The sequence below is a fragment of the Lathyrus oleraceus genome, chromosome 2 (genome assembly GCF_024323335.1).
Source record: "Lathyrus oleraceus cultivar Zhongwan6 chromosome 2, CAAS_Psat_ZW6_1.0, whole genome shotgun sequence".
In the NCBI taxonomy this organism is placed as follows: Eukaryota; Viridiplantae; Streptophyta; class Magnoliopsida; order Fabales; family Fabaceae; genus Lathyrus; species Lathyrus oleraceus.
The window spans coordinates 296,375,780-296,447,868 of record NC_066580.1 but is presented as its reverse complement, the minus strand read 5'-3'; the positions used below and the strand labels follow the sequence as shown (position 1 = coordinate 296,447,868).

General features: G+C 40.2%; 1 protein-coding gene across 1 annotated transcript; it reads left to right on the top strand.

Moving 5' to 3' along the window:
* The first annotated feature begins 47,402 nt into the window (after positions 1-47,402).
* On the top strand, positions 47,403-48,836 carry LOC127122964 (uncharacterized). Its single transcript, XM_051053236.1, has 3 exons — positions 47,403-48,007; positions 48,182-48,455; positions 48,564-48,836. The coding sequence occupies exons 1-3, from the start codon at positions 47,403-47,405 to the stop codon at positions 48,834-48,836; spliced, it is 1,152 nt and encodes a 383-aa protein (XP_050909193.1).
* The last annotated feature ends 23,253 nt before the right edge of the window (positions 48,837-72,089 follow it).

Sequence of the window (72,089 nt, the reverse complement as noted above, 5' to 3'; positions counted from 1 at the left end):
TCTACCAATGTAGGCAACAAGATTGAGTTGCTTTGAGGTTAAATCGAAGCAACTCAGATCATGAACCTCAAAATTCAACTCCCTGTATCTTTCAATATACTTGGAGTTAGATGAAATTGAGGACAAATTCGAACTCCTGAGCACTTTTACTTTAAATTCATGTCCTCCTTTTTTATTTTGGTGATGGTTGAAGGTGGACCAGTCCGGTGAGGTACACCGGAGAAGAAGATTGAAGTTGTAGCTCCGGCATTGCGTTGGCATGTCTCAGACCATAGGACCCTCTCATTTTAATTTAATCTCACACGTTGGTTTTAATTACCATCCCTGCAGCGCATTGACTTAGGTCTATGGTGGAACGCACGCTGAGATCCACTTGATCTGCCACCTCAATTAATGAGGGAGATCAAGTGGTCCACGCTTTTTAGCATTTTTTGATTTTCATTTTATTTGATTTATTTTCATTAATTCATATTAATTTTAATATTGATCCAAAAAATATGAGACTTTCACCAATTTTTTTTAAAATAAATTCCTCTTTCATTTTCTGAATTAAAATTATTTTTTGGATCATTATTAATATTTTTCATGATTTAATTGTTTTTATGCATATTTTTAATTGTTTAAAAATACTTTTAAGTTTCCAAAAATGTTGAAGTTTTGTTTCCTATGATAAATCTCATGGCCATTTATTTGGTGTTTTGATGAGGTTTTAGGATTTTGACCAACCATAATTTAATTTAATGCATTTTTTAATTGATTTTAATTGTTTAATTGCAAAATAAATTGTGTGGAGCTATTTGTATTGACTTGTTGAGTTTGACTTGTGTTGTTGGGCCTTGGTCAAGGTTGATTTGACTTTGTTGAGTTAAAATTATTGGATTTAGGGGATTGATGAAATGTACATTTCATCTCCCAAAATGAATGAATGATTTTATATTGATAAAAGTCCTCATTTGACCAATTTGTGTTGATTCTATTTCCCCTCCCTCTTCATCTCAATCCCATTTTCTTTTCATTCATTTCATGGACCTATGATATCTCTATATCCTAAGGCCAGTTGAATGTAAAATCAACATAAGTATGGATGAAATTAGGTCCACCCCTTTTGCATTTTCTTTTAAGTGTGGTATGCTTTAGGAGTATGGTTCATAATACCATATCTCTAATATGCATTAACACTAAAATTTCTATTGCCCGTCCTCAAATAGTTGTGACTTCTACATAAATCCAATTATGATTGCTTAATATAGCGCTAAATTTTGACACAAAAGGCATAACATTCTAGTAAGTGAGATTGTAAGTCTCCCCTCTTTCATGGTATTATGTGGAAACTTGGCCTTTTTTCCTTCCTTTGGAAGATTTCTTGGTTCAAGGATCCATGCTTGTGAGTAGAGGGTTGAGTGTTCTCCAAAGAATGGCTTAAACAATTGAAAAGCAAAAGTAATACTAACTTCTAATCAACTAACATTTGACTAACTTTTAATTTCAAGTCATTTACTTTATGCACTTTAAATTCAAGTCTTTATCATTTGCCATTATTCATACCATTTAATTTGTTTATTTTAATGCCATTTTCACTTTGCTCATTTGAGCCATATCTTGTGATTGTATATACTTGTGTGTGTTTGTGGTCCTTTGAACTTAATGTACATAATAACAACTAAAACCCTAAAAAACATTTATGTAGACTGTTGGCTTTGATCTGAGACATTGGACTTAGAACTAGGCAACATTCCCTATGCAAAAGGACTTGGCCAATGCCAACTTACATGAAACCCAGTGCTTGAGAAGTGAACTTTCATCTGATGCAAGTATTGAGATTCATTTGAGTTCATTTGCAACATGATTTTAATAAAGCTATTACTTTGAACCTGTGTCTAGTGAGCTATTCTAAGCCATTCAAGGCGTAGATCATCTGATACATAGGAGATTATAAAGAAGACCATGAAGTTGCTAAGCTTGGAGGTGGCTACCTTTATTTGATGCCTTGCTCGTTATCTTGCTATTTAGGTATTGATATTGCTTGATTCTAAAGTCCAAGGGAAATTTGGGTTTCTATATGACATTCTTGTCTATTGGATTGCTTCCCATTAGTTAGATCTTTTCAACTCTTAACTTTTAATTTTTGCTTAGGATTAGTCTCTTCCTCTCCTCCCCACTTCTTAAATTTCAAATCTCTCCCTCCTTTTAAAATTTTTTCTTTGTTTGTGATTTCTAAACTTAGACTTGATTGCAAATTAGAATACGCCATTGCATTTTAAAACTCTTTTCTTAATCAAACTTGTAAATGAACTTAACCATATTGACTTAAAACTTCAAAATCCAAAAATAACTAACACTCATTCAAACCTTTTAGGCCCCTTTGTGCCTCTTTCAAACTTAAAATTTTGTTAAAAGCAACTCATTCACTTTGAAATGGATACCACGAACTTCGAGGTTTTGATCCCTCATTTTTATGTTGGTACGTAGGCACAAGTCTGAAAGTCTTTTCAAACACAAAAAATATAATTAATGAATTCTTTTCTCATCCCCACACTCTATTTATTGCAAACATCATTTTATACAAAAATACATATGCACACAAAAAGGGGCTCCCTAGGAGTACCTAGGACACTTTGGGTGATAACTGATCAGTCACCATTTATGCCAGACATTCCACTGTTTAACCGTAAATAAGTCAGGTAAACTGCGTAAACTGAAGCATTTTAGTTAGATATAAGCTCAATTCTATAATATGAAGTATGTTGCTACTTATGAATTTCTTGAGGATATTTTACACTTTTGGGTATGTTAGCAGGTCAAAAAGTAGTCTGGAAGCTCAGGGGATCAAACGTCAGATGCCAAATTAAGCCCGAGCAAGAAAAAGGAAGAAAAAACCAAATTCTTGGAGAATCTACTGTCCATACGCGTATGGCCTTACTTGATATGCGTATGGACCTTCCCAATACGCGTATCATACGCAAATGCCCAGAGGGGTTGAAAATCAAGCAAAAAGACAAGCTTCTGGTGATACGCGTACCAAACTGGTGATACGCGTACCAGACTGGGCAATACGCGTACCAGACTGGGCAATACGCGTATCAGAGGCTGGCTTACGTGCAGTACGCGTACCAGACTAGGCAATACGCGTATCAGACTGGGCATTACGCGTATGGCCCCCAAAATCAGGAAAAGCCCAACTACATAGCTATTTAGAGGGGAGAACACGATTTTTCGAGGGTTGGACGATTTGGAGAGAAAAAAGACGCGTTTTGAGAGCTGGAGACTCTACGATTATCAGAGGATTCATATGTTCAAGAGTTTTCCGACGATTGAAGATTGATTCCTCACGAAATTCTGTAATGACAACAATGTTAATCTTTGTTTTTATTTCGATTATGAGTAGCTAAACCCCCCATTGCTAGGGGGGTGACCCTGATTCTGAATGTGACAGATTTTATGTTTATGAATGCATTGACTATTTCTTCTTTTCCATTGATTTGTTCTTATTACCGTTCTTTATGCTTTATTCGTCGGACCAACGAATGATGATTAATATGAATAGTTTAAGCTGGACAGCGATTATTCATTGATCTGGGTAAGAACTTTGGATAGTAAAAATAACCTAGGACTAGGGATTTTCTATCTGACCGGTAATTCTTGATATTTGAATGCTTGAGTATGAACTTAATTATTTATGGACATAGTGATTAGGTTACATAATCAAAGGTCTGTTCACTGAGGACTTAGGAATAAATACCCTTGAGGACCGGAATTAATTTGACAGGAATAATGTCTAAGCCTTCATAAATTATATCTGTTACAGGAAGTTTCATTCACCGAACCCTAGCAATCTTCTCTCATTTGTGTCTCGTTCAACCTTTTTACTTGTTTTATTTATTTGCAATTGGTAGTATAATTACTCACAACACAAAAACCAAAGGCTTTTGTCTAATTGAAACAATCTATAAACTTTGTATCGTCAAGCAGTCCTTGAGATCGACAAACGGGGAATTTCCCTTTTATTACTACAGTGAGAAAAATAGTACACTTGCTATTTTCCCATCAAGTTTTTGGCGCCGTTGTCGGGGACTGCCAAAGATAATAGAGTTTATTAACTTATTTTCAATTAGAATTTTGTTGCTCTGCATCCAAAATTTTATTTACTGCTAATTTTATTTTTTATTTTTATTGTTATTATAACTAATTTCTGTCTAATCTGTGTATGCGAGGTAAGGCCTCGGCTAATTTTCATTTTGACGCAGAACCAGAGAGAACATTGCGTGCAAAGTTCAGAGAAGCTAGAAGAAAGAAACTGGCAAACTCTGACACCGAAGAACCGACCACACCTAGAACACCAGCTTCTGTTCACTCCGAAAAATCTGAGTCAGACACATATTCACATCCAGACACTATTAACATGGCTGCAGACCCACCCCCAGCGGAAAGACTTTTAGGTGACTATGGCAGACAGAATAACCCAGCAGTGCGGTTGACCATTGTTAACCAACCTATTAATGTTGCTCACTTCCAGTTACACCCCTCAACTATCCGTCAGTTAGAAAGCAAACCTTTTGCAAGAAAGATCAATGAGGATGCAAACAAGCATCTGCAGAGGTTTCTTACTATGACTACATCATTAAAAATTGATGGGCATTCTGAAAAGGCAAAGAGATTGGTCATGTTTCCATTCACGTTATCTGAGGATGCTGAGGAATGGTTCTATTCCCTACCTGCAGGAAGCATTACTACATGGCAACAAATGGAAACATCATTCTTGAATGAGTATTTTCCTGCTTCTGTGTATATCCGTAAGAGGTATGACATTGTGAATTTTAAACAGAAAGAAGGAGAGACACTCGGAGATGCATACAAAAGATTCAAGAGATGTTTAGTTGCATGTCCTACACATAATCTGGATGAAACTGAACAAATGCTGAATTTTGTAAACGGGCTGAAGATGAGAACTAAGCAGCTCATTGATACAGCTGCCGGTGGCTCGTCTAATTTTTATACAGCAACCGGTATCAAAAAAATCATCGAAGCTATTGCAGCAAATGAGCATTTGGAATTATATGACCGTACTGTAAATCAGCCGGAGGGAAAAATTAACTTGAAATTGGAAAATCAGGTAGTGAAAATGGAAGACCAGATTGCAGCTGAGGTTGAAAGAAGATTGAAAGTGATGAATTTAGGTACCCAGACTGTTGCTCAAGTTCAACCGGTTCCGACCATGATTTGTGAGATTTGTAGTGGACCACACTTTACCATGCATTGTGTTGCAACCGCAGAACAAGTGCAAGCTATAAATTACCTGAGGCAGAATAATCCCTACTCAAATACATATAATCCGGGGTGGAAAAATCATCCTAATTTCTCTTGGAAAGATCAGCAAGGTAATGTTCAGAATCAAGGACCTCCACAACAACCACCACCTTACCAACCACAATATCAATCGCAACAACAACCTTATCAGCAACAAATACCAAAGAAAGCGGATTGGGAGATTGCTATAGAGAAGATGGCAACTCAGAATATGCAATTTCAGGAGGAGACCAGGAATAATCAGAAGAGCACCAATGCATCCATTAAAAATCTGGAGATTCAATTGGGTCAGATAGCACAACAGATAATAAATTTTCAAACACCAGGCGCATTACCTAGTGCAACAGTGACAAATCCGAGGGAGCACCATAATGTGTGTGCGGTAACAACAAGAAGCGGAAGATATGTTGAAGATCGTAAGAGGAAGGATGAAGAAGAAGATCAGTTGCTTGAAGTGGATCTGGAGATCTTAGAAAACAAGACACCACCTGAGGAAGAAATTGTAACACTGCCGGTGGTACAAGAAAAGCTACCTGAACCAAAACCCATCATTAAGCTTCCATTCCCACAAAGAAACAAAAAGAAGAAGCAAGATGAGAAATTTTTTCAGAAATTCATGGAGTTGTTCAGGAAATTAGAAATCAATATTCCATTCTCTGAGGCACTCGAGCAGATGCCTATCTATGCGAAATTCATGAAAGACATTATCTCCAAGAAGCGCACCACTGACACTGACCCTGTTATACTAACTGAAACTTGTAGTGCTATTTTGCAGGGTATGAAGATTCCAGTAAAGAAGCCAGATAGAGGTTCTGTGACCATCCCGTGTACCATTGGAGATAGGTCCTTTAAAAGGGCGCTGATTGATTTGGGGGCTAGTGTTAGCCTTATGCCTTTGTCTATTTACAGGAAGCTAGGAATTGGAAATGTTCGAGATACCAGAATGACACTTCAATTTGCTGACCACTCAGTGAAGAGACCTTTTGGGGTAGTTGAGGATGTTCTGGTCAAAGTTGATAAATTTGTTTTTCCTGTTGATTTTGTAATTTTTGAAATGCCAGAAGATGAAGAGATACCTCTGATTCTGGGCAGACCTTTCTTAGAAACAGGGAGATGCAATATAGATATGGAGGAAGGTACCATGACCCTAAAGGTGTATGATGAAGAGCTCAGAATTGATGTCCGAGATACTATGAAACATACAGAGAATATGTGTACAAACCACTCCGTGGAAGTGATTGATCAAATGGTAACTAGCACAATTCAAAGAAAGTTTCCTGAATTACCGTTAGAAAGAGTTCTTAGTCTGTCAGTCAGAGAGATGGAGGAGAAGGATGAGGAAAAAGAAAAAGAAGTGCTTGCTATGCTGGTCACACAAACCCCTTGGAGGAAATACAAACCACGCAGGTGGGAGGATCTGAGATCTTCACCAGAATTAGAAAATGAAAAGGTACTGAAGAAACATAAAAGTGGTATTGGTGTTTTAAATGAGAAGAATGGCGACACCTTCAAGGTTAATGGTCAGAGGTTGAAACCATATGATCCCGGTGAAGGGGGACCAATTGAAACTGTTAAACTCATCTGAGTATGAGGTGTCCCGTCGAGCCATGCGACGTTAAACGAAGCGCTGCTTGGGAGGCAACCCAAGGGAGGTTTGAAATTTCTTTGTGTATTTTTCTTTTTGGTTTATTCAGTTTTTATTTTCTGTTGCTTTGATGTAATCACCTATTATGGGTTGGCTTAATCTAATGAATTTGATTTTGTTTACCTCCAGTTTCCTGTTTATTTCGTTAGATATGTGACTATGTCTGGCTATTGGTTATCTTGATCACTTACACCAAATACTTGGGGCGTCCTCTCTTTCAGTCCCCTGACTGTAGATATTGTTGTTTATGATTGGACGCACTGGTTAAGATTAACCGCAGAACCACGAGCATGAGCTTTGAACTCAGAGGTATGATAGAACAAGTCAGCTTAACCCGTCCTGGTGAGATCATAAAAAGCCAAACACTTATCATCATATGAGAGATATCAGGTATGTCTTTATCAATCTTGGTTTGCGTACGTTCTTTTGTTATTATTAGTTGTACGAATACACACACTGAGGCATGTTTTTGTTTATCACCTAGAGCCTTTCTAGCCATCCCTTTATTATTATTATTATCCATTGTTTTACCCTGTTCAGCCTGTTAAGCATTTATTTCTGATATACCCGTTTTTCTAAAAGCCATGACCTTGTACCTATCCTACCCTGTTCAGAGTATGTGAGGATTGATTTCATCTCTACGTTTCTATCTAAGTTTGGGGTTGCTGTTGGAATAGCAACCTTTATGTTTGGGGTAGCTTTGCAGTACGTGAATAGTAAGTGAATGTCGTATAAAAAATTAAAAAAAGAAAAAAAAATAAAAAAAGAAAAGAAAAAAAACAACAACATGAAAAGAAAGAAAGAGAAAAGCGAAAAACAATAAAAGAACAGCTTTTGAAAGATGCTACATTCACTACATATAAAAGGAAAAGAGGATTGCATAACCCTACAGGAATAATAGAAAAGAAACATAGTGAGAGAATGATTTCATGTACTCTGAACCAAAAACCTTTGTTCAAATTTCATACCCTACCTAAACCAAAGCCCCGTTACAACCCTAAAAGACCTCAAATAGTGTGTGCGATTGTACATGTTGATAGGATGAGAGAATTTATTCAAACTTCTGATTTGATATTGCATATTGTGATTTGAGAGTGATAACACTTTAACCCAGAGAGACTTGGTGAGAGTGTGATATAAGCTGACAGGTAAAGTCATATCTCTGAGGGAAAGAGTTTCTAGCTCGTTGGCTATGTGGAAGAATCAGAAAACCTGAAAAACATCAAGAGGTCCAGTGCGAAAGATTTCAGCAGTATTGTGGTAAGAACTGTTTTACAGTAAGTTTGGGGTGACATGATCGTATGGTAATAAAATGTTACTTGAGGACAAACAACAAGCTAAGTTTGGGGTTGTGATCAGTCACCATTTATGCTAGACATTCCACTGTTTAACCGTAAATAAGTCAGGTAAACTGCGTAAACTGAAGCATTTTAGTTAGATATAAGCTCAATTCTATAATATGAAGTATGTTGCTACTTATGAATTTCTTGAGGATATTTTACACTTTTGGGTATGTTAGCAGGTCAAAAAGTAGTTTGGAAGCTCAGGGGATCAAACGTCAGATGCCAAATTAAGCCCGAGCAAGAAAAAGGAAGAAAAAACCAAATTCTTGGAGAATCTACTGTCCATACGCGTATGGCCTTACTTGATACGCGTATGGACCTTCCCAATACGCGTATCATACGGAAATGCCCAGAGCGGTTGAAAATCAAGCAAAAAGACAAGCTTCTGGTGATACGCGTACCAAACTGGTGATACGCGTACCAGACTGGGCAATACGCGTACCAGACTGGGCAATACGCGTATCAGAGGCTGGCTTACGTGCAGTACGCGTACCAGACTGGGCAATACGCGTATCAGACTGGGCATTACGCGTATGGCCCCCAAAATCAGGAAAAGCCCAACTGCATAGCTATTTAGAGGGGAGAACACGATTTTCCGAGGGTTGGACGATTTGGAGAGAAAAAAGACGCGTTTTGAGAGCTGGAGACTCTACGATTATCAGAGGATTCATATGTTCAAGAGTTTTCCGACGATTGAAGATTGATTCCTCACGAAATTCTGTAATGACAACAATGTTAATCTTTGTTTTTATTTCGATTATGAGTAGCTAAACCCCCCATTGCTAGGGGGGTGACCCTGATTCTGAATGTGACAGATTTTATGTTTATGAATGCATTGACTATTTCTTCTTTTCCATTGATTTGTTCTTATTACCGTTCTTTATGCTTTATTCGTCGGACCAACGAATGATGATTAATATGAATAGTTTAAGCTGGACAGCGATTATTCATTGATTTGGATAAGAACTTTGGATAGTAAAAATAACCTAGGACTAGGGATTTTCTATCTGACCGGTAATTCTTGATATTTGAATGCTTGAGTATGAACTTAATTATTTATGGACATAGTGATTAGGTTACATAATCAAAGGTCTGTTCATTGAGGACTTAGGAATAGATACCCTTGAGGACCGGAATTAATTTGACAGGAATAATGTCTAAGCCTTCATAAATTATATCTGTTACAGGAAGTTTCATTCACCAAACCCTAGCAATCTTCTCTCATTTGTATCTCGTTCAACCTTTTTACTTGTTTTATTTATTTGCAATTGGTAGTATAATTACTCACAACAGAAAAACCAAAGGCTTTTGTCTAATTGAAACAATCTATAAACTCTGTATCGTCAAGCAGTCCTTGAGATCGACAAACGGGGAATTTCCCTTTTATTACTACAGTGAGAAAAATAGTACACTTGCTATTTTCCCATCAATAACACCTTCCCTCTGTGTGTAACCAACCCCCTTACCTGTAATCTCTGGCATTTTGTTAGTTTTGATTTGAAAACTTCTTATCTTTGGGTTTTGTTCGTACTTTTCCCTTTTTGCTTGGAAACAATAAAAGCACAGTGGTGACTCTGGTTTTATTGATGTTAAGTTTATCCATAGCTTAATGGTCATGAATTTACCGCCACAGGAATCTACGACCAAGCGTACATGGAATTGCAAAACAACTGCAGATACTGGAGGCGAGATTCCATGGGATAGAAGATGCAATATCTCAAAGGGATGGATTCATTCATAACCTCCAAACCCTCTATAACAAGTGTGTAACACCTCAAAATTTGCCCTCCTCTTCTTGAGACTAGTTTGGGGCATTGCATTTCATGTTTTAGGGCATTAGGAATTGCATTTTGCATCTCATATGAAAATGAGAAGGTCATCCTCCAAAGTCTTTTCAAAAGATGGGGAAGTTAGGTGATTCAAGCCTGAAGGTCTTTATGAATTGATCATCAACCATCTGAGGGTATGGGCTCCAATTAGGGTTTCTTGATTCTTCGAAGGTCTTGAGCATCATCTTATCTGAAAGGATATATCGCCATCATCATGGTTCTATCATCATCAAGGGTTTCAAAGTTCATCCTTAAGTTCCTCTGGATTAGGGTTGTGACCTCTGGTCAACCTTAATCAATGCAGTTCTTCCAACTAGGGTTTCTCAAAGAGATGAGGTATTTTCTTGGGATTAGGATCACATGATTATTATAAGGATCTTAATTGAGCTAGGGTTTCATTTTGAAGCAATTTCACCAAGTGGTAGAGGCTCAAGTTGATCAAGACATTTCAAGGTCATCTGAGGACCAAAAGTCAACTGTGCAGTCAACTGAGGGCTATGAGGTGGGGAAATGAGTTGGGACACCTCAATCATGTTAAAATGGGGGGTATTCATCATTCTAAACATCCATCTTGAAGATTCAAAGGTCATGGCAAAAGTTACTAAAAATGGAAAAGGACCTATAATTCAAAGTTTCCAAATTTGGCAAGGTTTTGGTCCACTTTCAACTCGACTTTTCAATATCAAAGAAGTTTCAAATGGATTTTTGGTGAACATTAAAGTTGTAGATCCTTGTCTCCCCTTCCCAAAAAGTCCTAATTCATGTCCATATGATGAATGGTTGAGGAGTTATGGTCATTTGATCACAAAGTGTGCATGGAAATTCAAAATGGCATAACTTTTGATATAATGCTCCAAATTGGTTCATTCTTTTTGCAAAGTGCTCCTCATGTTCAAGGCATCTCAAAATGACATCATTTGACTCAATTGTGCAAGCTAAGCCTCAAGGAATCATGGTCGAAAGTCACATTATTTCACATTTGTTCTAAGGATGATATCTTGCTACAAATCAAAATTCACAAAGAACAAAGGCAAGGCTTCACTTCAGCTTTCTTCATGGACCATGTTTGAGTAAAAATGAGCCCTTTCCATGCAGGAAAGAGGCGTGTATGTTTCTTGTTTCACACATGTTCAAAATGAAGCAAATCTTCACCATTCATTCTTGGCTTAAGATGCAAGCAAAACAACCTTCAAATCCTGACCCTTGGTTGCTCTTGAGTGGATTAAAATCCTAGCATGGGGCTGAGCACGTGCATTATGGCCATGGGAACTCAATTTGCATTTTTGCAATTTGCATAATAACTCACTAATCATGATTAGTAAATGGCTAAAATGATTATCAGTGTTATTAGCAAGAAGTATAAGTAGGGAAACCCTAATCACAAGCCTCATAACTGCATTTTCAGATCTAGAATTCAAGAAAACTCTCTCAAACTTTCTCTCTTCGAATTTGCATTTTTTTCACACAAATCTCAAAGATTGTTACAGATTCTTGATCCTCATACTACACTGATCAAGAATCACCCATCATTTGGTGTTATTCCTCAAGAAATCGAGCAGTTCAAGTGCATTATCATAATGATCGGCTTTGGAAATTGAGGCGCATTCAAGAGGTTTCAACCATTTCTTTTTGCATAAAGCTTCAAAGGAAGTTCATAGGAGTTGATCTGGAGCACATGAGCTCGTGAGATCGTGATTCCAGAGATCTCCAGTTCCAGGTGACTCCATTTTCACTCTCTTCTTTTGCTGTTTTTAGGTTATAGAATTGAAGATCTTGCTGAGTAGGTCATGAATATGTGGTTAGAATTGAGATTGAGTGAGTATTAAGGATTTCATTGTGACTGGAAGTTTGGATCTGAAAACTTCTCCTCTTCGAATTGCAAAACCTAGGAAGAATTAGGAGAATCTAGTATGATATTTGGAATCAGCGTGGAAATCTGAGTGGAATGATACTGGACTGGTGAATTTCTGGAAAATTTTAGGGTGGCGCCGCCGTGGGAGCCACCGGGAACTCGCCGGGGAAGACGACCGGAGCGGAGCTCTGGCGTCTGTATTGTAATTAGGGTTTTGTTGAGTGTGCGACATGTGGTACAATGCATGGAAGATTGATTGGATGAGAAGCGTTGAATGCTGACGGGTGTAAGACCCCAATTTTGGCCCTAAGATCCCTCATGGCCCATATCATATCATACCATGACCTCAAGGATCATTGCATGCCCTAGCTTCCCTCCTAGTGGGTAGGTTGCCTGGTGAGTGTGGTTCTTGATCACCAAGCATGTCTTGCATTTGTATATCATTTCTTTTCATATGTTTACTAACCAAAAAGTACAAAAATATTGTCATTTAACCATGTTACTTGCAGATGAAGCAATCTACAGTCAAACAGTCAGATCAGTCATTAAGCAATGAATGGTGGCCATTCTTGAAGAATTTGGGCACCATGATCAATCATCAAGAGTTCATATGAGTTGTGACATCATTTGGAACCAAGATCTCAAGGGATTAGGGTTTGGAATTCATTAGAACATGTTTCAGTCAGCCAAAACCCTAGAAAGTCAATTGCTGGTCAACTGTGCATTTAATCAGTGATTTGATGGTGGGAATTGGTCTGAGAGGTCTCATTCATGTCCATACAAGCCTCATACAACATGTCAAACATCCACATGGAAGAATTTGAAGTCAAACAAGAAATTTCCCAAAATAGAAAGTTGACCTGTAATTGGAATTTGCCAAAAATGGAAACTTCTTGATCCTAAACTTACATTATCATACAAGCTTCAAATGAATTTTTGCCCAACATGAAAGTTGAATATCTTGTTCTCCCATTTCCAAAAAGTCCAAGAACACTCAATTCCCATGTATGGTTGGCAAGTTATGATCAAATCATTTTCAGAAATTTTTGAACTTCAAAAGGCCATATCTCTCAAACCATTTGGCCAATTTGGGTGGGGTTTTTTGCAACAAGTCACATTTGATCCCCTCTTTCCAAAAATGTCATAATCCTTCATCAAAACATTACAAATAAAAATGGCCTTTTTGGACTTGCATGATTTAATTTCAAGTGAGGGTGAAAAGTGAATTTTCCAAATAACCATTTTTAATCCATTTTGCCATTCAAATAAGTTCAGAAATGTTGTTTATGACTTGTTAGAGGCCCATTCTCGTGCAACACATACACCCCATGTGAAATTGGTGGAATTTTAGCAAATGATCAAAGTTACTTCATTTAAGCTAATTGTGTTTAGCATTCCACTTAGCAACCTTAAACAGCAGTATATATGTTCATTTTTCTGCCAAACAGAACCCTAGCAGCCAACATACAAGACAGAAAAACACTAGTTCTCTCAATTTCTCATCTTGGCATTTTGAACTTTTTCTTGGAAAAATTGCAAAACACTCGACCTGGCCTTGGTTACTACATCATCTACCATCATCTTTGAGTCCATTTCAAGCTTGATTCTCCAGCTGTAACCTCATCTTCAAGGTCTGTTTCTCCAAGCATTCATCCATGGCATTTCAAAGTATGTATCATTTCAAGCCTTGCTGAGCTAGGATCTTCCTCCATTCATCATTGGAAGTTTGAAGTAGCAACTGTTTTCGAGCATTTGGCATCCATACATCACTGTTTCATCAATTCTTCAAAATCAAGTGAGTTTTCGATTTTCTCCATTTGCCAAACTATAACATGCTTCTTATAGATCTCCTTGCCATGAGTATTTTGAGCTTTAAATCATAAAAAAATGGTTGAGTATTTATGAAGTTATGCTGTAATGAAAGTTGGTGTTCACATGAGTTTTTGTTCGATTCTCTTTCATTAGCTTGATTCATAGAAAATGATGTTTGGATTTGTAATGTATGAGGTTTGCTGAGTTGGATGGTATGCATATTATTCATTTCTGGGAAAATGGTTCTTGAACAAGATTGATGATGAAATATGTTTTTGCTTGATTCTTGTTTAATAGCTCGATTTGATAGAAATTAGGGTTGGATTGTGTTTGTACATGATTATATGAGTTGAATGGTGTGATCAATTTCATTTTCTGGGCACAAATTTTTTCCACGATTTTGGAAGTGATGAAGATGATACACTGTTGATAAACCCTAAATGTTCATGCCATTCCCAGAATTTTCACGTTGCATGGTACTGTTGCATCGCCCAGCCAATCAGAACATTTTATTTGCATTACCAATCCGTTGCGTTTCATTAACTTGTGCAAACAATTACAAAAATGCCATCGCTCGTGCCACTTGACTCATTAATCCATGTTATTTTCATTATTTATTTCATTTGGATACATCATTTTGCAAAATTCATAAGTCCTTCATTTTAAATCCAAAATCCATGGGAATTTTTGCATTGTGTTCATCTAGACCTCTACTTATTTGTCATAATTTTTCCTGATTTTTTTTTGATAAATGGATTTTATTTGGTATTAGGGTTTTGATCATGTGCTCATATTTTGTACCTTTTGCCAAATCATTTGTGAAATGGTGATGCATTATCCAATGGCCTTGAAATGTTTTGTGCATAAACTAGACACATTCATGGTGATTTTGATATAGAGTTTATGAATTTATCATCTCTGGTTGTTGAGTTATGATTTTTTGAATTAGGGTGTGACAATTTGTGTCACACCAATGATGTGCAACTTGATGATTTTCAATACCATGCTTCTTGAACCCCAATTGCTTTGAATTTTTGCATGATTGAACTTGTGTATGTCTAGTTTGCATGTGATTTTTCTTGGAATTATTTGTGGTATTTCCTAATTGTTTGAGATTTTTCTCCCCTGTTTGGTCATATGTTGACTTTTTGTGACACATGTTCCCATTTCATTTGTGAAATTCTCATACTTTATTAGATGAACTTGAAATTTTACATGTGATTAGTAGACATCTTAAGCTTTGCGATGGTGTTGATCCCATTCATTTCTCATATGTTATCACTGATTTATGATTTTTTGAAGTTGATACATGTTTGGTTGACTTCTTTGAACATGCTTAAACTTGCCTTGCCTTTCTGATTTTCATTGACCATCTTGCCTTGATCCAAATGAGCTGAAATTTTGTATGCATGTCATGTTATGGATTATGATTGATCATGAATTATTTGATAATTTTTTGAATTGTTTATGATTGGTTTTGAATTAAGTCTTGCTGTTGACTTCTATGAGCTCTCATTTGCCATGCTTTGACTTCTTTTGCTTATGAAATAATGATGATGCATGATATGAACATGAAACCAATTGAGTTTGCTTCTTGAATGTTTGAATTTGATTTTGATTGGATATCACTTGCTGTTTTGACTTTCTCATCCTCTTTTGACCCTAGGCTTGTCCTAGTGGTCCTGTTGCTTATGTTTGAGTTCATGTTTCAGGTTAAGCAACAAATGCTTCAAAGAGATCATACAAATTTGATTAAGCTTGATTGGTTATCATGACTAATTTGTTGTTTTATAGGTTGCTTGGCTCATATGCTTTGAGTTTTGTGCATTGCACATTCACCTGATTATTTTGACTGTTAATCCTTATCTCCTTTTGATTTAAACTTTGAGCTGTGTACTGATTCTGTTTGACTATTTCAGGTACCTTTAGTTGCTTAGTTCTTTAAGAACTTGCTTTGCTTTGCTTTAATAGCAATTTGCATTGAGGTATAATCCCTTTTCTTCATGTAGTCTGGAAGACCTGGCCTGTTACTTGGCCAGGCAACTGTCTGAAGTCCTCCTTAAGAGGCTATGTTGTGTGTTTTACTTTTGTCCCAAGCAGGAAAAGTCCTTTAAATAAGGCAATTGGTGGATATAAGAGATATGTAGCCTATCTCCCACTATTCTGTGAGTCTTCTCCTTGCTCCCATTACATGGTTGTAGCATTGAGATCCAAACCCAAGATCTATCGAGTCTAATCTGTGGAAAGAGTTCCTACTTTCTGAACTCCCACACCTTCTGATATTCAAATGCTCTCCCTGACCAGGGATAAGAGCAATGAGGCACACCCCTCATATCCTCTCATCTGCTTCACCTTAGCCCCTCAATGGCAAGGTTAAGAGCACCATTAACCCTATTCCAGTTGGCTTTAATGCCTAACCCTTTGTATGAGCCCAATTGCTTGGTTATAGTGTGTGCTGAATGCCTTTGATTGATTGATTGCTTACTTCATATGCACATGTTTGCTTGTATGCTTTGTGCATTTACCATCATTAATTGCTCATTAGTGCATGATCATCTCATTTGTCTTTGTGACATTATCATTGTTGTTTACCCATTGAGGACAATTGTAAGACCATTCATTGGCCATTGCTCCTATGATATGGAAGTGAGTATAAGACCATCTCATTGGCCACTCATCTTATCTTTGCTTGATGCATTTGTTTGTTGTATGTGAGGATGCAATTGTAAGTCCCTGCAAGTTGGCATTTGTATTCCTAGGACCATACTGTGGAGGTTAGAGTAAGCCCAGATAGATTGGCATCTGACATCCATGTTTTGCTTTTGTTTGTTTATGTGAGGATGCAATTGTAAGTCCCTGCAAGTTGGCATTTGCTTTCCTATGATCATATGTTGGATATTGGTATAAGTCCAGACAGATTGGCATCCGGTATCCAAGTTTCATTTTGTTAGGAGATTAGTATAAGTCCATTGAGTGGCCTCTGATATCCATTTCTGTTTTAGGAGATTGGTGTAAATCCATCTAGTGGTATCCGGTATCCGCTTTTGTTTGTGAGATTGGAGTAAGACCATTGAGTGGCATCCGGTATCATTTCTTTATTGCCTATTCCAAAGGACACACTTGAATCATCTCCTATATGATCTCAAGAGGTGAACCCTCTAAGAAGTTTTACAATCCATCTTCATCCATTCATCCCATTTATGTCCTAAACCTTTTCACACATTACTTTTAAAACTTGAGATAGATATTGTGCAAACATCTTCACGCTTTCAAATTAAAAACCTGGACCCCAAGTCCTTGACTTTTTTCAAACTCCATTTCATAACACTTCTCTTGAATCAATCTTAATCATACTTTGACTCCACTTTCATAATCACAATCAATTAACTTCACCCATTCACTTGTTTTGGCTTTGTCCATTGTTAAATCTTTTCATGCATTAGCCATAGGTTTCAATTATCATTGTGGTTGATGTAAACCTCACCCTATCCTTAGTGAGTCGACTATAAGACTTCCGTACTGAAAACAGGGTTAACCCCTCTAGTACGTCGAAGCTATCCTCGCATGGTGGATGTTGGTCTTGGTCGAGTTTTCTCCCATTGATAATGAAGAGCCTCAGTGCTATTGTTTAAAATTGAATCCACCAACTTTTGGAAATCTTTTATCCGAACTACGGCGTTTTGATCCTTACCTTTGATGGAAGGTACGTAGGCAACGGGTTCATCCGTTCGAACACAAAAATAATAAAAATTGTATATTCTTTTCTCATCATCCCAATCATGTTTGCACAATGTTTATGTCATAACAAATAACAATTATTACAACAAGTGTGAAAAGGGCTCCCTAGGAGTACCTAGGACGTAGTGGGCGCCTAACACCTTCCCATTGCGTAATTTACCCCTTACCCAGACTCTCTGATCTTTTTATTAGTTTTCTACGCGTAAAACTTCTTAGGCTTTTGTTCGCTTTTTAGCCAGTCCTTTGGATAAATAAAAGTGCGGTGGCGACTCTAATTCCTTGTATGCTTTGCTTATGATTTAACCAATAGATCATATAGCGACGAATACACCGCTACAGAAAAGTGGCGACTCTGCTGGGGAAGAGACTTCCTTGGTGGTATTGCCTACTTTTCACCCTTTGTTGTGCTATATTGTTATCTGTTATTTGACATATTTTTGTACAATTCGGGATTACTGTATTGATTGTAATGTGTGAATTGCTTGATATACAATTGCTATTTGCTTTGGTGATCTGTGAGATGAGTTCTATACCCGAACTCGAGTGCACCTTAGGATAGGAGAATGGCATAGTCTTGTTGACTGGTGTGGAGTATTCCTTAGCCAGTTGACTTGCGAGTCCATTCACTTGGTGGAGGTCATGTTGAATTAATAATGTCACACAAGTTATTTGTGGTTAGGCATTATTCTTTCAATCATGTGCCGCAGAAGCCAAGGACCTTAGTTTACCAAACCCATCTTGGCCTATTTTTAGGAACGTAGTGCGGAGGTCGTTCAGATGTAAGTTCTGATGCGATTGTTACACGATACTACACTCATAAGAGTTTCTCTTGAGAATATTCTTGGAATACGAGTATTCGTTCCTCCGATAATATTCGAAAGATGGAACGATGATTATGGGAACCTCTGATAGAACATGTCTGGCAGGTTTAAACCCTAGTACACTCCCTTTGGGTGGTTCTTAACCGAGACTCCATGCTCGTGACTCTCAACAAACCCGTGATTCGTGGTTGAGTCGTTCAGGCAACCTTAATATCAATGGAACCCGGATCAGGTGAAAAACCTAAATCCACCAAAGCGGTTGGTTGATATTAAGGAGGTTCAAACCGGTTCATGTACCGTTAATATCAATGGAACTTGGGTGTCGATAAGGTGAAAACCTAAATCCACCAAAATGGATGATTGATATTGGGGATACATAGAGCTTTCCCACGACCTTTGTTTGGTGTGACTTGCTTGATCCTTGAGTGTGCTTGTTGCATTCATGCATTCACGCATTCATCTGCATTCATGTCATCAGAAAAAAGAAAATTTTCAAGGAACTTAAAGGGTTTAATTGCAAAATTTTCAGACATGGAAAGACAAAAAAGGCATACAAAGAAGTACAGCTTTAGACAGCCCGATGTAAAAGAGTTAAGGAATCTAACATCATATGTATTAGATCCCTTGGGTTTCAAAGCTCGCTATGGGAAGCTCCTACCTCTACTGACTACTCAGGTTGACGAAGGGTTGATGAGTACCTTGGCTCAGTTCTACGATCCGTTGCATCATTGCTTCTTATTTCCAGACTTCCAGCTGTTGCCAACTTTGGAGGAGTACTCTCATCTTATTGGGATTCCGATTCTGGATCAAGTGCCGTTCAGTGGCCTAGAGAGTATTCCATCTGCTCGAGAGATTGCCAGCTTGTTGCACATAGATGAAGATCTGATTAGGGCTAATCTGACTACCAAAGGCGGAATTCAGGGTTTTCCTTCCGAGTTCCTCATTGCCCAAGCTACCTTCTATGGGAAGGCCATGAGTGAGGATGCCTTTGAGGCTCTATTCGTACTGCTCATCTATGGATTGGTGCTGTTTCCCAACTTCGACAAGTTCGTGGACATGAACGCTATTAGGATCTTCTCAGTTCTTAATCCAGTTCCGACTTTGTTGGGCGATGCCTATTTCTCTCTGCACCTGAGGAATATGAAGAATGGAGGAGTCATTGTCTGCTGTTTACCCCTGCTGTACAAGTGGTTTATTTCGCACTTGCCGCAGACAGTTGCTTTCAAGGAGAACAAGGGATGTCTACGGTGGTCTCAGAGACTCATGTCTCTCACCAATGATGATATCACCTGGTATGATCGCGTGTATGATACCGTTCAGATCATCGACTATTGTGGTGAATTCCCTAATGTGCCTCTTCTTGGCACATGTGGTGGGATTACCTACAATCCTATTCTCGCACGTCGGCAGCTTGGGTTCCCCCTGAAGGATAAACCTAATAGCATTCTGTTAGAAGGTGTGTTCTTCCAGGAGGGTAAAGATCCCCAAGGCCTGAAAGCCAGATTTGTCCGTGCTTGGCGCAGTATTCACAAGAAGGGTAGGAATGAGTTAGGGCCGAAGAATTGTATCGCTTTGGAACCCTATACCTCGTGGGTCAGACAGAGAGCTGCCACCTACTTGATGCTGTACGATCATCCAAGACCTACACCGTTGGATGTGGCTGGGCCTTCGACCCTCCCTACCCAACGTGTAGAGGAGTTGAGAGAAGAAGACCTTTCACGTGCTTGGATCCGTGAAAGAGAAGAATTGCTGCAGCAGCTCAAGGAGAAGGATGCTATGATTGAGTTTCTCGAGCACCGAGTGATCGACGACCCGAACGACACTTGGACTTCTCTGCTTCCTCAGTCATCCAAATTCTGGAAGAGGAGGTACGATCGACTGGCAAAGGAGAAAGCTGACATGGAAGCGGCCTATGAGAGAGAGATCAAGAAGTTATGTACTTCTCGTCTTCCAGCATCCCGAGCTTCTAGGGATCCATAGGATGTCATTTACCTTTTCTCTTTGTAATGATTCAAAAATGCTGTACTTCTTTGTCTCAATATATTGAATGAAATATTTTCCATGAGCAATTAAAATGTTTAACTATTCAAAGTATTGCAAATGATACCCTAAGGGTTCCTTGAAAACAAAGCATTTGCACAAGCATTTCATGCATCATTTTTGCATAAGCAGGTACCCCTTTGTTTCTGGTCTTCTTGTCCTAACCTTTGCTCTTCATTTATTTTGAAGACAAGCTGACTCACCGGTATTATACGCGAGTCAACTCTGCGAGAGTCATGGAGCAACTTGAACAAGAGAACCGAGAATTGAAGGAAGAGGTCGCCAAACTTGGCGCTTTGATGGAGCAACTCCTCGCTGCTCAGAATCAGCCTGCTCAACATCCAGCAACTCCTGCTCAGAGGACAGTCATCTCCGAAGTCTCCACTTCAACGATACCAGTCAGCGCCCATGCGCCTAATGCTATGCCGCCCGGGTTCCCTTGGGGGATGCCTCCAGGTTTTATGCCTGATCTGCCAGCTCCAACATTTGCTCACATGCCGGCATCTAGCCCGGTCCCTGTTCCCGCTCCTCCTGTCGTGCATACCATGCCCAGGGTAGACGACACCATCTATCACTCTGAGCCATCTGAGGGCTCAGACGTTCATGAAAAGATGGATGCCATGAACGACCAATTCCTTGAGCTGAGAAAGGAATTGAGGACTCTTCGAGGTAAAGATCTCTTCGGCAAGTCTGCTGCCGAGTTGTGCCTAGTTCCCGGTGTCAAGATACCGATCAAATTCAAGGTCCCGGACTTTGAAAAATACAAGGGGAACACCTGTCCACTTGCTCACCTGGTCATGTACGCCAGGAAGATGTCAACGCAGACAGATAATGATCAACTCCTGATTCATTATTTTCAAGATAGTCTGTCCGGTGCAGCGCTCAGATGGTACATGAGCTTGGACAGCGCCAATATCAGATCCTTCAACGACCTTGGCGAAGCTTTCGTCAAGCAGTATAAGTACAACATCGATATGGCGCCTGACCGAGATCAACTCAGGTCCATGTCCCAGAAGGACAAGGAATCGTTCAAGGAGTACGCCCAGAGATGGCGAGAGCTGGCAGCTCAAATCACTCCACCGCTAGAAGAGAAGGAAATGACCAAGATCTTTCTGAAGACTCTTGGCTCATTTTATTATGAGCGGATGGTAGCAAGCGCTCCCTCTGATTTCACCGAGATGGTGAACATGGGGATGCGTCTCGAAGAAGGTGTCCGTGAAGGATGATTGGCGAAAGATGATGGTTTTTCTTCTAAACGATATGGGGCGTTTAAGAGGAAAGAAGGTGAAGCACATGCTGTGCAATCTCAGCCTAAGCATAGAAGACCCTCTGTTCAGAGGAAGCCCGCACGTCATCAGCACCAGGTGGCTCACGTAGCACCTGTCTTCAAGGACAATGGTCCTCAACATCAGCAATATCAACATCAACAGTATCAGCATCAGCAACAATATCAACAACCGCAGTACCAACAACAACAATCTCGTCCACAGCAACAGGCTTACCAGCCTCGTGGGAGTACGAGTAATCAAGCAAACATGGGTTATGAAAGGAAGAAGATCAGTTTTGATCCGATTCCTATGTCGTACGCAGAGTTATATCCCTCTCTAATAGAGCGGAAGTTGGTTTCTCCGAGAGATCCTCCGGCTATACCGGTTAACCCTCAATGGTGGTATAAGCCTGACCTACACTGTGTCTATCATTCTGGTGCTCCGGGCCATGATATAGAAAATTGCTTCCAGCTAAAGACTAAGGTGCAAGACCTTATGAGAAGTGGAATCCTGAGTTTTGAAGACTCGAGCCCGAACGTCACCAAGAACCCATTGCCTGCGCATGGGAAACCTGTCAACATGATTCAGGAATGCCTTGGGAAGTACAAGGTCAGATATGTCAGCCACATCAGGCAGTCGTTGGTTGATTTACATCGGATGCTGTGTCAGTACAGCTACTTGGAGCATAACCACGACAAGTGCCGCGTCTGTTCGGTTAACCGCTTGGGTTGCGACCAAGTACGCAGAGAGCTTCAACAGTTGTTGAATGAGGGTACCATTGAGATTCTCCACAATCGCAATGTTGATATAGTTGAGCCTGAAGTGAATGTCATCTCACCAGTGTTCAAACTGCCTGAGCCGGTTGTTATCCGCTATAATAGCAACAAGCCGAAGGCTTCCCCTTCCTTGATCATTAAACCTGCCGGCCCTGTGCCTTATTCCTCTGACCGGGCTGTGCCTTTCAGATATAATCCTGTTGCTGTTCAGGATGGAGTTGAAATGCCTTTACCTTCCACTTCCGTCACCAACATTGCTGATGTCAGTGGGTTGACCCGAAGTGGTCGTGTGTTTTCTGCGCCTGCTAAGTCCCCTGTTGCTTCTGATACTATTGAACGTCCTGTGGGGACCGCCGTGAATGTTCAGAATCCGGCACTTGATGTTGCCCAACCATCCTCCTCCGTACAAAAAACTCCTGTTTCTTCAGTTGGCCCAAGTGGCATTGTTGATGAAGAATCTGATGAGATGCTGAGGCTCATCAGAAAGAGTGAGTACAACATTGTAGACCAGCTTCTACACACGCCCTCCAAGATTTCCATTCTTTCTTTGCTGCTGAATTCAGAACCCCATAGGGAGTCTCTGCAGAAAGTCTTGGACCTGGCGTATGTTGATCACGACGTCACCCTTGAGCAGTTTGATAGCATCGTTGCAAACATCACCGCTTGCAACACTTTGAGCTTTTGTGACGCTGATCTCCCTGAGGAGGGAAGAGACCACAACATGGCTTTACACATCTCTATGAATTGCAAATCTGATGCAATGTCCAATGTGCTGGTGGACACTGGATCATCCCTTAATGTATTGCCAAAATCCACACTCTCTCGTCTGTCATATCAAGGGCCTCCCATGAGGCAGAGTGGGGTTGTTGTGAAAGCATTTGATGGGTCGCGCAAGACCGTGATTGGGGAAGTTGATCTCCCAATCAAAATTGGACCAAGTGATTTCCAAGTTACCTTTCAAGTAATGGATATCCACCCATCATATAGCTGTCTCTTAGGCAGACCATGGATTCACGAGGCTGGCGCCGTGACATCCACCCTACACCAGAAGTTGAAATTTGTTAAAAACAAGAAATTGGTTGTAGTAGGGGGAGAAAAGGCTCTCCTGGTTAGCCATCTGTCTTCTTTCTCGTACATTGACGCTGAGGATGAAGTTGGAACTCAGTTCCAAGCTTTATCTATTGATGAACCAATCGAGAAGAAGTCTCCTTCATTCACTTCCTACCGTGATGCAAAGCTGGCCATTGAATGTGGTGCAGTTGCTGGATTAGGGAAAGTGCTTGAGCTTGAAGACAATAGATTCCGGGCTGGCATTGGCTACTGTTCTGGGGCACATAATGAGCAAGGTTTGTTCACGAGTGGAGGATTCATCCACGACGATCAACCTGAAGAAGAGGAAATTGCTGCTATCTTGGAAGAAGATACAGAAGACTTGAACAACTTTGTTATTCCTGGTGGTGTCTGCCACAATTGGGTCGCTGTAGATGTTCCTACAGTCATCCATAGATCAGAGTAATTGTTCACTTTGTTTAAAACCCTTCTCCCATGCCAAAAGGAGAAGTGATGACATTGTTGGCAAAGCATATATACAATGATGTTTTCATTCAATTAATGCATTGTTTAACATTTGTTTTTCCTTTGTTTTCACTTTTTGCTTTTTGCATGAAATCAGTGATCACAAAAAACCATAAAAATAAGAATAAAAGCAAACATTTTTCATCTGCATAATGATTTGCTTGTTTAAATTCTGAAGTTTTTCATTATCCATAATCATTATGCAGGTTGATCCTAAAACCCATTGAACATAATGATCCAACGCCATCTCCCAATTTTGAATTCCCTGTATTTGAGGCAGAGGAAGATGACGTTGAAGAGATTCCTGATGAGATTACCCGTCTCCTTGAGCACGAAGAGAAGATCATTCAGCCGCATCTCGAAGACTTGGAAACAGTCAACTTGGGATCTGAGGATTGTGTTCGCCTGGTGAAGATTGGGGCACTTCTTGAAGGGTCTGTCAAGGAAGATTTGATCAACTTGCTACGAGAATATTCAGATATCTTTGCTTGGTCCTATGAAGACATGCCGGGTTTAGATACAGATATTGTGCAACATTTCCTGCTTTTAAAGCCTGAGTGCGTGCCTGTGAAGCAGAAGCTCAGAAGAACTCATCCAGATATGGCAGTGAAGATCAAAGAGGAAGTTCAGAAGCAAATTGATGCGGGGTTCCTGGTGACTTCTACATATCCTCAATGGGTGGCCAACATTGTGCCTGTTCCTAAGAAGGACGGAAAAGTCCGTATGTGCGTTGATTATAGAGATTTGAACAAGGCTAGCCCGAAAGACGATTTTCCTCTACCACACATTGACATGTTGGTAGACAATACAGCCAAATTCAAAGTCTTTTCTTTTATGGACGAATTTTCCGGATATAATCAAATCAAGATGGCACCCGAAGATATGGAGAAGACAACATTCATCACACCTTGGGGAACATTCTGTTATCGAGTGATGCCCTTCGGTTTGAAGAACGCCGGAGCCACGTATCAACGAGCTATGACTACCTTGTTTCATGATATGATGCACAAGGAGATAGAAGTCTATGTTGATGATATGATTGCTAAGTCCCGAACGGAAGTTGAACATGTTGAGCATTTGTTGAAGCTTTTTCAGCGTTTGAGGAAGTTCAAACTTCGCCTGAATCCGAACAAATGTACATTTGGAGTCCGTTCCGGCAAGTTGTTGGGTTTTGTGGTAAGCGAAAGAGGTATTGAGGTTGATCCTGCAAAGGTCAAAGCAATACAAGAGATGCCTGCACCCAAAACTGAGAAGCAAGTCCGAGGTTTTCTTGGCCGCTTGAACTACATTTCCAGATTTATATCCCACATGACTGCCACATGTGCGCCGATATTCAAGCTCCTCCGGAAAGATCAGTATCATGATTGGACCGAGGATTGCCAGAAAGCTTTCAACAGTATCAAAGATTATCTGTCCGAACCTCCGATTTTGTCTCCGCCTGTAGAAGGAAGACCTCTGATCATGTACTTAACAGTTCTTGAAGACTCGATGGGTTGTGTACTCGGTCAACAAGATAAATCAGGGAAGAAGGAGTTTGCTATATACTACCTCAGTAAGAAGTTTACTGATTGTGAGTCTCGGTACTCTATGCTTGAGAAGACGTGCTGTGCTTTGGCTTGGGCTGCTAAGCGTTTGCGCCAGTACATGATAAATCATACAACTTGGTTGATATCCAGAATGGATCCAATTAAGTATATCTTCGAGAAGCCTGCTTTAACTGGGAGGATTGCCCGTTGGCAGATGCTGTTGTCTGAGTATGATATTGAGTATCGAGCTCAGAAATCTATCAAAGGTAGTATCTTGGCTGACCACTTAGCGCACCAGCCGATTGAAGATCATCAGTCTGTTCAGTATGATTTCCCTGATGAGGAAATTCTGTATTTGAAGATGAAAGATTGCGATGTGCCTACACTTGACGAAGGTCCGGAACCTGGTTCCAGATGGACGATGGTGTTTGATGGCGCTGTTAATCAATATGGGAATGGAATTGGGGCAGTGATCATTACCCCTCAAGGTTCACACATTCCGTTTACAGCAAGGCTAACTTTCAAATGCACGAATAATATGGCGGAGTATGAAGCCTGTATTATGGGACTTGAAGAATGCATTGACTTGAGAATCAAATATCTTGATGTCTATGGTGATTCAGCCTTGGTTGTCAATCAGATCAAGGGTGAATGGGAGACGAATCAGCCAGGTCTCATCCCATACAGAGATTATGCAAGGAGAATTTCAACGTTCTTTACAGAAGTTGAATTTTATCATATTCCTCGAGAGGATAATCGGATGGCAGATGCACTTGCTACGCTTGCTTCCATGATAGTAGTTAGATGGTGGAATGAAGCCCCCAATATTGCGGTGATGCGCTTGGACAGACCCGCTCACATATTTGCAATTGAAGAAGTGAAAGATGACAAGCCTTGGTATTTTGATATCAAGAATTTCCTCCAGAACCAGGTCTACCCGCCTGGGGCATCTGTGAAAGATAGGAAAACTTTGAGAAGGTTGTCAGGCAGTTTCTATCTCAGTGGTGAAGTGCTGTATAAGAGAAATTTTGACATGGTTTTGCTCAGATGCGTGGATAGACACGAAGCAAACCTGTTGATGACTAAGGTCCATGAGGGTTCATTTGGTACTCATTCCAATGGACATGCCATGGCTAAGAAAATGTTGAGAGCAGGCTACTATTGGCTGACAATGGAGTCTGACTGTTGCAAGTATGTGAAGAAATGTCACAAGTGTCAAATTTATGCGGATAAGATTCATATTCCTCCGACACTCCTGAACGTGATTTCATCACCATGGCCTTTCTCTATGTGGGGAATCGACATGATTGGCATGATTGAACCGAAAGCGTCCAACGGACATCGGTTTATTCTCGTAGCAATTGATTACTTCACCAAATGGGTTGAAGCCGCTTCGTACGCGAATGTGACCAGGCAGGTGGTCGTGAAGTTTATCAAGAATCAGCTGATTTGCCGTTATGGTGTGCCAGAAAGGATCATTACTGATAATGGATCCAATCTGAACAATAAGATGATGGATGAGTTGTGCGTTGAATTCAAGATTGCACACCATAATTCCTCTCCCTACAGACCTAAGATGAATGGGGCTGTTGAAGCTGCTAATAAGAATATCAAGAGGATTATCCAGAAGATGACTGTTACGTACAAAGATTGGCATGAGATGCTGCCATTTGCTTTGCATGGTTATCGTACGTCTATACGCACTTCAACAGGGGCAACCCCTTTCTCTCTTGTTTATGGCATGGAAGCCGTTCTCCCAGTAGAGGTGGAGATCCCATCAATGCGAGTCTTGATGGAAGCCAATTTGACTGATGCTGAATGGATTCAGAGTCGTTATGACCAGTTGAATTTGATTGAAGAAAAACGATTAACTGCCATGTGCCATGGTCAGTTATATCAGCAGAGAATGAGGAAAGCATTCGACAAGAAGGTCAAGCCTCGTGTGTTCCGAGAAGGTGATCTCGTGCTCAAGAAAGTCTTGTCTTTCGCGCCCGATTCCAGGGGCAAGTGGACTCCAAACTACGAGGGTCCATATATTGTTAAGAGAGCCTTTTCAGGCGGTGCTTTGATGCTTACAACAATGGATGGAGAGGATTTCACTCGTCCTGTGAATTCAGATGCAGTCAAGAGATACTTTGCCTAAAAAAAAGAGTATATGCAAATGAAAAAACAGAATAGCTCGCTAAGTTGAAAACCCGAAAGGGCGGCTTAGGCAAAAATGAGCGTCTCGGTGGAGAACCCGCAAGGGTAATCCAGGCAAAAATTAGAGACTCGAAAAAAGATATATTTGCATCCCGCTAGATTGAGTACCTCACCCTGGGGCAATCTAGGCAAAAATTAGGGATTTGGCAAGTAACTGCATCCTGACAAGACTTTCTGTCCCAGTCGTCTTTTCGTCAGAAGATTCTCGATTCGTCGTCAACTGAAGCTTCGAATACATCGAGATTCAAATTGGTAGAGAAAGGATCATTATGTTCAATGTAGCCCTCTTCCAATATATATCACTGATTTCAAATTTGTACAGATCTATGGAGTCTTGCCATTTGCAGGCTACCATTCCATTAAATCAATTTGAGCTTTTTATCCAATTATTTGCACTCTTATTTGTTTCAATTCAACAAATGTTTTGCATGTTTTAAATTGATAAAATATCATTGTTTTAAACAAATAAAATTTTCAAAAAAATATTGTCTTAAACAAAGTGAACATTCACAATATTGAAAAGATACTTAAGAATATCTCAGTGCTCTCCCGAGAGTGGCATGTTTTCCAACAGGTAAGACATTTGTTCATATTCCTGGTTTGGTTGTATCTTCTTTCTTCAGATCTTTGTTGAGGATGATTCCTCAAACAAAGTTGTTGTTGGGGTTGTTCCCCAGTATAGTCGCAAGCAGAGTGTTGTTGAAGACTTCGTTTTCTCCAGCAGCAATCTTCCCTAGCATGGGTGTTTCCTTGTGAGTTTCGGCGGTTGATTGGTTTGTCATCCTGGTGCCCCGTCACTTTCTCCAATGGGTCGCATGCCCCAGACTTTATTTGTCTCCTCAGCACAGTCATGAGTAGAGTTGTTATTGATGTCCCCATCGGGGTCGCGAGCAGAGTTGTTGTCACTCTTCCCAGTGCAGTTGCAAGCGGAATTGTCTGTTTCCTCAGCACGATCGCTTTCTTTTTAAAGACTCGGTAAGTCAGCGGTTTGATACCCGGTACTTTACCTTTTCCCCGGCGAAGTCGTCTGTGGAATTGTTGCTATCTCTCCATCAGAGTTTTTCTCTTCAGCAGAGCAGGATTTATTTTCCTATTCAGTGGTTGATTGGGTTGACATCCCAGTATTTCGCCCATCTTTTTTCCTCAGCATAGTCTGCAGAGTGTTTGTTGTGGCAGTTTCGCCTGTTGAATACTCCTTCAATCCCCAGTATGGTCGGATGATGGCTCTATCATCCAGTGAATGGATTGATTTCCTGACTGTTTGTGATCCCCAGTAGAGTGGCTTATATTGCAGAATTTACTTGTTGTGATCAGTTTGCTATGTGTATTCTTCCCAAGTAGAGTGGTCCATTGTAGAATCTACTTGTTTGATCTGTCCTCCCTCAGTGGTTTGTTCCCCAAGAGAGTAGCCGACAGTTTTCCCCAGTAGAGTTGCTTATGCAGTTAGATTCTATTTGGATGATATCATTCTCCCTCAGTGGGTTGTTCCCCAGCGGAGTTGTGTGGAATTGCTTCTACAGCAGTTCGTGCTTGTGCAACGCACTTTTTGTTTCTCAGTTGACACTGGGATCCCCTATAGATATCTTGGGTTTTCTCTTGTTCCCCTACAGATTTGTCTTGGTGGCTGCTTTGCCCGTTGTGACTTTCTGTACCTGGATTGGGTTGTTTCCTGATATCTCTAATCCTCTGCTTCTTCAGCAGTACCCGCAGATCTTTGCTTTACAGCATATAGATCTCCGCAGATTGGCTCTCCAGCTGGTTTTTCCCCTGGAAGTATAATACCGGGCGTTTGGTTCCTGGGTCTGTTGTGTTAGAATTGTCTGTTTTGTCAGCATTCATCAAACATAAATCACGCATATTCATGCATATTCATAAAACATTCAGATATTCATGTTGCATTTCTTGCCATATATCTTTTGTTTGTCGTGTCTCTTGCTATGGTGATGCAGATCTTCTTTATAGATCTTCCCTTAGCAGATGTCGGGTGTTATGAATCTCTCCATATAGAGTCGGCCCCATAAGCAGAAAATGTCTGTTGTCTTTCCTTCTGCAGTTCCCCACCGAGATATATCCTCGTGGATGACGGTTTCTTCCGTTTCCTCCCAACATATATATTGGGATGGATTTTCCTATTTGAGTTATATCCTCATTAGGACGTGTCTTGATTCAGTCTGTCTTTTCGGATTATTCCCGAATTGGCTATTTGTCAAAAGTCTTGTGCTTCCCAGTGGGTTGTTCCCCAGCGGATTGTTTCGGGCCTCTACCCTCATACCGGTAGTTATAAGTCCTGTTTCTCCTGGCTTTCTTGGCAGAATTTGTGGTTATACACCTTTTATTCCCCAGCCAAAGTTGTTGGTTTTCTACCTAACAGTCGGTGGTTGTAAATCCTATTTTCCTGCTCTTCAGCAGTTTGTGGTTTGTTATAAACCCTATTTTGGTTTCCCGTGCGGATTTGTGATGTGTTCTATCCCCACGCAGAGTTATTGGTCTTCTACCCCGTATTCGGTAGATGTTATGTTATCCCCACCATCTTTTGGCCCTCTGCCTACAAACCAGCAGTCGTAAGTCCTATCTTTGCGGTTTTTCTACCTACGAACCGGTAGTCATAAACCCTGTTTTCTCCACTGGCAGAGTTAACTTTGTTGTTCATCCCAACCGATGACAATTGCTCCTCTGTGGTTTTCTATCCAATTTCTTTTGGTAGATGTAATCCCCTCTTTGTGGTTATCTTCATCTTATGTTTGATGTTGATTTTTCCTTCGCTTGGATAAGTTGCTCAGATAAGCACTTATATCCCCAGCAAGTCTTTTGTGGATAATTGCCGTATGCTAGCAATTTTACCCCAAGCGGATCCTTTCACCTTTTGTCAGTGATTGTGTTCCCCGGATCATTGATTGTCATCAATGCATCCCAGCGAGTCTTCTTTCATTTACCCCCTTTGTTGGAAATGTCTGTTGCTCCCTTTGACTGGTCATCATTATATACCTAGTTTGGTATCCCGATGCCTTTCTTTTCGGTTGATTTATCCTTTATTAACCCAGTAACCGGTTGTGGATAATCTTCCATGCGAGTATATTATTCACGGTCTGCCGGTAATGAATAATATATCTCATGCACTCTTCAGTCGAAGCCTTTTGTGTTTTCTTTGTTGAGTAAGATTCGTTATTTCCCCTTTGTGGAATCGAATATTTCTTTGTTGTCGGATAATTGCCGGATGCTTGCAATTTATCCCTTTGAGTTGTCTTTCGTTTACCCGGATGCTTGGTATCGATTGTCTCTCTTTTTGGTCAGTCACCTATTATATACTTCGGTATCTCTGGTGTCTTTTCCTTTCGAGTATATTATTCACGGTCTGCCGGTAATGAATAATATATCTCATGCGCTCTTTAGTTGGAATCCTTTGTTGATTTTCCCCAGCTGAGCAAGATTCGTATTCTTTGAAGAATCGAATATCCATCCTTTAACCAGTTTGTGTTTTGGATGATGAGTGTTTTGGCATATATACCAACTCACATTTTCGGTAGATCACCCATTATATACCTTGGTATCTCTGGTGTTTCTTACCATACGAGTTTATTATCTATGTTCTGACGGTAATAGATAATATATCTCATGCGAGTTTTCTTATCCACGGTCTGCCGGTAATGGATATTGTATCTCATGCACTCTTTGGGTTTGTGTCCCCAGTTGAGTAAGGTTCGTCTTCCCGTTGTGGATTCGAATGTCCATCCTGTAAGTCGATTTGCTTTTTCAAGCCCTCCTTTCGGATGATGAGTGTTTTGGCATATATACCAATTCACGTCTTTGGTTAGTCACCTATTATATACTTCGGTATCTCTGGTGTCTTTTCCTTTCGAGTATATTATTCACGGTCTGCCGGTAGTGAATAATATGTCTCATGCACTCTCGGATGAATCTTTTGATTGTTTTCTCCGCAGAGTAAGATTCATATCCCTTGTGGAATTGAATATCCATCCTATAAACAAGTCTGCTGTTCTAGATTTCTTCAGGGTGATGAGTGTCTTGGAACACAAACCAATTCACGTCTTCGGATTTTATCCTACAAACAACCTACAACCCGGTTCAGGATAATCTTCCTTTGTGAGTATTCTATCCACGTTCTGACGGTAATGGGTATTATATCTCGTTCACTCTTGGGTCAATCCTTTGATTGTTTTCTCCGCAGAGTAAGGTTCGTATTCCTTGTGGAATCGAACATCCATCCTATAAACAAGTCTGCTGTTCTAGCTTTCTTCAGGGTGATGAGTGTCTTGGAACACAAACCAATGCACGATTTCGGATTTTATCCTATAAACAACCTACAACCCGGTTCAGGATAATCTTCCTTTAGTAAGATTCGTATTCCTTGTGGAATCGAATGTCCATCCTATAAACAAGTCTGCTGTTCTAGCTTTCTTCAGGATGATGAGTGTTTTGGAACACAAACCAACTCACGTTTTCGGATTTTATCCTATAAACAACCTACAACCCGGTTCAGGATAATTTTCCATGCGAGTACATTATCTACGTTTTGATGGCTATAGATAATATATCTCATGCGCTCTTTTGTCAAACACTTTGTTTGTTTCCCCAACTGAGTAAGATTTGCATTCTTTACAGAATCAAATATCCATCCTATAAACAAGTTTGCTTTCGCTCTCTTCAGGATGATGAGTGTTTTGGAACACACACCAATTCACGTCTTTGGTCGGTCACCTTTTACATACCTACAACCCGGTATCCTTGGTGTTCCTTCCTTTCTGCTCCCTATTATGACCTCGGTCCCTTGTGGAGTCAGATTTTCCTGAGTTCATGTACCTTTTTCAGGTCTTTCTCAGATGTTTGGTTGATTGATATCTCTCACCCTTATACCGGTCTTAGATATTCATTCTTCCTGAGTTTGTTACCCTTATACCGGTAACACCTCATTCTTTGGTGCTTCCTCAGTGAAGTTTTCCTGTTGCTTCTCCCCCAGGAGTCAACTTGTGTCCCTCCAATGGATTTATTTTCCTTTGGAATTCTTTTCCCCAGTGTGAGCCCTTCACTCCCTTGTGAGGTCTCCAGTCTGGTTTTCTATTTCCCTAATCGGAGTCGTGTATTGTTCACGCTGTGTCAGTTTTGTCTATCCCCAACAAGAATTTTATTAGAGTCTCTGTTCCTGGTGAGTGTATTACTCCGATGGATCGTCTTTTCTTCTGTGTGAACCATATTCCCCACAGAATTTGTGTCTTTTGCATGCATACATTTGCATCATGAGGTCTCTTAGGGACCAAAATTCGTCTCATTACTGTTATTTAAGCTCATTCTACCGCGTCGAGATTAAGATTTCTAAACTTCACTTCTCCGGCTAGAATGACCTTAAATAGGGGCATCTGTAAGACCCCAATTTTGGCCCTAAGATCCCTCATGGCCCATATCATATCATACCATGACCTCAAGGATCATTGCATGCCCTAGCTTCCCTCCTAGTGGGTAGGTTGCCTGGTGAGTGTGGTTCTTGATCACCAAGCATGTCTTGCATTTGTATATCATTGCTTTTCATATGTTTACTAACCAAAAAGTACAAAAATATTGTCATCTAACCATGTTACTTGCAGATGAAGCAATCTACAGTCAAACAGTCAGATCAGTCATTAAGCAATGGATGGTGGCCATTCTTGAAGAATTTGGGCACCATGATCAATCATCAAGAGTTCATATGAGTTGTGACATCATTTTGAACAAAGATCTTAAGGGATTAGGGTTTGGAATTCATCAGAACATGTTTCAGTCAGCCAAAACCCTAGAAAGTCAACTGCTGGTCAACTGTGCATTTAATCAGTGATTTGATGGTGGGAATTGGTCTGAGAGGTCTCATTCATGTCCATACAAGCCTCATACAACATGTCAAACATCCACATGGAAGAATTTGAAGTCAAACAAGAAATTTCCCAAAATAGAAAGTTGACCTGTAATTGGAATTTGCCAAAAATGGAAACTTCTTGATCCTAAACTTACATCATCATACAAGCTTCAAATGAATTTTTGCCCAACATGAAAGTTGAATATCTTGTTCTCCCATTTCCAAAAAGTCCAAGAACACTCAATTCCCATGTATGGTTGGCAAGTTATGATCAAATCATTTTCAGAAATTTTTGAACTTCAAAAGGCCATATCTCTCAAACCATTTGGCCAATTTGGGTGGGGTTTTTTGCAACAAGTCACATTTGATCCCCTCTTTCCAAAAATGTCATCATCCTTCATCAAAACATTACAAATAAAAATGGCCTTTTTGGACTTGCATGATTTAATTTCAAGTGAGGGTGAAAAGTGAATTTTCCAAATAACCATTTTAATCCATTTTGCCATTCAAATAAGTTCAGAAATGTTGTTTATGACTTGTTAGAGGCCCATTCTCGTGCAACACATACACCCCATGTGAAATTGGTGGAATTTTAGCAAATGATCAAAGTTACTTCATTTAAGCTAATTGTGTTTAGCATTCCACTTAGCAACCTTAAACAGCAGTATATATGTTCATTTTTCTGCCAAACAGAACCCTAGCAGCCAACATACAAGACAGAAAAACACTAGTTCTCTCAATTTCTCATCTTGGCATTTTGAACTTTTTCTTGGAAAAATTGCAAAACACTCGACCTGGCCTTGGTTACTACATCATCTACCATCATCTTTGAGTCCATTTCAAGCTTGATTCTCCAGCTGTAACCTCATCTTCAAGGTCTGTTTCTCCAAGCATTCATCCATGGCATTTCAAAGTATGTATCATTTCAAGCCTTGCTGAGCTAGGATCTTCCTCCATTCATCATTGGAAGTTTGAAGTAGCAACTGTTTCGAGCATTTGGCATCCATACATCACTGTTTCATCAATTCTTCAAAATCAAGTGAGTTTTCGATTTTCTCCATTTGCCAAACTATAACATGCTTCTTATAGATCTCCTTGCCATGAGTATTTTGAGCTTTAAATCATAAAAAAATGGTTGAGTATTTATGAAGTTATGCTGTAATGAAAGTTGGTGTTCACATGAGTTTTTGTTCGATTCTCTTTCATTAGCTTGATTCATAGAAAATGATGTTTGGATTTGTAATGTATGAGGTTTGCTGAGTTGGATGGTATGCATATTATTCATTTCTGGGAAAATGGTTCTTGAACAAGATTGATGATGAAATAGGTTTTTGCTTGATTCTTGTTTAATAGCTCGATTTGATAGAAATTAGGGTTGGATTGTGTTTGTACATGATTATATGAGTTGAATGGTGTGATCAATTTCATTTTCTGGGCACAATTTTTTTCTACGATTTTGGAAGTGATGAAGATGATACACTGTTGATAAACCCTAAATGTTCATGCCATTCCCAGAATTTTCACGTTGCATGGTACTGTTGCAACGCCCAGCCAATCAGAACATTTTATTTGCATTACCAATCCGCTGCGTTTCATTAACTTGTGCAAACAATTACAAAAATGCCATCGCTCGTGCCACTTGACTCATTAATCCATGTTATTTTCATTATTTATTTCATTTGGATACATCATTTTGCAAAATTCATAAGTCCTTCATTTTAAATCCAAAATCCATGGGAATTTTTGCATTGTGTTCATCTGGACCTCTACTTATTTGTCATAATTTTTCCTGATTTTTTTTTGATAAATGGATTTTATTTGGTATTAGGGTTTTGATCATGTGCTCATATTTTGTACCTTTTGCCAAATCATTTGTGAAATGGTGATGCATTATCCAATGGCCTTGAGATTTTTTGGGCATAAACTAGACACATTCATGGTGATTTTGATATAGAGTTTATGAATTTATCATCTCTGGTTGTTGAGTTATGATTTTTTGAATTAGGGTGTGACAATTTGTGTCACACCAATGATGTGCAACTTGATGATTTTAAATACCATGCTTCTTGAACCCCAATTGCTTTGAATTTTTGCATGATTGAACTTGTGTATGTCTTGTTTGCATGTCATTTTTCTTGGAATTATTTGTGGCATTTCCTAATTGTTTGAGATTTTTCTCCCCTGTTTGGTCATATGTTGACTTTTTGTGACACATGTTCCCATTTCATTTGTGAAATTCTCATACTTTATTAGATGAACTTGAAATTTTACATGTGATTAGTAGACATCTTAAGCTTTCCCATGGTGTTGATCCCATTCATATCTCATATGTTATCACTGATTTATGATTTTTTGAAGTTGATACATGTTTGGTTGACTTCTTTGAACATGCTTAAACTTGCCTTGCCTTTCTGATTTTCATTGACCATCTTGCCTTGATCCAAATGAGCTGAAATTTTATATGCATGTCATGTTATGGATTATGATTGATCATGAATTATTTGATAATTTTTTGAATTGTTTATGATTGGTTTTGAATTAAGTCTTGCTGTTGACTTCTATGAGCTCTCATTTGCCATGCTTTGACTTCTTTTGCTTATGAAATAATGATGATGCATGATATGAACATGAAACCAATTGAGTTTGCTTCTTGAATGTTTGAATTTGATTTTGATTGGATATCACTTGCTGTTTTGACTTTCTCATCCTTTTATGACCCTAGGCTTGTCCTAGTGGTCCTGTTGCTTATGTTTGAGTTCATGTTTCAGGTTAAGCAACAAATGCTTCAAAGAGATCATACAAATTTGATTAAGCTTGATTGGTTATCATGACTAATTTGTTGTTTTATAGGTTGCTTGGCTCATATGCTTTGAGTTTTGTGCATTGCACATTCACCTGATTATTTTGACTGTTAATCCTTATCTCCTTTTGATTTAAACTTTGAGCTGTGTACTGATTCTGTTTGACTATTTCAGGTACCTTTAGTTGCTTAGTTCTTTAAGAACTTGCTTTGCTTTGCTTTAATAGCAATTTGCATTGAGGTATAATCCCTTTTCTTCATGTAGTCTGGAAGACCTGGCCTGTTACTTGGCCAGGCAACTGTCTGAAGTCCTCCTTAAGAGGCAATGCTTGTGTGTGTTTACTTTTGTCCCAAGCAGGAAAAGTCCTTTAAATAAGGCAATTGGTGGATATAAGAGATATGTAGCCTATCTCCCACTATTCTGTGAGTCTTCTCCTTGCTCCCATTACATGGTTGTAGCATTGAGATCCAAACCCAAGATCTATCGAGTCTAATCTGTGGAAAGAGTTCCTACTTTCTGAACTCCCACACCTTCTGATATTCAAATGCTCTCCCTGACCAGGGATAAGAGCAATGAGGCACACCCCTCATATCCTCTCATCTGCTTCACCTTAGCCCCTCAATGGCAAGGTTAAGAGCACCATTAACCCTATTCCAGTTGGCTTTAATGCCTAACCCTTTGTATGAGCCCAATTGCTTGGTTATAGTGTGTGCTGAATGCCTTTGATTGATTGATTGCTTACTTCATATGCACATGTTTGCTTGTATGCTTTGTGCATTTACCATCATTAATTACTCATTAGTGCATGATCATCTCATTTGTCTTTGTGACATTATCATTGTTGTTTACCCATTGAGGACAATTGTAAGACCATTCATTGGCCATTGCTCCTATGATATGGAAGTGAGTATAAGACCATCTCATTGGCCACTCATCTTATCTTTGCTTGATGCATTTGTTTGTTGTATGTGAGGATGCAATTGTAAGTCCCTGCAAGTTGGCATTTGTATTCCTAGGACCATACTGTGGAGGTTAGAGTAAGCCCAGATAGATTGGCATCTGACATCCATGTTTTGCTTTTGTTTGTTTATGTGAGGATGCAATTGTAAGTCCCTGCAAGTTGGCATTTGCTTTCCTATGATCATATGTTGGATATTGGTATAAGTCCAGACAGATTGGCATCCGGTATCCAAGTTTCATTTTGTTAGGAGATTAGTATAAGTCCATTGAGTGGCCTCTGATATCCATTTCTGTTTTAGGAGATTGGTGTAAATCCATCTAGTGGTATCCGGTATCCGCTTTTGTTTGTGAGATTGGAGTAAGACCATTGAGTGGCATCCAATATCATTTGTTTATTGCCTATTCCAAAGGACACACTTGAATCATCTCCTATATGATCTCAAGAGGTGAACCCTCTAAGAAGTTTTACAATCCATTTTCATCCATTCATCCCATTTATGTCCTAAACCTTTTCACACATTACTTTTAAAACTTGAGATAGATATTGTGCAAACATCTTCATGCTTTCAAATTAAAAACCTGGACCCCAAGTCCTTGACTTTTTTCAAACTCCATTTCATAACACTTCTCTTGAATCAATCTTAATCATACTTTGACTCCACTTTCATAATCACAATCAATTAACTTCACCCATTCACTTGTTTTGGCTTTGTCCATTGTTAAATCTTTTCATGCATTAGCCATAGGTTTCAATTATCATTGTGGTTGATGTAAACCTCACCCTATCCTTAGTGAGTCGACTATAAGACTTCCGTACTGAAAACAGGGTTAACCCCTCTAGTACGTCGAAGCTATCCTCGCATGGTGGATGTTGGTCTTGGTCGAGTTTTCTCCCATTGATAATGAAGAGCCTCAGTGCTATTGTTTAAAATTGAATCCACCAACTTTTGGAAATCTTTTAGCCAAACTACGGCGTTTTGACCCTTACCTTTGATGGAAGGTACGTAGGCAACGGGTTCATCCGTTCGAACACAAAAATAATAAAAATTGTATATTCTTTTCTCATCATCCCAATCATGTTTGCACAATGTTTATGTCATAACAAATAACAATTATTACAACAAGTGTGAAAAGGGCTCCCTAGGAGTACCTAGGACGTAGTGGGTGCCTAACACCTTCCCATTGCGTAATTTACCCCTTACCCAGACTCTCTGATCTTTTTATTAGTTTTCTACGCGTAAAACTTCTTAGGCTTTTGTTCACTTTTTAGCCAGTCCTTTGGATAAATAAAAGTGCGGTGGCGACTCTAATTCCTTGTATGCTTTGCTTATGATTTAACCAATAGATCATATAGCGACGAATACACCGCTACAACGGGGTAGGTGACTCAATTAGTGAAACGGTGCGTTTCACTAGTTTGAACGTGGACCATTGATCTCAGATGCGCGCCAGATCCAGTGGTCTGTGTTTTTCCTGATTTAATTCAAATAATTCATTTCCCTTCTTTTTCTATTTTATATTTCAATTGTTTTGGTCATTTTGTTTAATTCATAAAAAATCCAAAAATTGTCCAATTTAGTCCCAATTTTTTCCATAGTTTTGTATTTGTGTCTACTTTTTTATGGTGTTAAATTCAAGAATTTTTGATGTCTGGATATTTATGTGGGAATTTTTGAATCAATATTGTGCCAAATTGACCTAGTGCATTCAATGTATTGTGAAATCCTCAATTTTGAACCTTTTGATCCACTCTTTTGCATACATGACATTCATACATGGCATGAATTATTGGTCACTGGTTTGGATTTTTTATCACATGTTATCATCATTTTTGACACATAGAGAAAAATGTGACAATTTGTGTCACATTTTTGACATTGAATTGGTGCATTTTTGTTCACATAGCATTTGCATCATTCTGGACTTGATCTTTTGCATATTGAACATTCATGGCATAATGAACTTATACGACAAAATTCCAAAGTCATTGCATGCATTTCTGATTTGATATGAATTTTCTAAGTTGGAAGTTCATTTTGTGCATATTTTTGGTCATTACATTGCATAGGCAAGTTGAGATACTTGATCATTGATTTGATGTTGGTCCTTTTGAGGGAATTGGAGGGAGTGTTTGAAGGTGTGATGTGCAAAAGGATGGGTCATGGATTGGTCATTTGGTTAGGTTTTGAAGCTTGTCTTTGTACTAGGGTTTTGACCCAATTTTAGGGTTTGCTCTTGGTCCATTCTCTGACTTGATTTGGGGTCTTATTTGTAGTGTGAGCCTTTGCCTCTTTTGCATTGGTTTAATCCCTGATTTGTGAGTCTTGAGTCATTGGATTGGCGCATTCGTTCAAGTCATACATTATTTGGTGCTTATTTGAAGGTTGGGAACACAAGTGAATTCTCAAGGAGACTTATAAGGTATCGAGGGAGTGGAGGTTCTTATTGGTATGAGATGAATTGATGGGCTTATAAATTGGATTTATGACTCATTAGAGATGATTTTAGAAGCATGATCCTACTGACTTATGAACTTTGGAATGGTTTGAGGCTTATGGTGACTTGTTGAAGTGATTTAAGCCTATTTTGGAGCTTTTGAAGTAATTGAATGGTATTTGAAGTATGGTGGATCTTTGGCCTTGGTGGTTGATGTTTAGGGGTTCATATGGTTCTGTTTGGGGGCTTGTGATCATTGGTTGGAGTTTGTTTGGGGTTCTCATATCTTTTGGAGGCTTTAAGAAGTGTTTGAAGAGGTATGAAGCCATTGTGAGCAAGTTTTGAGTGCAATCTTGTTTTGCTTGAGTTTGCAAGGGGTTTATGGTTGATTTTTGGATCGTGGGAGTATGGATTATTGGGTGGTCATTTGAAGGGCCCTACTTCTGACTTGGAGTGATCTTGATTCAATTCATCTCATGCCATTGTTTGTTTATGCTTTGTTGTGGTGATTGGATGTACATAAACTAACTTTGTCTCTTGTTTCAGAGGTGGATACTCATCATTGATGATTGGGTTTATTCTCACCGTGTGAGATACAAAATGCATTGAGTTCTGACCTATTTTTGTTTTGTAGGGTTTTAATTGATGTGGTGAGCTCATTTGAGTGTTAGGGCACTTATGCATTGAATTGTGTAACTGTTAGAGGGTTTCACTACCTGTCTTCTAGTTTTATGATTGAAGTACTAACTATTTAGTCTTTGTACAGGTACCTTAGTTGCTTACTTGCTTTAGCTCTTGCTTGAGCATTGGATTATGGTTGACACATCACTCAGGTAGTTAGCTTCTTACTTCATGTAGTCTAGAGTCCTGTCGCCTTTTTGGCAGGCATTTCGCTGGCAAGTCCTCCTTCAGAGGCTCTGTTTGTGTTTGTTTAAAATTGTGCTCAAAGACCTCCAAGAAGAGGCATGTGTTATATTTGATAAGACCTCAAAGAGAAGAGGCAATTGACGAAAGGTAGGGATCTGTAACCGATTCCCCGTTATTCAGTGTGTCGTTCTTTATGCTCGCACTACGTGCTGATGCTTTTGAACATGTGCCCTAGATCTTTTGTCCAGAGTCTGTCAAGTGGAAAAGGATCCCACTTTCTGGATCCCCACGCTTTCTGTGTCATGAGCTCACCCTGGCCAGGGTTAAGAGCATGAGGTCTCATCCTCATTTAAACTTTGATCAGCTTCACCCTGACGTTCAATGTTAGTGGTTAAGAGCTACAGATTACCCCTTACAGTTTGGCTTGTTTGTCAAGGTTGAGCATTCCCTCTTGACTAAAGCCCACCCAATGTTTGAGCCTCTTGTATGGATATAGTGTGTGATGTTTGTTTACTTGTGTTGGTGTGTTCCTCTTCTCATCTCCATTTCTGTAGGAGTCGTACGGTTAACTTCTGAGGAAGTCGAACCTATGTAGAGTTTAGACTTGAGTCGACTCGCTTCCAGGATGAGTTAAGTTCTTGTTAGAAACCTCGACTTAGGGATATTGAATGCATGACAACTATTAGGCTCGAGTCTTAGTCTCCCTATTAGTTTGTTGTTTCCCCGGTCTCTGGTTAGGAGAGTGTTTTACCCCTGGTAAGGAGAACTACGTCGCCCTGATTCTCATACCAGATGAGATACGTAGGCAGGAGGTTGAGAGCAATCTCTCCCGGCACCCTTTTCTTTGTTTTCGCGTGTGTTCACCCCTTAGTTGTTTTCTTTTATATTTGTGTTGTTACCTCTTTCCCTCTTCTATTGTTGAGTCTCTGTTTGTTTACCCTTATTCCCAACTTGTGTTTGCCGGTTTGTGCCTTTGTTTTCTTTGGTGTGAGTTGTATGTCCATACCTTGGGGGATTTCTTCTGTTATTATTTGGGGTTCATATTGGGGTTCATCCTCGGGGCTCATTTATGATGATTGTTATTCACTTAGGGTTCATCTTTGGGGTACATTTGTGGTGACTGGTTATACATATCGGGAGTTTATTCTGGGTATTTGGTTACTTTGTTGGGGTTCGTTCTGATAACCTTTTTCTTTGGTGTTCGCTGGTTAGCGTCTGTTATTGTTGGGAGTCGGATATAAGTCCATGTATTGGCATTCTTTTTCCTTTTGGGTGTTTCTTTTGACGTCTCAGCGTCCCTTTTTGGTGTCTTGTTTCAGCGTGCGTTAGCCGAGCTACGAGTTCTCTGATTCTCCTCTGGATAGAGAAGATACGTAGGCATAGGATGCGATGTCTTAGCGAGCATGTCTCCTTTCCCCGAACTACGCTGACTCTGATGTTTGTCTCTGACAAACTACGTAGGCACAGGATGCGACATTCTGCCGAGTCCACTTCCTCCGTCTTCTTTCTCTCCCCCACCTGTTTATTGTTCCAGTTGGTGCAGTTTCTTTGAGCAGTTTATTAGCAGCCCTTTCCTTTTCTTTGAGATATCTTCTGAGCGTGGATCCCGTCGAGTACGGCGGACGTGAGGGGGTGCTAATCCTTCTCCTTGCGTAACCGACTCTCGTACCTTGTAATCTCTGGTCGTAAGACCGTTCCTTTCCCTTTCTTAGGTTAGTCTTGCGCTCCCTTTCCGTCATAGGATGAATAGCGTTGGTGGCGGCTCTGTATTTTCCCCGCCGGTTGTTTTTCGCATTGCGACAGCTGACGACTCTGCTGGGGACGTTAGTTGACCTCTTGCTGGTCCATCTTCCCTAAGCGAGTCAATCCTAGCACTCTCTAGTGTAGTTTTTAGGTTAGTTTGGGTTGCTTTTACTGCTTTATTTATTGCATCTGTGATTATTATACTGTGATTATATGTATATCTGCATATATGTTTGCATGCATCATGTTATCACTGTGCTGGATTCTGGACAGGTGTGGTTCCTCTGATTTGGGGGTGGGTGTTCTGAGCGGGGCTAAAACCCAAGCCCGGGTATACACCTAGGATTAACGTGGTCTCATGTCTCCTCTCATGTTAGATCAACATGTTGTTGCGACGTGACATACCACAGTCGGACGAGGTTCTTTTGAGAAAGCTCTTCCTTGTGGAGTTTCCACTATGGTTGGGTTATCTCTTTTGAGCTGTTGACTTCGGTGACCGTTCTCTCCAGGATCTTTGGTTTAGATGATTTTATGAGAGCTGCACGACACTCCCGAAAGGGCAAACCCGTTGAGTATTTCATCCGATTGTCGAGACCAATTATCTACTTAGGATGACCTTCTTAGAATTCACCTGTGAGGGGAGGGGTTTGGTTCCTACAGGTACAGGTTCTGTTGGTGACTCTTTGATGGTGACTTTAGTTCGGTTCGTGATCTGGGTTTCTATTTATAAGTTGGATTGATGGATATTTATTGTTGACACGCCGGAGTTCTGTCCGTGGTATTTATTGGCGGGTTCCGTTTATTTCGGATCCCCCGGGTTAGATTTGGGGTTACTTGTTCAGACGATCTTGTTGCTATCCGTTCAGTGACTTTCCTGTGATGATGGTGATGTATCCTCCGGTTCCGTTTATTTCGGAACCCCCAAGTTGGATTTGTGGTTACTTAGTCCCTTGGACGGTTGTGATCAGTCCTGAGACCGGAATCCAGTACAGTTGGTGTTTAGATGTCTTGGAGAATGGCACTATGAATTGCATTCATGCATCTGCATCATTCCCATTTTGCATTTATCCGCATCTAACTCATGTTTATCCATATGCAGGGTACATTCTTGATTGAGATTCTGGTTGAGAGACATCCTTGTTCCAAGTATGAGGACCGACTTAAAATATGATGTTGTCTACAGTTTCTTTGATCCAGAGATTAGCGCGCTGAAGGGTATGATATCATTGATTACGCCTGACCATGTGGGGATGTTCCGTGAGGCTTATGGCAGTATTACGAAGATGGTTTTCAGGCTCACAGATGGGGATATGAGTGCCATCCATACTCTTCTCTAGTTTTATGATCCGGGATTGAGATGTTTTGTCTTCCCAGACTATTTGTTGGGACCTTTGATGGATTATTATGCCGATATTTTGGGCATTCGGGTCAGAAACCAGATTCCTTTTTATGTTACCAAGGAAGAACCTGATATTGTTGAGATTTCTCGTGCTCTTTATTTGAGCCCGGAAGTGACTAAGAAAGGTTTGAAGGAGAAAGGAAAGTTGCCCGGTTTTCATCTGAGTTTCTTGGAGGCCAAAGCCAAGGAACATGTTGTCCTGGGTAATTGGAAGACTATTTGTGCTTTGCTTGCCGTAAGCATTTATGGAATTATTTTGTTCCCTAATCAGAAGAATTTTATGGATATTAATGCCATCCGGGTGTTTGCTCAGAAGAATCCCATTCCTACCTTGGTTGGGGATGTTTATTATTCGGTCCATAATCGGAACGAGAAGCGCCATGGAGGATTGGTTAGATGTTGTGCTCAAATTTTATATAAGTGGTTCATGGGATACTTGCCTTCCAAGGGTGCCTTTGTCTTTCTTGACCATACTGTTAATTGGGAAACCAAGTTGATGGGTTTGCGAGCCAAGGACATAGCTTGGACTCACATTGATGTGGCTGGACAAGACTTTATTTACAGTTGCGGGAGTTTTCCCAATGTGCCCCTTATAGGAGTTCAAGGGTGTATTAATTATAACCCGACGCTTCTTAAGAGACAAATGGGATTTGCTATGGAGGTTCCTCCCCTCGAGCGTGAGATTCAGGAGTCTTTCTACTTCCCGGTTGAGGGTAATCAGTCATTGTTGGGACAAGTGTCTGATGCACGCGCAACATTCAAAGGAAAGGCAAGATTCCTTTTGGTAGAGCTAATAACAGGTCTTTTCCTCCATTTGATGATTGGCTCAGAAAGAGGGTTGAGCTCACTTGTCTGCCATTTCCTGTGGGTGATCTTTGGTATCCGTTGATTGAGGAGCCACACTCTTCTGTCAGTATGGAAGAATTTCTTGAGATGAAGAGGGCAAGAGATCAACTACAAGCAGAGAAGACTGAGATAGAAATGAGTGTTGCTAGAATTTAACTGGCTAATCAGGAAGTCAAGGGGAAAGCAGAAGACCAGGCTAAGAGACATGCTCAGGAGGTGAAGCGTTTTGAGAAAGACACCGCCTATTACTGTAAGATCAGCCAAGCTTTAGAGTCATCTACGAATGAGCACGACCTTACCAAAGAACAGTTGGCTAGAGCTTTGAAGGTCATTGAAGATGAAAAGAAGAGATAAGTCCTTGTGAAGACTTAGAGGGAAGCTAGAGCCAAAGCCCTTACCGCAGAGTAGGAAGCGAAGCTGAGGGTTAAGGAAGAAGAGAAAGCGAAGATTATGGCCGAGAGAGATCACTATCTTGCTGAGAGGGACCATTATTTCCGTTAGATGAAGATTCATCAGAAAGAGGTGGGAAGGCTTCAGCAGGAGAACACTGAGCTCAGGTTCACTATGAAGTTTACCGGGATGGTTGATGATGCAGAGCCTTATGTGGAACCTTCTTCAGATTAGACTTTTATTGTAGTTGTTATCGTGTGTTGGGTTACCGTCAGGCATGTTGACGGAATTCACTTGCTCGTATTTCTTTCTGATTCTGGAGGATTGTAAAGTTGATTTGCATCAGATATGATATATGACTCTCGCGCGTGTTGCGCACTTTTGCTATACAGTGGTTATTATCATTCAGTGGTTGATCTCAAAGCTTTATTTTCTTTTCCGTGTTACACTTACGTAACACACACATGGTCGGGTGATATCGTTGCTAAAGCATAACTTTCTGTTCCATACGGCAAAGCCAGATGATTGATGTCAGAATGTTGCTGTCGAATTATTATCCGTCTCAATGAAGCCAGGATCGAAGGACAGAATGTTCCTCATACGGATAGACATTGCATTCATGCATGAATCATAATAACTTGTCCTCTATTTTGCAGGTGTCGGTTTCTAACGTGTTCGATTGTTTCAGGAATCATTGCTCGCGCACGCAGAGTTATCCCTCTACACGTAGCTCGTCCACACAAATACTTTACCAGACGCAACAAACCTAGAATGATGGATCCATCCAATGCTGACATTCTCGAGCTGAAAGAGAAGATGAGTGAGTTGATCAACGCCATGCAAGGGTTCGCCCTGGGGCAGAAAGCAATTGCCGAGAAGGTGGAGAAGCTTGAGCTGACTTCGATTGCCAATAAGGGCAATAATCAAGAGGGTAACTCCAACAGTGGTCCTGGTGGTTCTAGGAATGGTGGCGATCCCAGAAAGAAGGCAACTAATGGTGGTGTAGTCCTCAACAATGGTGGTGGTCTTGATTTTGCTGCAGGCAATGGCCCAGGTCATGTTGGCAACACTCTGAAGGAAATTCAGTTTTCTCCTTTCTTTGGGGCTGTGGAGGATAAAGAAGAGGATCAGTTCTCTATGCTGAATAAGCAGTTCGGTCAGTATTGTGTTCAACCGTCGAACAAAGAGATTCAGGTACTAGTAGAAAAGATCAGGGCTCTGGAAAGCCATACCACTCCTGGGACTATTAACATGACAAATATGGGGCTGGTTGAGGGGATTGTGATCCCACAAAAGTTCAAGGTGCCCACGTTTGATAAGTACAATGGAATTTCTTGCCCGGAAACTCATATTCAGGCCTTTGTTCGAAAGATATCTGCCTACACCATGGATCAGAAACTCTGGATGTACTTTTTCCAGGATAGCTTATCTGGCGGGTCTCTCGAGTGGTACACCAAGCTGAGATCGTCGGATATAAAGAGCTGGCAGGATTTGGGGGAGGCTTTCTTCAAACAATACCAATTTAACGCTGACATGGCACCAAGCCGTACCCAGTTGCAGGGTATGTCTCAAAAGCCGAACGAGGGGTTTAAAGAGTATGCACAAAGGTGGAGAGAGTTGGCTGCCAGGGTTCAACCCCCCATTGGTGGATCGGGAGGTGTCAGACTTGTTCATGGGTACTCTTCAGGGGATTTTTGCTGAGAGGATTGTGGGATGTCCAGTTACTGGTTTTGCGGATATAGTAGTGGATGGTGAGAGGATTGAAAGCTGGTTGAAAATGGAAAAAATACAAGGAAATGCTCCGTCGTCTGGATTGAAGAAGCCCTTCGGAAATGGTCAGCGCAAGAAAGAGGGTGACTCAAGTGCTGTGTATGCCCAAAGAGGACACGGTAGGGATCATTACTACCAGCATGCTGCTGCAGTAACGATTCCTGCTGGTAATCAACCCGCACAACAACAACAGCAACAACAACAGCCACCTCAACGGAGAACACAAAGGGTTGGGTACCAAGTTAGGGGAAGGATGGAAGATCGCCAGTTTGATAGGCCACCCATGACATATGCCCTTCTGTTGAAGAAGTTGAAGGATCTCGGGTTTGTACAGTTGAGGACGTTAGCTCCGTTAAGACCAAATCAGAGGCCTGCAAGTTATGATGAGAACGTCAAGTGCGAGTTCCATTCTGGTGCTCCCCGGGCATAATATTGAGGGTTGTAAAGCCTTTAAGCATGTTGTTCAAGACTTGGTGGATTCCAAAGCCATCAATTTTGCACCAACGTCGAATGTTAGTGCTAATCCCATACCGACACACGGTCAGATGATGGTGAATGTAATTTCTGAGGATAAAAGTAAAATCGGGGTGACGGATGTGGATCAGTTGAGGACCCCAATGTCTGTGGTCAAGAGTCATTTGTTAAAGAATGAAGTTTTTCCTGGTTGTGATAATTACTGTGCTGCTTGTATTGTAACTGCAAATGGGTGTGTAACATTGAGGGAGACGGTTCAGAAAATGATGGATGAGGGAAGTCTCCGATTCGAGAAAGTTGCTTTGGAGAATGAGGATATTTCAACGATAACCATTTATTTCGATCCTGTCCACTTGTCAGTGTCGGCAAATGTGGTTCCAATTACCATCACGGTACCTGGACCTATTTTTTATGAAAGTGATGGTGTTGTGCCATGGGACTATGGTGGTGATGTGTATTGCAACGGGGAAAAGAAGGAAGATCAGGCTGCAGTTGACACCGCCGTTTCAAAGGTGGACAATGCCGGGCTTAGTGGTTTCTCTCGCAGCGGGAGGTTGTTTGCGCCTAACACGTTGAGAGGTGGTGATGTAGAAAAAGAACAGAGAGATAAGGCTGAGGCTTTAGCCAGGGCAAAAGGAAAGCAAGTGGTGAATGAGGATACTCCTAGAGCGGCACAGGCGCCTGTTGAGCCGGAAAGTGAGTTTGACGCTGAAGCCGAGGAGTTTTTGAGAATTATTAAGAAGTCTGAGTACAAACTTGTTGATCATTTGCAGCAGACTCCGTCCAAAATTCCGATCTTATCTTTGTTGTTGAGTTCAGAAGGTCATAGAGATGCTTTGTCGAAGATTTTGTAGAGGGCCTACGTCCCGCAAGAGATTACAGTCAATCAATTAGAGACAGTGGTATCAAATGTTAATGCCAGCCATGGGTTGGGTTTCACTGATCTCGATCTTACTATGGACGGGCGCAATTACAATAAGGCACTACACATATCGATGGAGTGTAAAGGAGCTGTGCTTTCGCATGTTTTGGTTGATACGGGCTCGTCACTCATTGTGTTGCCTAAGAAGGCCTTGGCTAAATTGGACTGTGAGGGATTGATTTTGAGGCCTACTGATCTGGTGGTTAGAGCGTTTGGTGGCTCTAAAAGGGCTGTGTTCGGGGAAGTTGAGCTCCCCATAAAGATTGGTCCTGAGGTGTTCAAATCTGTGTTTTGTGTCATGGACATTCAGCCGGCGTATAGCTGTTTATTGGGCCGTCCATGGATACATGCTGCGGGGGCAGTAACATCGACTCTACATCAGAAGTTAAAGTACATCTTGGACGGGCAAGTCGTGACAGTTTGCGGTGAGGAGGATATTTTTGTCAGCCAGTTGTCATCATTTAAGTATGTGGAAATGGACGGTGAAATATTCGAAACACCAAGCCAGACGTTTGAAACCATCAAGGTGGAGAATGTCATTTTTGCCGAAAGAGAGAAGAAGCCGTCCATTGCTTCTTATAAACAGGTTGTGGAGGTGGTGAAAAGTCGAGAGGCCCCAGGTTGGGGAAGAGTGATAGATGTTGCGGTGAAGTAGGATAAGTTTGGGATTGGTTATCAGTCAGGCCAAGGCTTGTCTGGACAGAATAAAGGTCGTTGCCAACCGTTCATATTCACCAGTGCTGGAATGCTAGATCCAGGCCGTATCTGTGTTGTGGGTGAAGAGACTGACAGTGATTGCGAGCTCGACTCGTGGATAAAACTGTGCGTACCAGGAATGGAGATCCAGAACTGGAAAGCCGAAAAGATCATCACTATCACTCTGCGTGAAGAGTAATATTTCTGTTTGTTAATTCTGTTTGCATGAAAGCCATATGTTTTGCCCGAAACGTAATGGTCCATTGTAGGGGCCACCTCATGTGTTTCATTTAACAATATTGGCATCATTAATAAACGGATGTTTTTCGCATTAAAAGCGGTGTTCTCTGTTTTTCATTTATTTTTGCAGTTAAAAAGAAAAAATATATAATAAAAATGGCAATGTTTATTTTCATTTTCCTTCCTTTTAATTTGTCTCGTTCTGACTCTAAAGCAACGCATGAATCAACATTCATGGAGATGCGATTATTCTCCGAATCTCATTGATAACAATTCTGTTACACCCCTATATGACTTCGACAACCCGATCTATCATGCCGAAGAAGAAGGCGAAGAATATTGTGAACTGCCGGAAGAGTTAGCCAGGTTGTTGAAACAAGAGGAGAAGGTGATTCAACCGCACGAGGAGCAAGTTGAGATTGTTAATCTGGGCACCGAGGAGGTCAGAAAGGAAGTAAAAATTGGGGCCACTTTGGAGATGAATGTCAAGAGCAGAATGGTAGCACTGTTGAAAGAGTATGTTGATATCTTCGCCTGGTCTTATCAAGATATTCCAGGGTTGGATACCAATATTGTTGTACACAAGTTGCCATTAAGAGAAGATTGTCCTCCAGTAAAGCAGAAGTTGCGCAGAACACGACCCGAGATGGCCATGAAAATCAAAGAGGAGGTACAAAAGCAGTTGGATGCTGGTTTCCTGGCTGTCACTAATTATCCGCCTTGGGTCGCGAACATTGTGCCAGTACCGAAGAAGGATGGAAAGGTGAGGATGTGTGTGGACTACCGGGATTTGAACAGAGCTAGCCCGAAAGATGATTTCCCATTACCTCACATCAATGTGTTGGTAGATAATACAACTCATTTCTCGGTGTTTTCCTTCATAGATGGCTTTTCTGGCTATAATCAAATTAAAATGTCGCCAGATGATATGGAGAAAACAACATTCATCACACCGTGGGGCACTTTTTGTTATAAGGTGATGCCATTCGGTCTCAAGAATGCCGGTGCCACATATCAAAGAGCTATGGTGACTTTGTTTCATGATATGATCCATCATGAGATCGAATGCTATGTTGATGACATGATAGCGAAGTCCCAAACAGAAGAGGGGCATCTGGTAGACTTGGCCAAGTTGTTTGACCGGTTGAGACAATTCAAATTGAGGTTGAACCCGAATAAGTGCACTTTTGGAGTGCGGTCCGGCAAGTTGCTGGGGTTTATTGTAAGTGAAAGAGGAATCGAGGTTGATCCTGCTAAAGCAAAAGAGATACAAGAAATGCCTAAGCCGAGAACAGAAAAAGAGGTTCGTGGTTTCTTAGGTAGATTGAACTACATTTCACGGTTCATATCTCATCTAACAGCCACGTGTGAACCCATATTCAAGTTGTTGAGAAAAGATCAAACGGTCAGGTGGAATAATGATTGTCGAGCGGCATTTGAAAAAATAAAAGAATATTTGCAGGAGCCTCCCATTCTGATGCCTCCTGTGGAGGGGCGACAGTTAATCTTGTACTTGACAGTCCTTGAGGGGTCTATGGGGTGTGTACTGGGGCAGCATGACGAGTCTGGTCGAAAAGAGCATGCAATTTACTACCTTAACAAAAAGTTTACCGACTGTGAAACAAGATATTCACTGCTCGAGAAAACTTGCTGCGCTTTGGCATGGGATGCTCGCCGACTGAGACAGTATATGCTGGTTCATACCACTTTGTTGATTTCCAAGATGGATCCGATCAAGTATATATTTGAGAAGCCAGCATTGACCGGACGGGTTGCGAGATGGAAAATGATTTTGACTGAATACGATATCCAGTACACTTCTCAAAAAGCAATAAAGGGGAGTGTATTGTCTGATTACCTCGCCCAACAACCCATTGAGGATTATTAACTGATGAAATTTGAGTTCCCCGATGAGGACATCATGTTTCTCAAATCGAAAGATTGTGAGGAACCTGTCCCGGAGGAGGGGCCTGACCCTGAGTCCGAATGGATTCTGATGTTTGATGGGGCCGTTAACTTGAATGGTAGCGGAGTTGGTGCTGTTTTGGTTACGCCGAAGGGATCCCACATTCCTTTTGCTGCCCGACTAACATTTGAATGCACCAACAATGTGGCTGAATACGAAGCTTGTATCTTGGGTATCGAAGAGGCGATCGATTTGCGAATCAAGAACCTTGTTATTTATGGAGATTCAACTTTGGTTGTGAACCAGGTTAACGGGAAATGGCATACGCATCAATCCCACTTAATTCCATACCGGGATTACACGAGGAGATTGTTGACGTTCTTCACCAAGGTGGAATTTCACCGTGTGCCGAGGGAAGAAAATCCTTTGGCAGATGCCTTGGCTACTCTGGCCGCATTGATTAAAGTGCAGTGGTGGAATCAAGTTCCTAGTGTTGAGGTGGGACGGTTGGATAGACCGGCTTATGTGTTTGTTGTCGAAGCAGTGCCTGATGATGAAAAGCCGTGGTATTATGACATCAAGCGTTATCTGGAGACCCAAGAGTATCCCGAGGGAGCGTCTAAGAAGGACCGAAAGACTCTGAGGAGGTTGTCCATGGCGTTCTATCTGAATAAAGATGGGGTTTTGTACAAGAGGAATTTTGATTGGGTTTTGCTCAGATGTGTCGATGACGAAGAAGCAAGCCAATTGATGAAAGAGGTGCATGAGGGATCGTTTGGTACCCACGCCAGCGGGAGTGCGATGGTGAAAAGGTTGATAAGGGCTGGATATTACTGGATGACAATGAAGGCTTAGTGTTTCAACTTCATGCAGAAATGTCATAAATGCCAGATTTATGCTGACAAGATTCACGTGCCTCCGAATCCGTTGAGTTTGATGTCGTCTCCGTGGCCGTTTGCTATGTGGGGGCATTGATATGATCGGAAAGATTGAGCCTATGACTTCAAATGGGCACCGATTCATATTAGTGGCTATTGATTACTTCACCAAGTGGGTGGAAGCGGCGTCTTATGCAAACGTGACGAAACAGGCCGTGGCCAGGTTCTTGAAAAGAGACATCATTTGCAGATATGGGGTTCCCGAAAGAATCATCACTGATAATGGTTCTAATCTCAACAGCAAGATAATGGTAGAACTGTGCCGGGAGTTCAAGATCGAGCATCACAATTCTTCTCCTTATCGTCCAAAGATGAATGGGGCGGTCGAGGCGGCTAATAAGAATATTAAGAAGATTGTGCAAAAAATGGTCGTGACCTATAAGGATTGGCACGAGATGTTGCCGTTTGCATTACATGGGTATCGAACCTCAGTGCGTACATCTACTAGGGCAACACCTTTCTCGCTTGTGTATGGGATGGAAGCTTTGCTACCAGTTGAGGTCTAGATTCCGTCATTGAGAGTCCTGATGGATGTGAAATTGGAAGAGGCTGAATGGGTAAGGACTCGGTATGAAGAGTTGAGCCTGATTAAGGAAAAGAGGCTGGCGGCCATTTGTCATGGGCAGTTGTACCAGCAGCGAATGAAGCGTGATTTTGACCGAAGAGTGCGACCTCGTGTGTACCATGTGGGAGATATGGTGTTAAAAAGGATCCTTCCTCCTCAGAACGATCGTCGGGGCAAGTGGACACCCAATTATGAAGGTCCATTCGTGGTCAAGAAGGTTTTCTCTCGCGGAGCCTTGTTATTGACGACCATGGATGGTGAGGATTTTCCATCCCCTATGAATGCAGACGCAATTAAAAAATACTTCATATAAGAGACCCGCTGGACGGAAAGAATAAAATAGTCCAGGCAAAAATGGGCATCCCGGTGGACCAAAAAAACGAAAATGAAAAAGGTTCGGGCAAAAATTAGGGATAAAAAGAAAAAATTGTACACCTGGCAGGTCGAAAACCCCACAAGGGCGGCTTGGGGAAAAAAGGGTATTCCGGTGGACTGAAAACCCGAAAGGGCGGTCCAGGCAAAAAAGGGAGTGAAACGAACAACTGTGTCTAGCATGGTCGTTTGTACTTTGGATATGACACATGGATAATCTAAAAGTGGAGATCGGTCGGAAACGTCTTGTTTCGGAAGGCAGAAAGCACGGAGAGTCTTGAGGACACATGGGTTGTAACCGGGTTGGAACTTGATGAGATCACTGGTTCACATTGTCATTAGGATAGATTTTCCTTTTGTGCGCAATTACCTCTTTTCAGGGATTGCTTCCTGTGTACTGCTCAGTTACGAGCCATCTTTTTTCAGTCAATAAAATGCATATTCAGTCAAATAATTTTGTTTTTTTGTTTTCATTACCGCTTTGATTGCAAAAACGTTAGTTTGTTTTGATAAGAATCTTTGCATTTTGAGATGTAGGGGTCTCTTCCAATGCATATTTAGAGGATTGAAACTTGAAATCTTATTCGGAAGGTTGAGTGACCTGGTGTAGCACCTCAAATTTGCACCTCCCATTTTGTACATACATTTCCATGTTTAGGTCATTAACATTAGCATTGTCCACTGCATAACATTGCATTGTCCTTTGCCCAAGTGCAAGTCATCAGTCAAGACTGGTCAGGAGATCCAGTTGTGCAAGCAAGCAAGTGCATTTCCAATTGAAGCAAAGCCCTAGGGTTGGTTCATTGAGTTCATGTGACCTAGGGATCATTTTGATGTGGTTTGGCCAAAGATTGGATGTTCAGAGATCATCAGTCAAGATGCAATCCATCTGAAACCCTATAAAGTCAACCAAAGTCAACTGTGCATGAAATCATGGATTTGAAGGTGGGAGATGGTTAGAGAGGCCTCATTCATGTCCATACAAGTCTCATTTGACATTTCAATCATCCACAATGAAGAATTTGAGGTCAGATGAAAAGTTTCCAAAAATAGTAAGTGACCTATAATTTGAAATTGCCAAAAATGGAAAGGTTTTCTCCTCAAGTTTACATCATCAAGCAAGCTTCAAATGAAATTGTGTCCAACATGAAAGTTGAAGATCTTGCTCTTACCTTTTCAAAAAGTCCAAGAACATGAATTTCTCATGTATGGTTGAGAAGTTATGGATCAATCATTGCCAAGTCAATTTGAACTTCAAACTTGTATAACTTTTGAACCAAAAGGCCAAATGAAGTGGGATTTTTTGCAACATTTCTCTCTTATCATGAGCTATCCAAAACATGCATCACATATCATGCATTTACATTACAAAAATATTTGATTTTCCATTTGAATTTTGGAGGGAAATTCCAAATTCAAAAACTATGCATTGTTTTCATGTTGTATCACTTGCATTTGGCTAGAAACATCATTTCATGTGAATTTCCCATGCATTTCGTGTACTGTAGCATTACATTTCATGCATAAGGGTGAATTGGACAATTTGCATAACACTTGCATTTCACTTAATTCCAATTGCATTTGGTTAATTATGATTAAGAGCTTCATTAGTCCACCATATATATAGCATAATCATAACAGAAACACAATTAACAGTTCATTTTGCTCAGATCTAGATCAAATTCACCAAGCTTCACATTTTTTTCTCTCAACTTTTCTTCGATTTTCTTCATATCCATTGCCTTGTTCTTGGTTGAATCATCATTCACAAGCTTAGTTGAACAAGATTGAAGCAAGGATTCAAGGATTTCAAGCTGAATTTTGGAACTGTTGGAGCTTTGCATCATCAATGGCAGGTGGATTTTCTACAAGAATCGTGCAAGGTTGAGCTATCGGCATTCATCCATTCCATCATATAGAAGTTGAGGATCAACTGTTTCTGCATTTCAGAGCTTGAATCCACTGGTTTTACTTCTGCACTTCCAACAAGGTGAGATCTCGAATGTCACGATTCATGCAATTATCATGTGCTTATGGTAGATCCTTCCATGCTGATTACACTGCACTTTAGATCTTTAAATTTCATCAAGAAACGAGCAAGATATGTTGAATATAAGATTGATGTATGAAACTTATTCTGCTCGATCCATGCATGTTAGTGAGAATTAGAGCAAATTGATCTTAGATTCGTGTTGTGCTTGGAAGGATGAACATGATGATGTATTCGTTTTTCATTTCTGGAATATTTGTTCATGACCTGGAAATTTTGTGATGAACATTGATGAACACGTAGGGTTTCTGTCCAGAATGCATGTTTGAACACGTAGGGTTTGGCACGAATCTAAGAAGGTCGATTTTCTTGAAGTAGGGAGACGTCGAGAGTACAAGGTGGTGAATCGGAAAAGACCGGATGAGTCCGGGAGCTCTCAAAAGTGGAAAATTGACACTGTGGTTAGATGGTGAATACCAGTGTTCGACGAGTTGACGGGTGTTTCGTGTCAAATATTCCGTATCTCCCCAGCGGGTTCGAGGTCGGTGTTTCCTTAGCAGCCAGGCCTGAAGGGTGCTGTTACCCCGGCAGGGGTGTGCGTTGGTAGATTTTCTTCCCCCAAGCAGATCGAGTTCAGTGGAGGTCATCCCGAGTGAGGGTTACTCTTTCCTCGGCATCAGTGTTATCCCAAGCAGGGTTGGAGATTGGAGCGATATCGAGTTCCTCAACAGAGATGCTCGTGCCGTCCCCTGAGGGGGATACTTTTTATGCATTCATCATTTATAGAAGCATATCATATTGCATAACTAATTGCGTAGCATTTCCATGGTTATGGAGCATTACGCTGTAAAACTCATGCATCAGCATTGCAAGCATAAGCTAGTCTTGAGCCGTGGTTACCGTTTGAGAGTTGGTTTAGCTGGTTGGTGAAGATGTTACTCTGAGGAGTTTGGCATCGTGATTTTGAATCAACAGTATTCCCCCAGTAGCACGATATTGGAGGAAGAGATTCTTTCATTCGGAGATGGAAATGAAGATTGGAGAACGTTACGCGATTAACGCGGAGATTGGGGTCCACCAGGAAAAAAGGAAGTGCTGGGCATTTTCTGAAGAACGGGGTTCAACTGGAGATGGAGATTGGAATTGAAGATTGTATCCAAGATGAGGTCCTTAGGATTGTCTTCTGATCATGTGTCACCTTAGACTTTGGCGAGGCCAAGAGAAGTCGTTATGGGTGTCTTCAAGGGAAGAAATGCACATGCTACCTTCCTTTTGTGAAGGTGTACCCTCTGGTATGTCGCCATCAGAGTGGTGGTTGGTGTTATTTCCGACGTTGCCAACGGAATTATCACAAGAGAATGGAGAACGGGGTTCAAATGGAGAAAAGGAGACCCAAGGTGTCTTCTGGAGAATGGGGTTCACAATGACGATCGAGAGTTATCGTCAGGCGACTGGGGTTCAAATGGAGAACGGGGTTCATTGTCTGGCAGCAAGAGTGATATGAAGTTGTCGGGGTTCAAATGCGGTGATCAGGTATCATCCGCGCGAAAGAAAAATACTTGTGTAGGGGTCAAAGAAAAAAAAATCAAAGAAGTTTTTTTTGGGGTTCAAGAAAAGGAAAAAATAATAACAAAAAGAAAATTTCCAGTGGAGCGCAAATTGTTCGTTTGTTCTTGGTATTCAACCACTCTTCACCTTGATCATCTGAAAGCCGAGGCTGTTCATATCGACAGGTTCACAGTGGATGGAATAGGGGTAGCTGTAACACCTCAAAATTTACCCTCATCTTCTTGAGACTAGTTTGGGGCATTGCATTTCATGTTTTAGGGCATTAGGCATTGCATTTTGCATCTCATATGAAAATGAGAAGGTCATCCTCCAAAGTCTTTTCAAAAGATGGGGAAGTTAGGTGATTCAAGCCTGAAGGTCTCTATGAATTGATCATCAACCATCTGAGGGTATGGGCTCCAATTAGGGTTTCTTGATTCTTCAAAGGTCTTGAGCATCATCTTATCTACAAGGATATATCGCCATCATCATGGCTCTATCATCATCAAGGGTTTCAGAGTTCATCCTTAAGTTCCTCTGGATTAGGGTTGTGACCTCTGGTCAACCTTAATCAATGCAGTTCTTCCAACTAGGGTTTCTCAAAGAGATGAGGTATTTTCTTGGGATGAGGATCACATGATTATTATAAGGAGCTTACCTGAGCTAGGGTTTCATTTTGAAGCAATTTCACCAAGTGGTAGAGGCTCAAGTTGATCAAGACATTTCAAGGTCATCTAAGGACCAAAAGTCAACTGTGCAGTCAACTGAGGGCTATGAGGTGGGGAAATGAGTTGGGACACCTCAATCATGTTCAAATGGGGGGTATTCATCATTCTAAACATCCATCTTGAAGATTCAAAGGTCATGGCAAAAGTTACTAAAAATGGAAAAGGACCTATAATTCAAAGTTTCCAAATTTGGCAAGTTTTTGGTCCACTTTCAACTCGACTTTTCAATATCAAAGAAGTTTCAAATGGATTTTTGGTGAACATTAAAGTTGTAGATCCTTGTCTCCCCTTCCCAAAAAGTCCTAATTCATGTCCATATGATGAATGGTTGAGGAGTTATGGTCATTTGATCACAAAGTGTGCATGGAAATTCAAAATGGCATAACTTTTGATATAATGCTCCAAATTGGTTCATTCTTTTTGCAAAGTGCTCCTCATGTTCAAGGCATCTCAAAATGACATTATTTGACTCAATTGTGCAAGCTAAGCCTCAAGGAATCATGGTCAAAAGTCATATTATTTCACATTTGTTCTAAGGATGATATCATGCTACAAATCAAGATTCACAAAGGACCAAGGCGAGGCTTCACTTCAGCCTTCTTCATAGACCATATTTGAGTAAAAATGAGCCCTTGCCATGCATGAAAGAGGCGTGTATGTTCCTTGTTTCACACATGTTCAAAATGAAGCAAATCTTCACCATTCATTATTGGCTTAAGATGCAAGCAAAACAACCTTCAAATCCTGACCCTTGGTTGCTCTTGAGTGGATTAAAATCCTAGCATGGGGCTGAGCACGTGCATTATGGCCATGGGAACTCAATTTGCATATTTGAAATTTGCATAACAACTCACTAATCATGATTAGTAAATGGCTAAAATGATTATCAGTGTTATTATCAAGAAGTATAAGTAGGGAAACCCTAATCACAAGCCTCATAACTGCATTTTCAGATCTAGGATTCAAGAAAACTCTCTCAAACTTTCTCTCTTCGAATTTGCATTTTTTTCACACAAATCTCAAAGATTGTTGCAGATTCTTGATCCTCATACTTCACTGGTCAAGAATCATCCATCGTTTGGTGTTATTCCTCAAGAAATCGAGTAGTTCAAGTGCATTATCATGATGATCGGATTTGGAAATTGAGGCGCATTCAAGAGGTTTCAGCCATTTATTTTTGCATAAAGCTTCAAAGGAAGTTCATAGGAGTTGATCTGGAGCAGCTGAGCTTGTGAGATCGTGATTCCAGAGATCTCCAGTTCCAGGTGACTCCATTTTCACTCTCTTCTTTTGCTGTTTTTAGGTTATAGAATTGAAGATCTTGTTGAGTAGGTCATGAATATGTGGTTAGAATTGAGATTGAGTGAGTATTAAGGATTTCATTGTGATTGGAAGTTTGGATCTGAAAACTTCTCCTCTTCGAATTGCAAAACCTAGGAAGAATTAGGAGAATCTAGTATGATATTTGGAATCAGCGTGGAAATCTGAGTGGAATGACACTGGTCTGGTGAATTTCTGGAAAATTTTAGGGTGGCGCCGCCGTGGGAGCCACCGGGAACTCGCCGGGGAAGACGACCGGAGCAGAGCTCCGGCGCCTGTGTTTTAATTAGGGTTTTGTGACTTAATGTGTGGAAGATTGATTGGATGAGATGCGTTTGACTAAGGCCATGCAAGCGTTGAATGCTGACGGGGTAGGTGACTCAATTAGTGAAACGGTGCGTTTCACTAGTTTAAACGTGGACCATTGATCTCAGATGCGCGCCAGATCCAGTGGTCTGTGTTTTTCCTGATTTAATTCAAATAATTCATTTCCCTCCTTTTTCTATTTTATATTTCAATTGTTTTGGTCATTTTGTTTAATTCATAAAAAATCCAAAAATTGTCCAATTTAGTCCCATTTTGTTTCATAGTTTTGTATTTGTGTCTACTTTTTTATGGTGTTAAATTCAAGAATTTTTGATGTCTGGATATTTATGTGGGAATTTTTGAATCAATATTGTGCCAAATTGACCTAGTGCATTCAATGTATTGTGAAATCCTCAATTTTGAACCTTTTAATCCACTCTTTTGCATACATGACATTCATACATGGCATGAATTATTGGTCACTGGTTTGGATTTTTTATCACATGTTATCATCATTTTTGACACATAGAGAAAAATGTGACAATTTGTGTCACATTTTTGACATTGAATTGGTGCATTTTTGTTCACATAGCATTTGCATCATTCTAGACTTGATCTTTTGCATATTGAACATTCATGGCATAAGGAACTTATACAAAAAAATTCCAAAGTCATTGCATGCATTTCTGATTTGATATGAATTTTCTAAATTGGAAGTTCATTTTGTGCATATTTTTGGTCATTACATTGCATAGGCAAGTTGAGATACTTGATCATTGATTTGATGTTGGTACTTTTGAGGGAATTGGAGGGAGTGTTTGAAGGTGTGATGTGCAAAAGGATGGGTCATGGATTGGTCATTTGGTTAGGTTTTGAAGCTTGTCTTTGTACTAGGGTTTTGACCCAATTTTAGGGTTTGCTCTTGGTCCATTCTTTGACTTGATTTGGGGTCTTATTTGTAGTGTGAGCCTTTGCCTCTTTTGCATTGGTTTGATCCCTGATTTGTGAGTCTTGAGTCATTGGATTGGCGCATTCATTCAAGTCATACATTATTTGGTGCTTATTTGAAGGTTGGGAACACAAGTGAATTCTCAAGGAGACTTATAAGGTATCGAGGGAGTGGAGGTTCTTATTGGTTTGAGATGAATTAATGGGCTTATAAATTGGATTTGTGACTCATTAGAGATGATTTTAGAAGCATGATCCTACTGACTTATGAACTTTGGAATGGTTTGAGGCTTGTGGTGACCTGTTGAAGTGATTTAAGCCTATTTTGGAGCTTTTGAAGTAATTGAATGGTATTTGAAGTATGATGGATCTTTGGCCTTGGTGGTTGATGTTTAGGGGTTCATATGGTTCTGTTTGGGGGCTTGTGATCATTGGTTGGAGTTTGTTTGGGGTTCTCATATCTTTTGGAGGCTTTAAGAAGTGTTTGAAGAGGTATGAAGCCATTGTGAGCAAGTTTTGAGTGCAATCTTGTTTTGCTTGAGTTTGCAAGGGGTTTATGGTTGAGTTTTGGATCATGGGAGTATGGATTATTGGGTGGTCATTTGAAGGGCCCTACTTCTTACTTGGAGTGATCTTGATTCAATTCATCTCAGGCCATTGTTTGTTTATGCTTTGTTGTGGTGATTGGATGTACATAAACTAACTTTGTCTCTTGTTTCAGGGGTGGATACTCATCATTGATGATTGGGTTTGTTCTCACCTTGTGAGATACAAAATGCATTGAGTTCTGACCTATTTTTGTTTTGTAGGGTTTTAATTGATGTGGTGAGCTCATTAGCTCATTTGAGTGCTAGGGCACTTATGCATTAAATTGTGTAACTGTTAGAGGGTTTCACTGCTTGTCTTCTGGTTTTATGATTGAAGTACTAACTGTTTAGTCTTTGTACAGGTACCCTAGTTGCTTACTTGCTTTAGCTCTTGCTTGAGCATTGGATTATGGTTTACACATCACTCAGGTAGTTAGCTTCTTACTTCATGTAGTCTGGAGTCCTGTCGCCGTTTTGGCAGGCATTTCGCTGGCAAGTCCTCCTTCAGAGGCTCTGTTTGTGTTTGTTTAAAATTATGCTCAAAGACCTCCAAGAAGAGGCATGTGTTATATTTGATAAGACCTCTAAGAGAAGAGGCAATTGACGGAAGGTAGGGATCTGTAACCGATTCCCCGTTATTCAGTGTGTCGTTCTTTATGCTCGCACTACGTGCTGATGCTTCTAAACATGTGCCCCAGATCTTTTGTCCAGAGTCTGTCAAGTGGAAAAGGATCCCACTTTCTGGATCCCCACGCTTTCTGTGTCATGAGCTCACCCTGGCCAGGGTTAAGAGCATGAGGTCTCATCCTCATTTAAACTTTGATCAGCTTCACCCTGACGTTCAATGTTAATGGTTAAGAGCTACAGATTACCCCTTACAGTTTGGCTTGTTTGTCGAGGTTGAGCATTCCCTCTTGACTAAAGCCCACCCATTATTTGAGCCTCTTGTATGGATATAGTGTGTGATGTTTGTTTACTTGTGTTGGTGTGTTCCTCTTCTCATCTCCATTTCTGTAGGAGTCGTACGGTTAACTTCTGAGGAAGCTGAACGTATGTAGAGTTTAGACTTGAGTCGACTCGCTTCCAGGATGAGTTAAGTTCTTGTTAGAGACCTCGACTTAGGGATATTGAATGCATGGCAACTATTAGGCTCGAGTCTTAGTCTCCCTATTAGTTTGTTATTTCCCCGGTCTCTGGTTAGGAGAGTGTTTTACCCCTAGTAAGGGGAACTACGTCGCCCTGATTCTCATACCAGATGAGATACGTAGGCAGGAGGTTGAGAGCAATCTCTCCGGGCACCTTTTTCTTTGTTTTCGCGTGTGTTCACCCCTTAGTTGTTTTCTTTTATATTTGTGTTGTTCCCTATTTCCCTCTTCCATTGTTGAGTCTCTGTTTGTTTACCCTTATTCCCAACTTGTGTTTGCCAGTTCGTGCCTTTGTTTCTGGCATTTGTTTTCTTTGGTGTGAGTTGTATGTCCATACCTTTGGGGATTTCTTATGTTATTATTTGGGGGTTCATATTGGGGTTCATCCTCGGGGCTCATTTATGACGATTGTTATTCACTTAGGGTTCATCTTTGGGGTTCATTTGTGGTGACTGGTTATACATATCGGGAGTTTATTCTGGGTATTTGGTTGCTTTGTTGGGGTTCGTTCTGATAACCTTTTTCTTTGGTGTTCGCTGGTTAGCGTCTGTTATTGTTGGGAGTCGGATGTAAGTCCATGTATTGGCATTCTATTTCGTTTTAGGTGTTTCTTTTGACGTCTCAGCGTCCCATTTTGGTGTCTTGTTTCAGCGTGCGTTAGCCGAGCTACGAGTGCTCTAATTCTCCTCTGGATAGAGAAGATACGTAGGCATAGGATGCGATGTCTTAGTGAGCATGTCTCCTTTCCCCGAACTACGTTGACTCTGATGTTTGTCTCTGACAAACTACCTAGGCATAGGATGCGACATCCTGCCGAGTCCACTTCCTCCGTCTTCTTTCTCTCCCCCACCTATTTATTCTTCCAGTTGGTGCAGTTTCTTTGAGCAGTTTATTAGCAACCCTTTCCTTTTCTTTGAGCTATCTTCTGAGTGTGGATCCCGTCGAGTACGGCGGACGTGAGGGGGTGCTAATCCTTCTCCTTGCGTAACCGACTCCCGTACCTTGTAATCTCTGGTCATAAGAATGTTCCTTTCCCTTTCTTAGGTTAGTCCTGTGCTCCCTTTCCGTCATAGGATGAATAGCGTCGGTGGCGGCTCTGTATTTTCCCCGCCGATTGTTTTTCGCGTTGTGACAGAGTGGAGAGACAAGTACGTAAACATGGCAGTACTGACTAATTATGCCCTCCAAGACTTTCTTGATAAGTTGAAAGAGGATGATTTGATCATGTTCCAGGAGAATACCCCCGAAGAAGTGTACCATTTTCTAAAATTCTACAAGAAAATGGAATATCTCATCATCGACATTGAGGCTCTCCACAAGTCTCAAGGGGTCACTTTTAGGGTCGTCATTTAGTTTGCTTTATTTGTTTCAACAAATTGTATTTTGAAATTTCCATTTGTACTTGTACTTGAAATATTTCCCTTCAAAGGATGAATGAAGCCCCGTTGTACTTGTACTTGTACTTGTACTTGTACTTGTACTTGTAATATTTCCATTTAATCAACTTGAACATAGAGGATCTCATTTAGGACCTTTGCTTGGAGGTCCCTTTCCATACTTTGTGATAATTTTTTAACTTTGGATTTAATCTAACTTGCATACTGGTTGTAAAAGTGGAATCATGGCACCACCCTAGGGGGACATGTTTGTAAGAACATTATCCTTTGTTTAACTTAGGTCACTTTTTCACACACAACGCTTTCTCTTGGGCTGCCTTACAATGATACCCTTTAATTTCTTGTTGGTTACTTTGTATACCTGTTACACTTCCCAATTTCATAAGCAAATAAACAAACCCTTGATCCAACGTCAAGCGGAATTTTCATAATCAAATTCAAAATACAATAAAACTACGATTAGTATTGTGCGCCACGAGCCTTAAGTGGTGTAGAATGAGTAAGAATGAAGCTTTCCTACTGTTACTCTGATTATTTTGGATACAAGACGCTTGGCTTATTTGTTTAGAATTTTCACCTCCGCCCATAGACTTTAGTGCAATCTAATCACAAACTCTTTTTCATAAAACCCTTATTCAAGGTATAAACAATTCAACCCATCTGTAAGACCCCAATTTTGTCCCTAAGATCCCTCATGGCATCATATCATAACATTGCATTGCCTCAAGGATCATTAGACACCTTGCTTCCTTCCCTATGGGTGGGATATTCTTTGAGAGTGGTTCTTGATCACCAAGCATTGCTTGCATTTGTATATCATTTCTTTTCTTTTTATCACTAACCAAAAGGTACAAAAATATGTCATTAACCCTTGTTACTTGTAGCTGAAGCATTTGCAGGTCAAGCAATGAAAGGCATTCATTGAACAATAGATGGTGATTATTCTTGAGATTTGGACCCCATGATCATTATCAAGAGTTCATATGAGCTATGATGTCATTTTGAAGCAAAGTCCCAAGTGGTAGAGGCTTAAATTTCATCAGGACATTTCCAGGTCATCTGAAGACCCAGAAAGTCAACTGCAAAGTCAACTGTGGATTTGGAGGTGGGAGATGATTAGAAATACTTCATTCATGTTCAAACAAGTCTCATTTGACATCTCAAACACTCACATTGAAGAATTTGAAGTCAAGTCAAAAGCTTCCAAAAATGGAAAGTGACCTAATATTTTCAAAAATGGAAGGGTTTTGGACCAACTTCAACTCAATCTTACATCATTTAAAAAGCTTCAAATGAAATTTTGTTGAACATGAAAGTTGTATATCTTTCTCTCCCATTTCCAAAAAGTCAAAGATCATGAGAATCTGATGAATGGTTGAGGAGATATGATCAAATCATCTTCAAGTGTGCAAGGCAAAATGTGCTATGCATTGATGCATACGAATTTCGTATCGATCCATGCAGGGCAAAATGTGCTATGTATTGATGCATACGAATTTCGTATCAATCCATGCAAGGCAAAATTTGCTATGCATTGATGCATACGAATTTCGTATCGATCCATGCAAGGCAAAATGTGCTATGCATTGATGCATACGAATTTCGTATCGATCCATGCAAGGCAAAATGTGCTATGCATTGATGCATACGAATTTCGTATCGATCCATGCAGGGCAAAATGTTCTATGTATTGATACATACGAGCTTTGTATCAATACATAACTCTATTTTGATCATGCATTGGCTACTGTTCACGTCCATATTACTTCATGCACCACTAATTTTCAAGTTTTGTCAAAACACCTCATTTTTGCCAATGACCATTAACCAAGCTTAATTAACATTTTCAGTGTGATTAAGACTTCATATAAATACCATAATCATAACAGAATTTGGGGGGTTAATCACAATTCACATTTCTCGATCCAAAATTCTCTCTCCCTCCAAAATTTTCTTCCATTCATAATTCAAATTTTCTTCAAATAGCATTGCAATTTTACTTCATATTCTTGTTCCCTAGCTTTGATTTAGTGCAGATCAAGTGCTGGTTTGTTGAATTCGTGCAAGATTCAAGTGGTTGAAGCTCATGAAGTTGAAAATGGAAATTCAAGATTAAGCAAGATCTACACGTGTTCAAGCTTCCTTTTCTTCATCAAACATCATTTCAAGCATTGTATAGTGGATATGGATACTTACAAGCTGTGGATCGTGCATTTCAAAGGTTCTGCTCTTCAAGAGGTCAATTTTCGATCCTCTTATTTTTTAAATTCATTGCTATATTCTTGTAGATCTTGTGTTCCTGGTGATTCTGATGCAAGTTTCATGTGAATTGGTGCATTATTGAGCAAGATATGTGTAATTCAAGATTGATGCTTCAAAATGTTTTCTATCGACTCTCTCTTGTTATGTTGATTCATGCTTAGCTATTACTTGATCTTTAATCTCCATTGAAAATGCTTCATGTTGATGTAATTGTTTTGATTTTCTGGAAATTTTTCTGGAAACGTGTATGAGCTTCATGCTACTGTTCATCTTCTTCATCATGAAGAAGATGAAGTTCATATGCCTAGCGACGGATTTGTCCAGTTTGCGACGGACCTGGTTTTTTGCTGTGCTGGCTTAGGGTTTTGTTTCCATTGGACCACGTTTTGCCTTGTTTGTATTTCCATTGGCTCAGACTGTTTTGACCGTGCCAATTGTGCGCTTGACTGATGACTGTACAGTCCAGTCATTAATGAAACGGTGCGTTTCATACGCACTGGCGCGCCACATTCAAATATCAACCGTGTTCGATTCTGGCTTGGCTCATATTTTCAAATGTTCATTTCATTTTTTTTTGCTTTTTCCTCCATGTGCCATGCTATGTGCGTCACTTGTTTTTTTTTTATTTTTTCTCAAACTTTAAAAATCCATATCAAATTGAAAATTGATCCAAAAAATACCTGGTTTTTTGCTAATTGTTCCTTGAGATGTCTAGTTTTTTATGATGATTTTTTTTTCTGAAGTTGTGCTTGGCTGGATTTTTGTTTGTGCTATAGTCTTTGAACATGTATCCATTCATGACCTTGCCTTACTCTTTCCTTTGTGAAATGCTTGATTTTAATCCAATGAACTTGAAATTTTACATGCTGATTCTAGACACATTGCTGGATGTTTTAGGCTTGTTTTGGTATTTTTCTCATGTACCATTTCTATTTTATGCTTGTGTTAACATGGTGTGACAATTTGTGTCACACATTTGGTTGTCCAACTTGTGAAATTTAATTTTCATGCCAAATGAACTTGGATGCTTTTTGTTTTTTGTATGATGATCATGTTAGATGTGTTGATGCTCATGAATTTTTCCAGAATTATTTGAATCATTTCTGTTTTGATTTGAAATTTTCATTCATGATGATCACATATGAGCTTTGAAATTGCCTTTGACTTCTTTTGATCATTAAATGCTTTTGCTTATTGATTTTGATGTGAGCCTTTTTAGGACATGTTATTATGTGTTTGAAGTTGCAATGTGTTGAATTTCAGATCCTGTTTTGAATTTTTTCTTCATCTTTGATCCTAGGCTTTGACCTAGTGGTTTGTTGCTTACATGTGAGCTTTGATTTCAGGTTTAAGCATCCAAATGCCATGGTTGATGATGCTTCATCATGTGAATGTTAATATTTTCTTTTGATTGCTAACATTGTGTGTTTTGTAGGTTGATGATTCATTTGAGTTTGCCTTTATGGTTTATACTTTGTACATTGGGATTGTTTTGTTATTAACTGTTGTCTGTTTGTCTGAGTATTGTACTGATTGGTTTTGCTGTTTCCACAGGTACCTAAGTTGCTTTAAGTTCATTTGAACTTTGCTTTGCTTTTGCTTGTGGTTGGCATACCACTTAGGTATAATCTCTAATCTTCATGTAGTCTGGAAGACCTGTCATGTTACTTTGGCAGGCACCTGTTTGAAGCCCTCCTTAAGAGGCCATGTTTTGTTTGTTTAATTTTGTGCCAAGCAGGTAAAGTCCTCTTAAGAGGCAATTGGCAGATAAAAGGGATGTGTAATCCATCCCCTGCTATTCAGTTGTGTCATTCACTTTGCTCACACCATGTGTTGATGCATTGTGAATAAGAACCCAAGATCTTATAGAGTCAATCACTTGTGGAGAAGAGTTCCCTCATTCTGAACTCCCACACTTTCTATTGTTTAAAGCTCTCCCAGGCCAGGGATAAGAGCTATGAGGCACACCCCTCATCTCTATTTCATATGCTTGACCCTAACTCTCAATGTTAGGGTTAAGAGCTCAAAACACCCCATTCCAGTTGGCTTGTTTTTACAGCCTAACCTTGTTTGAGCCTATTGATTGTGTATAGTGTGTGCTAATTGATTTCTTGTTTGCTGGTTTGCCCATATGTGCATAATTGTTTGAGTGTGCCTTTGTGCATTGTTTTCATCTTTGAGTATTAATTTTATATCATTTCATGATCATTGTTCATATCTTTGTGACATTTTGTTGGTCCATTGAGGAGTCAATTGTAAGTCCATTTATTGGCATTTGTTTCCTATGATCTGGTAGGAGTTGGGACTAAGACCATTGATTGGCATCCCATTTCCTTGGAGTCAAGTGTGAGACCATTTATTGGCAACTTATTTCCTCTTGCTTGTTGATTTTGTTATTTGCTTTATGTGAGGAGTCAGATGTAATACCATTGATTGGGTATCTGTTTCCTATGATCATTTGTGGAGGTGGACATAAGACCATTGATTGGCACTCCATATCCTATCTATGTTTTGGTTTTGTGAGACTAGTGTAAGTCCATTGATTGGCATCTGGTATCCATGTTTCCTTTGCTTTGTGAGACTAGTATAAGTCCATTGATTGGCATCTGGTATCCATGTTTTGTTTTGTGAGATTGGAATAAGTCCATTGATTGGCATCCGGTATCCATTTATGTTCTTAATCTATTATTCATTTGTTGCCTTTTCCAAAGGAATCACTTGGATCATCTGCATATGATCTCAAGAGGTGAACACCTAAGAAGTTTTGCATCCCTTAACATCCACCCTTTTTGTTCCTTAAACCTCCATTTGCATGTTAACTCAAACCAAAAAAAATATTGTGCAAACATTTTCATTTCTTTTCAAATTAGAAACCTAGGCCTTAAGCCTTTGATTTTTCAAACTTCATTTTCATAATACTTCTTTTGAATTGAATTCTAATCATACTTTGACCATCTTTGTGAATAATCCTAATTGGTTAATTTCACTCATTCAATTGTTTTGTGGCTTAGTTCACTTTCTTGATAAGTTTTCATACATTAGCCATAGATCTCAATTATCTTAGTGGTTGATGTGAATCTCACCTTTTGTCCTTAATGATTGAATTGTAAGACTTCCTTGCTTATTATAGGGCATAATCCCTCACTAGCAAGTTGAAACTGTTCTCACATGGTGGACTTGTGGTTGTATAGGTTGAGTTTTCTCCCGTGGATAATGAAAGACCTTAGGGCTTTTGTTTAAAATCAATCCACTTACTTTTTGGAAATCTTTTAGCCGAACTACGAGGTTTTGATCCTGCAAAGGTACGTAGGCAATGGTTATCCATCCAAACAGAAAAACAATAAAATTGTATATTCTTCTCACATCCTCCCAATCAATGTTTGCACAATAAATATGTTCATAAACAATATCTTTTTGCAACAATGTGTGAAAAGGGTTCCCTAGGAGTACCTAGGATGCTTTGGGTGCCTAACACCTTCCCTTTGCATAATTACTCCCTTTACCCAGATCTCTGACCTTTCATTAGTTTTCTATGTGTAAAACTTCTTAGGCTTTTGTTCGCTTTTTAGCCATTCCTTCGGATAAATAAAAGTGCGGTGGCGACTCTATCTTTGTATGCTTTGCTTTTGATTTAGTTAATAAATTATAAAGTGATGAATACACCGCTACACCATCAAACCTCATCTTTTTGTGCCTTAGGGAACCACCCCGAAAACCCTTTTCTCAAAGGTAAAATCAACCAACACACAAACATTTTCTACTCCGAACTACGGAGCTCTGATTCCTTATCACCCGATGAGTGATACGTAGGCACAAGGGCCACAGTAGTTGGCGAGCACAATAATAAAAAAAACTAGAGCCATCTCCTTCACACTCATTTTTGCAAATAAGAATAAATAGAAATAAGCGAGATAAATACCCACATACGTAGACAAACCAAATGGTTCCCATGGAGTACCATGGACGTGAGGGGTTCTAATACCTTCCCCTTGTGTAACCTACTTCCGAACCTAAGTCTCGGTTGCGAGACCGAGTCTTTATCCGTACCTATGCGCATCCTGTGCACACCTTTCTCTTTTAAAGGGTTTCATCGACTATTTCCCCTCTCCTCTCTGATAGGGAAAATAAATTTCAGTGGTGACTCTTCTGATTTACCTTATTTCTTCAATTGAAATGAGACATTAATTTGTTCAATCCCGGTTCCTCACCTCCGTGTAAAATTCAACAGTTGCGACAGCTGGTGACTCTGTAGGGGACCGAACCCAAAATATTTGGTTTCCCTAAGTAAGTCTACCATAGTTTGGGTTATCTTTCTTTTTACGTACGTGGGGGTTTATCCGCTTGTTTATTTTCTGCATTCTTTTATTCGTTTATTACTAACCTGTGTTTATCTTCTTTTGATGGTCCAAAACTTTGACTTGTGATGAAGAGAAAATGGTTACAAGAGTGATTGAAAATTAAAATCTTGTGTGAAAGACTCTTCACTCGAGTCTGAGAGCTTACTTGAGATAGGAGAGGTTGAGTAGTATTGGTCCCCGGGGAGCTTACCTCGTGAAGGGCCGTACGAGAACCTCATTTAGTGGTAGACTCTCTTAGAGGCATTGATGACCATTAAGCTTTCGGCGTCAGCATCCTTATCTCCATTAGAGTCGGTGACCCTAAGACCCCTTTTTTAGAACATTTAACCTTGGCCGGCCTATACCGATGGTTGCGTAGTATAGGTCCCTGGGGAGCTTTTCTCGTGAGGGTCGATATGAAGATCTCACTTAGAGTAGACTTCCTTGATGGAGCTGTCGCCTGACAAGTAAATTGACATAAGCGGAAGACAGTCAAGAGAGTCCATGACTCTAAGGGCCAGTGTCTTACACCCAATCTCTCAAAAGCCCTAGATCATGCAAATTAAGAACCCTAGTTTGGTAAGTTGTCATTATTAAACCTCAATCCTCGTCACAATAATCCCGGAACTCTGAACCCTATGCTTACGTTCAGTGGAAACTAATAAAAAATCATCCATCCATGCATTCATGAATATTCATACATCATTAATCAATAAGCAAAGCTCTTAAGGATTTCGTTTGTTTAAACGCAGGAAATACAAAACTTTTCTACAAACACAATCATGGATCCCACAACAAGGAAAAACACCTTCTCATTTAGATACAAGAGTCCTAAGATTGACACTCGAATCTGAGAGCTTACTTTGAACGTCTTTTGTACCAGGGTAATGTCCCTCAGGGATAAAAAATTTAGAGCTACCTTTGGCAACATCGTAGACCTCCTGACAGAAAAGGTTGACTATGGTGCAATCATAAGTTTAGCTAAATATTATGATGTACTTCTGAGGTGCTTCACATTCCCTGACTTCCAAAATTCCCCAACTCTAGAAGACATTTAAAGGCTTATCAACCAACTGATAAAGGAATACAACCCCTTCCCTAAGTTGAAAGAAGGATTTTTCTTGTCTGAACTCTCTACAGTCCTGGGTATCAACACCAATGAACTAGTGGTCAACTAGGGACCTAAAGGTCTTGTTAAAGGTATAACGCAGAAATTCCTGGAAAACCATGCTTGGAATATGATTAAGTAAGAAATACCATATTTTTGCAGCGCAACTCTAGTACTCTTAATATATGAAATTGTTCTATTCCCTAACGTACACAAATTCGTAGATCACTTGGGGGTGGAAATCTTCCTAACCAATAACCCAGTGTCATTCTTGCTTGCAGACTTCTATAGCACCTTCCATATGAGGCATGAGAAAAAAGGAGGCACCTTTCTCTATTGTTCTCCCCTTTCACTCTTATGGATGAGGACCTGCATGCCTCAACGAGGACCCTTTGCTTACAACAATTTGTCTTGGCCCCAAAAATTTTCATTTCTCCCATCCAGTTCAATCCTTTGGTATAAGAGATAATGGGAAATCAACGATGTAAATTCAAGATGCACAGCGTTACCAAACGTCCCTTTAATAGGAACACATGGTTGCATTAACTATAACCATGTGCTACTCAAAAGACAATTGTGGTTTTCCATGCCAAGTCCTCCAGAAGACCAGTACCTTGTACCTTTCGTCATCAACACTACGAATCCATTCAATTCAGCTGTGAATAGAGTGAGAAGAGCTTGGAAAAGCATAATCCGGATCAACCAGGAGTGGGGAAAGAAGAACATACTAGCTAAGGAACCCTACTTTGTGTGGGTAAAAGAGAAAGCTAGGATTGCTAAGATGCCTTTCCTTTTTGACTCTTCATCGTTGGAGTCTGAACTCGAGCCCATTCTGAAAGAAGACATGGACAAGATTACTAACCAGATACGAGAGCTTGAGTTGGAAAACACTCAACTACGAGTCCAACTTGGTCGCACCAAGGAACATAACTATGCCTTGGAAGACAAGGGTAAGCAAGCCTGTGAGGAGTTCACAACCAACAAGAAGAGGATGAGGGAAGTAGAAGGCCAAAGAATTTAGGTTGGTAGTGCTATACTAGGAGTAAAATCTGAGCTAGATGCTCATAACGACAAGTTGGATCAAGCGTACCGAACCATTAGGGACCTTGAGAAGACCGTTGAGAGGTTTAATGCAATAAAGAAAGAAGCTAGGGAAGACTATGAAGCCCAAATCTTAGAGCTTAAGACCACTCTTAAGGAGTGCAAGGATCTCTTAGCTAAGGAACAACTAGAGAGTGAGAAGTTTCATCGGAGCCTCTTATGCGAGGAGTTCAACCTTAGAAGAGCTTGCGAGCAGATCAAAAATATGAAGATGGGAATTGTAATACCCCAATTTTGACCTTAAGATCCCTCATGCTATTCTCATCATATGCATTAGCATTGGGATCATACCTTGGCATCCCCCTTACCCCTTATTCATTGGGTTTGCATTGGTAGAGATCACCAAGCACCACTTGATTGTATCATACTTTGTATTTTTTGATTTACTAACCAAAATACCAAAAATATGTCATT

Coding starts and splice junctions, on each gene's coding strand:
- LOC127122964 (XM_051053236.1), top strand. CDS start 47,403: ATGTCTGTGGTCAAGAGTCATTTGTTAAAGAATGAAGTTTTTCCTGGT. Junction 48,008..48,181: donor AGAATTATTAAGAAGTCTGA/GTACAAACTTGT, acceptor TGTTAATGCCAG/CCATGGGTTGGGTTTCACTG. Junction 48,456..48,563: donor CCATAAAGATTGGTCCTGAG/GTGTTCAAATCT, acceptor ACTCTACATCAG/AAGTTAAAGTACATCTTGGA.